At 34.5% G+C, this 72,089-nt stretch overlaps 3 protein-coding genes across 4 annotated transcripts; all 3 read right to left on the bottom strand.

Annotated features, from left to right (window-relative positions):
• Positions 1–3,420: 3,420 nt before the first annotated feature.
• Positions 3,421–6,272, bottom strand: LOC133318169 (kinetochore protein SPC24 homolog). The gene is made up of 5 exons (XM_061520150.1): positions 5,995–6,272; positions 4,378–4,519; positions 4,178–4,279; positions 3,895–3,968; positions 3,421–3,772 (listed from the first exon to the last, which is right to left on the bottom strand). The coding sequence occupies exons 1-5, from the start codon at positions 6,170–6,172 to the stop codon at positions 3,666–3,668; spliced, it is 603 nt and encodes a 200-aa protein (XP_061376134.1). The 5' UTR covers positions 6,173–6,272; the 3' UTR covers positions 3,421–3,665.
• Positions 6,273–9,742: 3,470 nt separating this feature from the next.
• Positions 9,743–11,383, bottom strand: LOC133318140 (protein NODULATION SIGNALING PATHWAY 2-like). Its single transcript, XM_061520105.1, has one exon. The coding sequence runs from the start codon at positions 11,381–11,383 to the stop codon at positions 9,743–9,745; it is 1,641 nt and encodes a 546-aa protein (XP_061376089.1).
• A 16,483-nt stretch (positions 11,384–27,866) lies between these two features.
• LOC133318111 (ethylene-overproduction protein 1-like) lies at positions 27,867–35,364 on the bottom strand. Of its 2 annotated transcripts, XM_061520056.1 has the most exons (4): positions 33,074–35,364; positions 31,665–31,956; positions 31,258–31,567; positions 27,867–28,641 (listed from the first exon to the last, which is right to left on the bottom strand). In XM_061520056.1, exons 1-4 carry the CDS (start codon positions 35,092–35,094, stop codon positions 28,412–28,414), a joined length of 2,853 nt encoding a protein of 950 aa, XP_061376040.1. In that variant the 5' UTR covers positions 35,095–35,364; the 3' UTR covers positions 27,867–28,411. The 2 variants fall into 2 exon arrangements, with proteins under 2 accessions (XP_061376040.1, XP_061376049.1); XM_061520065.1 differs by lacking the exon at positions 27,867–28,641 and having other exon boundaries at positions 31,454–31,536.
• Positions 35,365–72,089: the final 36,725 nt, after the last annotated feature.

Below are 72,089 nucleotides of genomic sequence, written 5' to 3' on the forward strand. Positions count from 1 at the left end.
TATAAAATTGAAAGAACAGTTGTGGTACCTCAGACTTTTCACGCATTAAGTAAACCCAAGTTATACGAGTGCAATTATCAATAAAAGAAACAAACCATCTATTTCCAGAAGCATGAGAGACTTTAGAAAGACCCAAACATCAGAATGAATAAGATCAAAAGGTTCAACACTCTTAGTATTACAAGAAGGAAAAGACACACGATGATGCTTAGCAAACTCACAAACATCACAATGAAAAGACTCAACAAGTTTAGACAAAAACAATGACGGAAATAAAGACTTGAGTAAACTAAATGGAGGATGTCCCAAGCGCTTATGATGAAGCCAAATCAAAGAATCAGCAGTTGATTGACCATGAGACATCAAGATGTGATCTGTTACTTTATTTGCGGGAGGTTGTGACACCAGATAGTACAGCCCACTTTGCTCTTTAGCACTACCAATCGTCTTCCCCGTGGCGAGATCCTGAAAAACACAATGGGTAGGAAAGAAGGTTACAGTACAATTCAAATCTTTTGTGATTTTATGAATAGAAAGAAGATTCGTGGAGAGTTTAGGAACATGAATAACATCTTTAAGATGTAAGGACTGCTGTAGGTTTATGTCACCAGAACCTACAACTGATGTATGTGAGCCATCAGCTACGGCTATTGTATGAGTTCCAATGGTAGGATAATAAGAAGTAAAGGAGTCAGCACAACAAGCCATATGATCAGTAGCACCAGAATCAACAACCCAAGAATGTTTAAAATCATTACATGAAGAAAGGAAAGAATAAGTTTTGGAGCTCATACCAGTCATAGTCAAAGCACTAGTATCAGATGGCTTACTCATAGAATCAAGAATGGTTCGGAGCCGTTCCAACTCATCTGGACGAAATGCAGGTTGGGTCTTATTAGGTGCAGGAGTTATTTCAGAGGAAGTAAAATGCGCTTGACCACGCAACTTTGCCATCTTTTCTAAGACAGTTTGCTTTCCATGGAGGCGAAAGCATAGATCTTTGATATGACCTGTTCTTTTACAATAAGAACACCAACGATCATCTCTTCTAGAAGATGCACCATCAGAAAACTTGGTAAAGGAACTCCTTTGAGAAGAGGCCATACTGCACAAAACTTGTCAAAGAATAGCACCAAGTATCCAAAAAATATGGAAAAAATACCAAACGACGTCCGATCTGAGAAAAAATCACAGATCCAGAAAGAGGATGAAGAGACGATCAGAACGCTGTTGACCGGAGCTGGAAATAAGCAGTCACGCGCCTCCACGCGCCGGTGGAGGTGTCTGCGAGTGGGCCTCACTCGCTGGGAGTGTGGGAGCGCGTGCGGCGGCCGCCGGAGCTGGGATTTTCACCGTGAGGTCGTCCGGAGGTGGCGGTCCCTTCTGTGGCTGAGAGGAGTCCAAACGGTCACCAGAAAGTACTGTTCCAGTGATGAACAGTAGTGGGTTTGAGTCGTTCTTAAGAGATCCGGTCGTCAATTGATTGTAAAAGGTCCATAGACTGATAGATCAGAGAAAAAAGGTTTGAAAACAGGTTCTCTCGGTCCAAAAAAGGTCCCCGGAAAAAATTTCCAGTGGCGGCTGATTGGCAGCGAGAGGAGGAAAGGAGAAGCGGTAATTGCGGAAGCAGAACCCTCAGGATCGAGAGCTCTGATACCGACTTGTAAAAAGGGTAATCAGAAAATATTATTAATTGTGTGTATAATCTGTACAAAGAGGTCTCTATTTATAGAGAATGAAAAATCTAATAATAATAAAATAACAAATATTTACAACAGGGAGCTTGTTTTTGATGGAGTGGGAGTTTGTGCTCGCTTTCAAAAATAGGAGAAAAAAAAGATTGTGAGGGAATTTAGTAAAAAAATAAGGGTATAAATAGAAAAAAAAAAATTCCTTTTTTGGTAAAGGATCACCAAATTCATCGTGTTCTGGAACCATATTAAAAAAATCTCAATTGGAGATGATTTGCTTGACTGATAACAACATAAAATATTTTTCAATGGATAAACTAAGTCCTTTTATCCCTTATCCTACTTGGTTTGTACTAAGTGTTTGATATTTCCCTATTTGGCACTTACAATTGTGTGATGCCAACTTTGTCTATGAATTGACTTCTATCTATTTTTATGTCATGTATTTTCATTTTGGTTATATTTTTTCTTTTCTAGTCAATACGTATTTTCATATCCATGTCACGGATCAATTACGCTATTTAATCTGTGGTGATGGCTTAAAAATATTTGAGCTGAAGCATGCAGCATTTGAAGAGAGTCATCCAGACTTTAAAAGATTCTCTAGTTATAGATTGTTAGTACTAAAATGTAGAAGAAAAATGGCAGAATTTGATGTGCAGACCCGGTTCCCCTTTTATTTGTTTTCTCTCTTACTTTCTCTTGACCTCTATTTCCTCCTAGAGGACTATAGAATATGTGTGCAATGCATAAAGTGTTCATCGCATTTAGTCAAATTCTGGGTAGTAATACTAGGTTATAAGTAATGATAATGGTCTATTAAAATATGACTTTTATTGCCTTAACTATCACGTAGAAATTAACAAGAGGCGAATACTTACTAAGTTTCTATTTACTTTTGAGTATAAAATTTGTGGGGCTGCTGTTATGTTCAACTACCTACTAGATTTATATTTCTTGGAAGTATAATAGTTTTATGAGAAATTGCATAATTTCTGGCTCCAGCTCATGTTGACGTTCTGGAACTAACAAGTTCATTCGTAAAATTCATGTCATGTGTATGGAAGATGAATTTAATGTGATTGTATAAAGGTGAAGAGAAGGGTATAAAAAATTCAAATTTCCCTTCAAGCATCAAGAAATTGTAAAATAAAAATTTAGAATCTAAAATAAATGACTGCCATATTTTGATATTCCTCATTTTCCCCATTCGCATATAAAATACTTATTTTCTGTTCTAGATGTTTGTAATACACCATTTTTCCCAATTGATGTAATAATGGATGAAATACTGAGGAGAATGGTGCCCTTTCTTATTGAAATTTATGGTGCTGAATTGAATGCTGGCTTTCTTTTGGGTTTCATACTTTGATCTTAAATTTAGTTGAACATTCATCTTCATGTACTGCGGTAGAATATGTTATAAAAGCACAAGGTGTCAAACTAAAAATAAGTCCCAGCAGTTGCATTTCCATAGTTGGCCAATTACAGCATGCTCCTATTTTTATTTTATTTTTCTTGACTTTTAAAACTCTTTTGGAAACAATATTATCAAACAAATTTTTTCTTTTATTCTGAACATTAGTTCGTCTAAACTACTCCACTAAATAACTTCAAAAACATGTTAGTCAAAACACAAAACGGAAACACAGTCAATCAGATCCATATTCAACAATTTGATGATACATATACAAAGGTAAAGTGTAATGCACACTAATTAATAGGTAATGATTCAAATCAAACTAGTATCTGATTCTTGACATGAAAAACCAGCCAATGAAACTGAGTATAGCAAACTATATTCCCCTCCCCCACTAGTCAACATCAACATTGCAAGATTGCCATTCATAAATTAAGACATTGAATTGTTACACCATTAAATAAGTGAATTGAGGGATTCCTCAGATGCCACTCAAAGTTGTGTAGTGATATATTGTTACAACTATCATCTAATAGAGGCATGTCAAACATGTATCATTCGCTTATCATTTTCCAGATATCATTACAAACATCAAGGGTCTTCATCTTGGAGGTGTCATATTCAAACTGCTCAACCGCATTTTTATCCTTTTTCACAATATCTGCATTATGGTTTAAGGAGCAAGCAATTTTTGTCTTTTTGAAGGACAGACAACATCATATACAAAATAACTGAAGAAGAAAGAGATGAGGGGACAGAGTAGTAAACTCAACAAAAGGATACAGCCTGAAATTTTGGACTGATCATCCAAGTTTGGCACAATATTTGTGACAGAAGCATACATTGAAAGTACCATCCTAAAACAAAAGAAAAGAAAGCATTTATGCTCCAATTTACATAGAAAATGTAAAAGTCAAGAACTGTCATCAGTTTAGAACAATTAACTGACTCTATTATTATAATTGACGATTGAGACCCTAATATGAAAGAGAACATGGATAACAAATAACATTACATGTATGTATCAGCTTTACAATATTAGATTCAAGTTTTCCAAAATACTTACTGTGTCCTCAGCCTATCTTGCTCAATTTTCAGTGAAGTCTTCCTTTGCTCTTGGATAGAAATCCATTGCTTTTCTAGATCATTAAACTCATTGCTGATGGCTGTGTTGATGCGAAATAGATGGTAAGATATGTCATGCAAGAAAGTAAATAATCCAAAAAGAGCATGCAATTGAACAGCTGAAAACAACAAGAGACTTATCTAAACTCCTCTTTCAACAAGCGTTCCTTTTCAAGTTCTTCCTCCAGTTCTCTCTGAAGAAGGTCAAGTGCTGCATCAGCAGCAGTCTCAGATCTAGCTTCCTCTATTTTCTGCTTGTATGACTCTATTTTTTTCTGATAATCTGATTCATGGAAGCACTGGTCAAGTGCATAATACAATCAAGAAGATGTACCCATAGTAGATAACATTAATATGAGCTAGTTGAGATAAAGAAAAAAATTTATAGGAGTTCTTTTAGATTGTACTGATTGGCAATGCCACACGCAAGATACTTCTACTTGAATCACAGGTAAAATTTCTATCAACTCAAACAACAAATTTTATTTTCCATTAGCATTATTTAAATTAACTAACTATCATGTATGTTTACCTAGCTTGTTCCAAGCTAGGATAAATGAGTAGAGTTGCATCAGATGTAGCGACCCGGTTGTTAGAAAGAGCTAGTTTTATGAGATGAAAACAGATGATATTTGTCAACCCCCACTAGTTTGGGATAAAAGTGTTGTCTTTGTATTATTATTTAAATTAAATACGAAATTAAATAACTGACAAAGGTGACACCACAACCAATAGAGAGACAGAGAGAGGGAGAATACAAACATTGAAACACCTTGCTGCAAACTTGCACCCCATTTTTAGTGATTTATAATATTGTTCAAGTTTTCAAAATGTTAACAAAGACTTGTGATCAAAAGTTGGAAATCAACATCACCAAACTTGCAACATCTCCCAAATATAGAATGAAAAGGGATCTATTTATTCCTCGTGAAAACAAACCCAATTGCCACAAACATGGATACTATAACCCCTATTGCAATATTAACATTGCACATAAAAACACACGTCTCTTCAACACCCAAAGACACAGCAAATAAGAATGTCCAATCAGTGATACAGAGGGGGGTAGAAACTTTAATTCCCACACTTGCTTACTATCATTGTTTGCAATGTTCAACGATTTCTACAAATAAGGCAAAACCCAATTTCCACAAACATGGGTAGTTGGGTGCTAAAAGTACAAACCCAAACACAACATTATCAAAACACATAAAACTAAGGCTCATTTTGATAACTATTTTTAAAAACAGAAAAAAAAAAAAAAAAAAACCCCAAAAAGATCCGTTTGATAAAGCCTGTTTTGTAAAAAAAAATTAAAAACTATTACTTTTTTATTTATTTTAGAATCAAATTTGGAAAACATGTCTGGATTATTTTTGTTTTTTATTTTGGTTTTTAACTTCCAAAACATAAAAAACACTTATTTTCATAACTATTCTATAAAACAGTTTTAAAAAGAAAAAAAAAAGCCGCGACACAATTAAACATGCCCTAAGTCACTGTTGTTCACCGTGGAGATTCAAATCACACACTTTGCCAATGCCAAAGGCACAAATTAGCAAATAAATAATGATGGGAAGAACTGGAAAACCATCATCGCAAGCAGAAAAATGGTAAAAATGAAAACTTTAACCAAACATCTCAAACACCCACAATTATTTTTTATAATTTTCGTTTACAAAATTCGAAGATTACCCACGAGTGAGACACAAATTAGTGAAAAACCCATGAAGAGTAAAAAAGGGAAAAGCAATTTACCTTGGAGCAAGGAGCGAACTTCGTTGGAATCAGAGTTGCAGGTTGAAGAAAGAGAAAGGGTTTGTTCGAGACAGTGAGAGAGGTTGTTAATGTCACGCTGGTCCTTCAATGCCTTTACGAAGTCGTCGCCGAATGAGACCAGCTCCTCCACGTCGATGTTTCTCGACGAATCCGCCATTTCTAGGAAAATACTTTTCCCTTTTCTTCAGAAACGAGAAAGAAAATTGAATGGGGTTTGTGAACTCAACTCTGAAAGTGTGAAGGGGAATGGGTTTGAAAATTGGTTTTCCATTTAGGGGAGGGAAACACTTTTCATTTCGATAATTAGGATATTCACCTTTTTAGAGCTTGAAAAATAACAATTTCAGTTTTTATTTGATCAATTTATATTATCTATAGTCAAATTCTTTATATATTTAATTATATAAAATTAGATAATAATATTTATGTATATAATTAATGTTAATTGATCAAAATAATATGCGAAGTAACTTCCTAAAATAGTGTCATATTTTGAGAGAAAATATATAAAATAATTTTTCCAAAAAAAAGAAGAAGCTATTTTTATGCAAAAAAAAATAAAAGTTCATATAAAAGTTAGGGTAATAGTTTTTGTATGTAGTAAGAGATAACTATTATTTCCTACATATTCATTTATGCATGTGAGATCCATTTTTAGTGAGAGAAAAAATATAAAATAAGACTTATCTTGAATTTATGTATGTAGGAGATAGATTCTTTCTTTCTTTTTTGGAGGTTAAGATAGATTATTTCTTATGTAACATAAGAAAAATAAACCTATAAAGTTATTTATGTTTTGCTTTTCATATTAGAATGTACTCTTATCATATCGAAATTAAAGATAGCCTGTATGTGATATTGAAGATATATTTATGAAACAAACGGTATGTTTGGTGCATAGTATAGGATAAGACCTGATTGTATAATACCTGATTGAATTTTAATACTATCCAGCATTTGGCACGGTATTGTATAAAATAATATATTGTATAAGATAATATCATATAGTATTTGGTAATGCACTGTATAATACTATATAGGATAAAAAATTTAATAAAAAATATCCTTTAATAAAGAATTTATATAATTCTTCAAAAAATATCATATGATATTAATTTTTATAAAAATTTATTGATCTGTGTGTCCAAAACATAAATTGATTTTTATAAAAATAAAAATATTTAATATTTTAAAAATTAATATATTGAAAAATTAATTTTTATTTTAATATATTAATATTAAAATAATATATTAATTTTTGAGAACTACACTGGTCAACGATGTTGATACACCAACCTCTTATCAGGCCTTATCCCTCCCCCTTAGGCCGGATTAAGTTATACGTCATTTTGATGTATTAAGGGATCCTGCTGTATAAGCTTATATTATACGATAGTCACGCTAAACAACTGAAAATGTCATAATATATAGTATAAACTTATACTATCAGGCCTTGTACGTCACCCCAAACATGCCCAAAATACTCATGAGTAGTTTTGGATAGACTTGTTTACTGAAAATTGCTCTAACTTTGGTTATAACTTTTTGACAACACAAAACTATGTATTATTTAAAAATATATATAGATGTGATCGTGATCCACTAATAATAACTATAAATATTGAAATACTTATACTTTTTTAATAAATGTTTATAAATTTAAATTTCACCAATTCAATTATTAAATTGAAAGTTTTCAAGAAATAAAAAATTTATAAAAAAAAATATTAAATGTACGAAACTTATAAATGGTATAAGTATAAACTATAAATATTTAAAATTTACACAAATTTGTTTTAAATTTCTTTACAAGCTTCCCTCTTGTTAGCCTCTTTAGAAAAGATTATGGAATTTTTTCAATATAGAAAAAAGCTGTATATATGAGACTAAAATATTAGGTTTATTCATTTACAAAGAGAAAAGATCAAAAGAAAGTGAAATAGAGCAAGTTTTGAACTTTGAAACAGGGAATAGTACTAACCTTCTTTTGACATGAAGATTAATGATTTTGGATTATAGTTACTCTAACATGCCTGTTTCGAGCCGATTCAATTAACATACACATGATATAAACAGAAACAACGGAAGACTTAACTTACGAAAATACGAGCTAACTTTTTCTTTTTAATTCTCATTCGACGTAAACGAAAATCGAACAGAGTTTTCTCTATAAATCGGACAACTGGGAATTTTCCAATCCCCCTCATAAGCATTTCCTGATAAACAGTTTAGACAGCACATCAATCCAGAAGTACCAGTCATGCAAATATAATCAGATACCCATTCATGGGCGCATGCATAACTTGGCTCAGTGCTGCTAATCTAACAGCATGCAATCCAATACATAAACATAACTGAATACTACATCATCATATAACGTACCTGAATACTCAAATGTACATGCCTCAAACTGACAGACATGTACAAAACATATACAGGCCACATACAAAATATAGGATCTAACATCATGATCCACAAAATACGAAAATACTAAATGAAGGTACTATACTCCAAAATAAAAGTAGTCTACAGCTACTCAAAATCCAATCTGTCCCAATCCTCAGCCACGTGTCGCGTCCCTGACTAGAGAAGTCTCACCGGGGATCTGGGCACCTGAAAATATGGCCCCAACGAGGGGTGAGATTACAAATCTCAATAAGCTCCAGGTTTATAGAGAATTCTCCATACCCCTGACTTACTCCTGCATGAAAGTCAGATACAGAATATACGAATACAACATATAACAGATATCATAACAGCACAGAGCATATATCCATATCATATCAGAGGTGTGCGCCGTCATTCCCAAGGGAGGACCCCAAGCGGAAATCAACGCACATGTTCCCGAGGGAGGACCCCAAAGCGGAACCAGACATATCAGAGGTGTACACCATTAGTCCCGAGGGAGGACCCCAAAGCGAACATCAGGGTACTATACAATCAATGGCCAAAGATTATTACAGAAATCATATTACAGAAGTCATATCAGAACAAAACGTATTATAGCATCAAATAACTCTATATGAATGCATCTATACAAAGCATCATAACAGTCATACAATCCAACCACAGTTCTCAAAATTTGCTAGATTATACAAAATTCCATTCTGAATTCATATTTGACGTCAGAATTGTCAAATTATGTCTCTAAAATTATTTTACTAATTTAAGCTCTACCGGTTAATTCACAAGACTGCAAATTCTCCGACAGAACGCACTGTTCATAACCTAGTCATGATTACAGTCAAAATACTCGAAATCACTCAGTATATCTAATTATGGCATTTAAATCCTTAAATTAAATCTCTAATTAAGATTTACCATTTAGGGTCATTATAGTTACATTACATAATTATCTTCACTTTTTTTGGTTTGTCCCCGGATCCTAATTGTATTTCTTCTTAATTTTATCTATGTGGATGATTGATGTAGAATATCTTTGATCTTGACAAAATCGAATCTAAGAACAAATCTTGCATTTTATTTCTATTTTCATTCAGTAGTTTAATTAAGGAGCAACTGGTACAATGAAAGTACATTTGGAAACAAATTATGTTATATATTGAGCAAAATACTGAGAATAAAGGTCTTTATATTTATTTTGGTTGATATATATGAGCATGAATCTGTACAAATCAAATTGTCATCACTATCAACTATCCTTTGAATGTGTAATTTTGATTGGTGTACCCAAAAAAAGTGATGTGCACTCCTTCCTCCTTATCCTTTAAATTTTCCAAGTCGAAAATCTTAATAGTTGGGTTCCTTTCCATTCAATAACAAGTTCATTACCATTTTGTCCTTCAATCCTGGCCTGATATGAACCTTCACTTCCTCTCAAAACTTCTGTGACTTCCATTAAAATCTTTTTGCTCAATCTACAACCCTCCATGCTTATATCTGCATGAAGATTGCAATCCCTTTTCATCTCCTCCCATGTTTGTAACCAAGCAAGAGAAGAGATATGAGGTGCCACAAATAAGCACTCCATGCCAGTTCTTGCTACTGACAAATGAGTTGTGAAATGTGACTCGATTGATTCTAACAAGGCCTGGTAATGCACCAAATGTCCATTAAAGAATGACCTGAAATTCAAGCTATTTTTCACTTTCTCAAATGCATCCCCATCCCCAAAAGTGACAATTCCCCTGTTGCCAGAGTTGTTGATCAAATCCTTAGCTAAACTTAGAAACTCCAAGACATGTCTTCTGCTCATTACTCTCCCCATATGTGGAAGTCCCACCATGCAATTGAAGGCCAAAAACTCTCTCTTCCCACCCCTTTTGTTCATTTTCTTCATCTCAGTGATCAATTCCTCCACTCCCTTTTCCTCTACCTTCAACTTCAAACCACAGGATTTGGCATGCTCATAGAGCTGCCTTCTGATTTCCTCAAAAGTCCATGGAGTGGACAAAGATTCAGGGCTTTCATCACCCCATTTGATAGATGTCAACTTCAATGTTTTGTGCAAGCAAGCAATGGCCTCAATCATTGGAGGCCATTGAATCCCTTGTCCCATATCAAAGTCTATTATATGTATAACATCACAATCTTCTGGTATAGCCTCAAGAACTGCTGAAACAGCTGCAAAATGAGCAACTTTTCCATTTGGGAGCCCTTGGTAGAATGCCCTCAAAGAAGCCTCAAAGTTTTTGAAGGCCTCCCCTTTGAGATTTTCTCCTTGATTTGTCATATCTTGAGACAAATAGAATGCAAGGCGCTCAAGAGATTCACCAAGTGGGCTAACTTTCTGGCTTATGCATCTCAAGATCACTTCAGCTAGTGCTTTTTGTGCTTGCTCCATGGCTTCTCCACAAGCCTCCATAAGATGTGGAAGACTCACTTGGTTGTCAATTTCCATGCCTTCTTGTGGCAAGGTTGGTGAAGGTTGAATTGAGGACAATTGTGACTTCACTGATGGGGTAGGACTCCATGCATCTTCTACCTCACTGGATAAATTCTGTGAAGGGAAGCTACCTTCACTTTCTTCTTGGCATCCATAGCCATCAATACCAACAACCTGAGCATTCAGAATGGAATCAAAATCATCCAATTCCATGGGGAAATCTTCCATAAGTGATGGAAGTTGCAGGGTTTCTTGCTCAATTGGGTATTGGATATGATCATTGGTTAACATGGTGTTAGGAAAGGGAATAGAGAAAACTTCAGAAGCACTATCCTGAGGAGTTCTGAAAAGAGTATTGAATCCACAATCACCAACATGGTCATCCATGGCAAAGCCATAGGTCCCACATTCACCAACATAGTCATCTATGGTGAAGTCATAGGGCTCAACAAGTTCATCAAAAGTTGAGTTCATGACTTCATGAAATGACCATTGGGACTTCTGGATCTCAGGCTGCATCATCTTTCCTAATGGATTTCTAAACACTGCATAGGAGGAAAGTCTTGTTTTGGAGTTGATTTGGTAAGGGTCCTGTTTGACTATTTATAGAAAAAAAATCAACAATGCAAGGACACTACGAAGACAAATCAAAACCAAGGGAAGTAGCTAAAGGTAATAATTTTTGTAATTGTTTTTTGAGTTTTATAAGAGTTATGTTGTAGGAAAAATGATTGTGTAATGTTATAGAGATTCGTTTTGCGTGCCGTAATTTTCTTTTTATCTTTTTTCTTCAAAAAGTGTGGGCCTCACAAAATGTTGTGTGTGTAGGAAAGTTTGTTGTGTCATGTTAAATGACAAATACAAATTCCTTGTTTTTTATATTACCTTTTATTTCTATCTTCTAAAAGAAAGTTACTCTCCTGTAACTTTTGAATATTTAAATAGTCAACTTGGTCCTGTATTTGAATATTTAAATAAAGAAATGAGGCAAATCATCTTCATGAATCTTGTTGAGAATTGAGAATATTACTTCATTTTATTTAATTTTTAGTATTATTTTTTTACTACCTGATTTGAGAAAAGGAAATTTTGGAAATTTGAGGGAGAAAAAGTTAAAATAATTCACTTCTTCTCCCTCCTTAAAACAGCTCCAAACAAGACTCTACGCAAACGAGTTTGAAAGACTTCTAACCATATTATAATATGAGGTATTACCGACCTATTCCATAAACCCCACGCAAAAGATTAGATTATAATACTTATTATATAAGTGATTACTTTTCCGTTATATCATTTTCCTTATATTTTAATCTATCATTTTCCTTGACTAATATTTTAACATATACTTTTCAATTAGACCATTTTCCTTATATTTTAATCTATCGTTTTTTTTCCTAATATGTTTTTTTTTGGATATTAAAGAAATCCTAATATGTTAATATATCATTTTTCACTTCCCACCAATCTCAACTATTAATTAATAAATCAACAGAAAGCAATTTAAATGATTGTTTTCTCTTTTCCATTTTATAAATTTTGTCATTTCTCCCATGATGTGATCATAGAAATCCCTTCCTTACGAAATTACTCTAATATAATCAAATCAAATTATAGGAAACCATAAAAGAGCAAAACTATTTGCAAATCGTTATCTTTTTCATGATAGGAATAGGAAACCACCCATCACTTTCACCCAATTTTCTACAATGTTATATTCTACAAGGTTACCAGGTAGACTATGCTTCCTATATTGTCAGCTTATTGATGGAAGCTCCAATGTTGTAGGTACCCGAAATTTCCAAATGATATCACTATTCAATATTATAATAAGAGAATTGATTAGTTAATAGTACGTGTCTTTTCAACACAATTACGTATCATTTCGTAAGAAATACAACTTCAATGAACGATGAAGTTCGCGGCTTTCTGTGTAGCCGTGTACGTGTAGTAAAATTAAAATAGTGTGTTATGCATCTACGTCCAAAGACTGCTAAATACGGTGACACGTGTTTGTCTCCTATGATCGTTTGAAAGGTGCTTACGAAAACAAAACAAAACAAAACAAAATTAGAGCTTTAAAGGTTAGGAGTTAAAATATTCCCTCTCCCAACAATTAAAGGATAACAAACTTTCAATTAATGATATAATAATGATATTGTAAATGAGATTGAATCTCTTTGAGTATCGGACAACATTGATATACTATAAAAATGATCTACTATTATCTACCAAAAAAAAAAATGATCTACTATTAAAACTCACAGTCCTACCTTGATAATAGGGTACTTTTCCAAATCTTAAAATTTATTTTTTACCTAAATAATATATAATAATATTGCATGAAAGCTTGATTAGATGTACATTGAGTGGTAACCTAATTAGTCATACTAGACTGTGCTTAATACAGTGACAATAGTTAGTCTTCGTTTATCATTTGAAAGGTGCTTATGAATACAAAACAAAATTATGGCTCTAAATGCTGGTAATTAAAATATTTCCTCCCAACAAAGGACTACAAACTTTTAATTAAAGATAATAATATTATGAATAAATATTGTATTGCAATTTGAAGAATCAAACAACGACGTCGATAAAAAAATGTTCTACATTTACATTTTTATTAATTATTTATCTATAAATATTTATTATAAATTTTAGTTTATTTTTTTTGAAATATTCCAATCAATTTATTGCTTAGTGACTAATTCGATTCGAGGTGGATCTAGAATTAAGACTTTAAACTCCTCACAAAGATGATATTAGAGAGGATCAAACACATGTTCTTACTCGCACATGTTCAGCTCTCATGTGCCAACAGAACTACCACCATTTGGTATTATAAATATCTTAGTTGAAACTCGTAATATGTCTTAACTTCAAATTAAGACAATTTTTCCATTCCTTAAATTTATTTTTCAAAACAAAAAAAAAAAAAAAAATATATATATATATATATATATATAATAGTATTGCATGAAATAAATGTATATTGAGTGGTAACTTAGGTCGTATTAATTAGACTAATACCTTGATTCAAATTTTTTATACATTTCTTGATGTTGAAAGATTGAATATATTTGAGAAAATCTTTTAATACCCGTCAACATCAAATGCTCCGATCCAGATATTATTTCTTTTTTCTTTCTAGCGTTTAAATCCATCGTTCCAAATATTATTACTTATATATGGTACACGTAGAAAAACTATGACGGGAAAAAGTCAAAGAGGATTTTTTTATTACCATGAATAAAAAATCTAGCGAAAGAGGAAAATAAACATTAACCAATAATATGTTACTTTACTCAAAATCAGTAAACGATGAATGATCGATGATGTATTTTAATGGCAAAAGTGTACAGAAAATGTAGCTAAATAAAAAGTTGAAATTTTATAAAAGAGCAATCATTCAGTTTTCAATTTCTATTAATAAAATAACAAATTCAATTCGTAAGTATTCTTTTACAGTCTCATTACAAATTGATCAAAAATTTAAAATTTAAAATCTTAAAAATAAGGAAAAATTCTAATAAATATAATGGTAATTATTTTTAAAAAATAATTAATTAATTACAATTAAATCGTGCAAGACACATCACTAACCTTAGAACTCAAATCAATGATTCGGGTCATGTGCAATGGATTAAGTTACCTCATATTCTTTACTCTAAAGTTTATATATAATGTGGTGTACTCGCTCAGAGGCGGATCTAGGTGAATTAGAAGTGGGGCAACTTGGCAAGTGCCCACCCTTAAAATATGATGCAAAAATATAAAAATATTCTTCTCTTAAAATTCAAATTTTTCACATTTTATTTAGGAGTATGATATTATAACAATCAGTTAGGGTTACTACCAATATTACTATCAATCAATTTGACCGTTAGTTCGATTATGACGGTTATATTTATTTCTATATTTGTATGGTTATGATTCTCCATATTTAATACTTTATATTTATTTTCAGCTTTGTATGATTATGATTTCTCATATTTAATGCTATTACATTAAATATGAGAATCATAACCATACAAAAATAGAAATAAATATAATCGTTATAATCGATTCGGTGAAATTGATTGGTAGTAACATTGATAGTAACTCTAGTTGGTTGTTATGATATTCTACCCCTTTAATTTTTCTCCTTCTATTCTATTTTTCTGTGAGTTTTTTTTTCTCTCCTCCACCTTCATTATCCAAATCTAACAGCATAGAACTCTATTCCATACACATCGTTTGCATCTACATACTGATTCATTTCCTCTCAAACCTCCTCAATTTTTATTATTGGAAGTTGGAACATTTGCTTCTTTTTTCATCGTCAGTACAGTTGAGTCGCAATCCGTCCAGATCTAGATCTAAATCAGACCCAGCCAGCCGGTAGCTGCTCGTAAGTCACGTTCCAGACTAGACCCAGATCTATATGTACTTGAACTTATATATTAAGTATCCATCTTTCATTAATTTTCTGGATCCGCCACTGTACTCGTTTATACGAATACCGGCCATATATATCCTGGCAAAGTAAAAAATTAACAATTTGATGAAGAAATTGAATTCTCTCTCTTTTTTTTTTTTTTGGTATCTTTTCTCTCCTTTTTTTTTTTTTTTTACTTGTTGAATAAAAGGAAATTACAAAATTAAATTAAATTAATAAAGAACCCGAATTCTTCGAGAAGATATTTTATATGTTCATGTAACCTATCCCATATCTTTCCAAAAAGTTTTTGCTTTCAAGTGGAATCTGGTAGGTTATCATTATTAATTACAAAAGTTTTACAATGAAGTATTTACGAAAAATATTATATTATATATCGAACTAAATTGGATGGTTAAGATTGAGAAGTTGGTAAGAATGTATGTGTGTGTCTGTCTTCATAGCAAAAATCGAGATCTTAAGTAAAATTGATAGGGAATTAAAAAATCATAAAATGTATAATCGTAATGTAAAAAAATTATAAAAAATCGTAAAAATGTAAAAGCGTTTGGAATATTAGTAAAATCGTTTTGATGAAAAAAAATCGAAAAAATATAAAATCGTAGTAATAAATCGAGATTTTAACAAGAACGATTTCTATATTTATAAGGGTTGAAAATTTAAGTGAGAAATTCAAAAAGAAGAAGAAAAAGAAGATAAACCGTTTGACAGAGGAGTAAATTTTACACCAAGCAAGATTGTTCCTCATTTATGGACAAAATTTACACCAACGAAGATTAGGATGAGATTTACTCTCTCTTTTACAACCAAGAGCGACGAAAGCCACCATTGATGCTAGTAGTACGTACAACTCTAACGACAAGGATGAGGGTTCTACCTACCAACAAAGTCAAATACCCCAACGATAATAAAAAGTTTTTTGAAGTTATATTTTAAAGAAAAAGTATTTCTCCCGTGATAAGTTATTTTTAGTAATCTCAAAATTACGTTGTTTTGAATTGATGAAGCGTGTTTTTACAATTTTATTTAATTTTTATCATATGAATTTCATCGAAATATTCTTCATTAATTTCTCTAAAATTACAGAAACACTCCTCATTAATTCAAAATAACATAGTTTTGGGGTCACTAGTTATCACCAGACTAGAGAAATACTTTACTCGTTATGGCATTAATGTTTCTATCTTCTAAAATGATGTTATTTTAGGTTGAAAAATTAAAAAATTATAACGAAAAAGACTATTATAACTTTTAAATAAATTATAATTATAAAAATACCTTAATTTTTGCTTGTTTTGGGCTCAATATAGTTTTTTACACTAATTTATCATATTTATAAATAATAACTGAAGTTAATAACCAAAAATTCGTAATTCATTAAAGATATATTTATTTATTTATTCTCTCTTTATTTACGTTAGGATTTCACTCTCTTTACTAAACAAGATCATTTAGAACCATTAAATTAAATTTAATAATAACAGATTGTTTGTAAACCTAATGGGTGTCACTTGACTTAATGTTTTTTTTTTTTTTTTTTTTTTGTATATATTGACTTAATGATTCTTTCAAATGGAAAAGCAGTATATCCACTATCTAATATAAGCTAGCATGTGTTTGAATATTGAATACTGCTTTCGAATCCCATGCATAAAGCTCTATTCCGATTTGCAAGAATTTATCACACAGAAAAACATAAATAGGTCAAATATTTGAATTGAAACGGAAGTCTTGCGGTGGATAAATTTGACCATGAGTACTTTGATGCATCAAATGTTAGAATCTAAAACTACATATTAATATTTAAGAAAATATTACTCTCCTTTTATATAAGATATCTTCTATCATGTTCTCTCACTTCGATTTTCGTACTCTACCTTTTTTTTTTTTTCTTGTAATGGTGAGACCCATCTATTTTCTCTCTACAACATAAGATAATTATCTTATGTTAAATGAGACTAATAAAACCCTAATACTTAATGGGTATAGTTGAATTTTACGTTTGTAACGCCCTCCTCACTCGTACACCTCTTGAAAAAACTTCTCAGGAGGTCACCCATTCCAAAATTGTTCCAAGTCAAGCACGCTTAACTGTGGAGTTCTTCCGTTCCGAGCTACCGAAAAGCAGATGCATCTTGTTAGTATAGGTAATACCAATCAATTCTTATAAGCTATCTCAAACTGTGCAGTCTCGTACCTGCACAGTCTTTGGAATCCCTCTCTTTCTGGTGTCGATTTGATTCATTCATGCATGTAACCCCCCGCTAGAAGCCTGTCAGGAGCAGCTCCTTGTCCGTGCCTCTTTGCACCAGCAATCACTCTCCGCCCTCATCACCGCTCGGGATGTTACATGCCCACCAGCTTCCGCCTGGTTCGTCTTCGAACCACACCGTACTGGAAGAGAGGCCCTGCTCTGATACCACTTGCAACGCCCGACAACTTCAAGAATCAATGACTATCTCCACATACTAACACGAGACTTTTCAGTGTGCTTTTTCCTCACTCGCACACTTCCTGAGAAAACTTCTCAGGAGGTCACTTATCCCAGAATTGCTCCAAGTCAAGCACGCTTAACTGTGGAGTTATTCTATTCCGGGCTACCGAAAAGCAGATGCATCTTGTTAATATAGGTAGTACCAATCAATTCTTATAAGCTATCTCAAACTGTGCAGTCTCGTACCTACACAGTCTTTGAAATCTCTCTTTCTGGTGTCGATTCGATTCATTCATGCATGTAACCCCCCGCTGGAAGACTGTCAGGAGTCGCTACTTGTCCGTGCCTCTTTGCACCGGCGATCACTCCCCTCCCTCGTCAGCGCTCGGGATGTTACATGAATTTGATTTTGTCAGCTACGTTGCGAGTTTAATAACTCCGGCTATACTTATCCAAATGGATATTGTAATATCTTTCCGGAAAGCCTAGGATGTCTAGTTTATCATGATAAGAAGGTTAAAGTAAATTGTTAAGCGAAGTGGTCTCAGATTAGAGAATGTTACACGTTTATAATTACGGTATTATTGTTTTAAAAAGTAAATGAAAATGTTTTGTGAAAAGTTTATCCGTAGTCTTAACTAATCCATATTTGATGATAACACATCGGTCCGGTAACGGGATGTTACATGAATTAGCAACGCGAATTAAGTAGCTGGAAGAAAATATAACTTCAATTTCCACCGTATATACTTTTTTGGGAGAGGCAAAAAATTCTAATTGTAACTTAGCCCTAACTCGAACACTATTAGAAAAGTCACGAATAGCGAAGGAAAATTGCGAGGGAAAAATTCCCTGGCAAACTGCGACGGAATTTGCAAGGGAAAGTCAATTGCAAGGGAAAATAGGCAAGATTTCTGTTACTACATCGCCGTCGCAGAATCCGTTGCAGTTCGGTCGCAAGCGGCCCTCTACCCAGGTTGATAGTGTTTCTGCAGGTAAACTCAATGCATAGTTAATTCTTTTAAATTTTCAATCTCTATTCTATTAATATTTTATTTTAAACATTTAACTTACTGTTTTATAATAATGTATTTGTAGATGAACTTAAAAGGATGAGGGTGTCCCACTCCCAGATGCAGGAGCAATTGCATGCTACGAAGGAGCAATTGCATGCTACGACAGAGCAGCTAACTCAGCAAGCAGACTTTGTGAAGCAGCAAGCTGACATTATGAAACAAATGCAGGAACAACTTCGACTTTAATGCAGGACAAGGAAGCCAACTGCAACAAGTTGAAGGGACCGGCGCCGGATGATGACCCTGATGATGATGATGACGACTTTGCTAGGATTTTAGAGGCATACTAGTTGTTGTTTGTATGTTTTACTTCTTTTAGGACTTCAGAGATATATCATATATTTTTTGTATTATTTATTTTGTTTAGAACTTTAAAGACATTTTAGTTGTAGATTTGATAGTTCTTGTTGTTCACTTTTGTTGATATACTATTTAATTTGATTGTTTATCCAGTATTTTTTTGGATTTCTATTGCTCAATTTATGTATTTATGTTCATTTGGAATCCTTGTTGTTTACAGGAAAATTAACAAAAGTTTAATACATTTTTTTTTATTTTTTTATTTTAATTCCAGAATTTGTGGCGAAAATTTTCAAAATTTCCTTGCAAAATTCGTAGCATTTTGCGAGGAAAATTAAAATGTTCCCTTGCAAATTTTGCAACGGAAATTTAATACACCCCTTGCAATTTCTGCTACGGAAATTTGCGAGAAAAATTATACTCGACATTTCCGTCGCAATCTGCGACAGGAAGACACTGTAGATAGGTCTGTTGTTTGCGAGGGAAATTTACTTTTTTGCAAGGGAATTTTTCCGTAGCAATTTGCGAGGGAATTGTCATGTGACAAATTTTCCTTGCAAATCTATTTGCGACGAGGGTTTTAGCGAGGGACGGTGTTCCCTCGCAATTTCCGTTGCAAACAGTTTTTGCAAGGGAATTTGGCTGTTTTGCAAAGGAATTTTTTCCTTGCTGATTGTGAATTTTCTAGTAGTGGAAATTAATCTCCTAACTAATTCAAAGAATTAAAACTTACGAGTATACGGGATGGACCGACTCGTCTCAATAAAGAGGCAATTAGGGTTTTTATAGCAATAAAAAAACTACAAATTAATCTAGTTCACTCACCCTTCACACATTCTAATTGGCTAGATTTTTCATAAGCAAGTTGCTTCATCGGATCAGAGATTGTGGATTTTGTTGCATTAATGGCCTCCACTAAATGGAATCTAATCTACAAATTATTCTGAATATACAGTCAAAAACCCTTTGAAAGTTTGAAACTGAACTCTCCCGGAATGTTGTAAAGTAATATAGGGTTTTACAAATAAAACATAGTTAATTCTAAATTTTTATTTTGTAGAACTCTGATCTGGCATGCATACCTCAGAATCATAACAATATTTTCATTTTCTAATTTCTAACAGCCAAGACCAACATTCTGGCGCAGAAGCTCTTGAATTCAAGATTAGATTATTTCATTATAATAAATAATGTTGCGTTAAACGGCTGTCTTTGGAACTTTTTCTTTTGTACTATTTTGTAACCCTATTGAAAGTATGTTTTATATATAGGCAAAGACACAAAAAAAGCCAAAACATCAATGCGACTAGTCTACTTTGAAGATTACAAACCACCTTAAGATATTAATTTGCATGAATTAAAGAGGACTTCTTTAGTGTATTTCTTTAAAATAAATGTTAATGCTTACAACTGTATGGATCCAACATGAGAAGGGTTATTATAAAGATATGGTGATGGAAGCATTTTTTAAGATCGCCAAAGAATCAATAACTTGCTCGTAAATTTTGTGTTAATTAATGTCTTTGTATTTGTTTCCTTTTTCTTTCTTTAAATATGTATTTTTTTCCCTCAATCTTTTTATATATTATATGTAAAATAACCAAAGACAATTAAGCCATACTAATAATTGTATTATATACAGCATTTCTTGTTATTATACAAATTTTGAGAAGTTGAAATATCCTAAAATTTACGAGAAATGTTAAAATTCAAAATTTTGTTTAAATATGATGGCTGATTTGTCTGTCATTGAGCCATTTTAAACTCCTCTAAGACGTTCTTTGAAGAATTAAGAATTATCCCTGCTGACCAAGTTTTATCATGCATGGCTTCTTATTTTTAAAAACTCTGAGTGCAATGATGAATTATTTTCCTTCTTTCTAGTGGATTCCACCCCAAGTGCTATCCAACCCTTTGGGCTTATTATAATCCTTACGGCAATATTTTGTAGTTTTGTATCAACCTAAAATGCAATGTTAACGTTAGGATATTTTAAATGAGTAGAAAATGAAGGGAAAGGAAAGGTAAATAAAAAGTAAGGGCAAAGGCAAATCTTAGTGTAAAGGCCACTTAATTTGCAAGTATATAGATAATGTTTGATTGTACGCAGTCTTACTATTACATTTTTGTAAAGAGAATATATTTTTTAAATTCGAACTCGTGATCTTCGATCACAAGAAGCAACCTTAAAGATTCGCACTCATTTAGATGCCTTACGTAATAAAGGAAGGAGAAGCAAAAACAAAAAAAATTCATTCTCCCTGATTTAATTTAAAGCAAACATGTTCCTCTCCACTTATCCTAATTTAAATTTAATTAAGGGGAAAGGAATGAGAACTTTCTTATCTTTTTCCTTCTTTTCCCCTCGTTAAAAATCTTCGAAACAAAAGTACGAGTCAATTTTCAAGTCCTTTTCCTTTCCCCTATTAAAAAACTTTTTTCCTTTTTTTGGAGATATTCTATTAAAAATCATTTAAACAAATCAAAGAATGAGTCGTTTTACATTCCTTTTCCTTTTTTCTTCTCCTATTTACCACTTGGTCAGTGGTCACGCAAAGTAAGAAATTGCAAGAGAAACCGCAGAAAACCCGAAGGAAAGCAAGTGTACAAAAGAACAAAGAACTCTAGAGAAATTAGAGGACAACTGAATGGAAACTGTGAAATGAAGAAACCAAACTTTCCCGCGGACCAATACAAAAAAGACATGGGCAAATTTGTCTTTTTGTCTGCCCATTTAAAATGCAGTGCAATTATGAATGTACATAGATCTGATTTTGGTCAAATGTACGGAGAAAAATTTAAGTCTGATATGCTTTATTAGCATGATTTTTTATATGATATTCACTTACATTTTCGATTAAATTGATTTTTGATATGATATCAAAGTCTCTAATCAAATAGTCACGATCATTTTCTTATCACATGTAGATAAGCATGTACTACATACTTTCAGTCTAGTATCTCAAACTGAGAATAATAATTTGTTTTGTATAAGCCTAGCCTCAAGTTTTCCTTAAAATTAAGTGTTATGTAAGTAAATTTTGAAAAGATTTATAAATAATTAATCGGTAAAACTGTCGTAAAAGCAAAGTCAACGTCCAGATATTAAGAATGAAGACGTAGGGAGTTTAAGGGCACGATGGCTTCCTTCTTAACTTCCTGGATTCAAAGAGTGAAGACAAATATTCAATAGGAAAAGCTAGAAGCAAAAAACTACTCTTGCATTCAATATAATGAAGTTGCGTTAAGCTACAATCTTTGGTACTTTTTCTTTTGTCCTATATATTTTGTTCAGCAAATATAATAATTAAATTAGCAATAGGTTATATTTACCTATTAATTCTTACATTTTATTTTATTTTCTTTGAATCAAAATTAAATTAACGGTTCTCATTTAATATTATTTTATAATCGTTAATTTAATTTTAATAGAATGATAATAAAATTAATCGTAAAAGATAGTAAAAAATAAGTGATGAGTATAACCTCTCATCAAATAAGTACGAGTTTTAATGCAGCATCACTATTAATACAAATATTTTCAAAGTGCCAATATACTGCTACGCACTCACCTTTTTAACCATAAAGAGATTAATTAATTGTGAGAAATTTGTCTATAGCATTCAGTTTATTTCAGATTCTAAAAGATAAGCACGTATACGAGATAGCAAACAGCCAAAATATGAATCAACATGTTTACGTGAAGATCATATTATAAAATCTTAAGATATTTGCATGACAAAAGGAAGAGGACTCTGTTGAAGCTGCTATATATTTTTAAATTATGTTAACTGAAGATGTTGAAAAACCATATTTGTCGGTCATGGAAGCTTCTTTTCAACCTGCTACCCTATATATAGTCGATAAAATTATATGTACATAAAAGTATGTGCAGCCCATGTGAATTCATGTGAAAAGGAAAGAGTGAAAAGGAAATTATGAACCTCACATACTTTTAGGGGTGGATTATTTTCCATCCCTAATGGGGACAGATGTTTTACGTCACTATTAAGGATGGATTATTTTTCATCCTTATTAAAGACATATTTAAGGACGAATTATAAAAATGATAAATATTTCATGGTTCAAGTTTTGTAATTATGAACATGTGTTGGAGGGGAAGTTTTGAGTTTAAAATTTGAAATTGTTGATGGATTAGTGTGGTATATGAAGTGGTAATGTGATATGAACATGTATATGTGTTTAAAATTTGAAAAATTCTCTTGAATCCCTCCCACCAGGTTCAGCCATGGTGTGAAAAATTAGGGTTTAATGCTCAAAAAAATTAATGGGAGTATATGTAAGTTGTCATGAATTGAGTGAATTAATTGAATGATGCGTAGTGGTGTCTTATGTTTTGAGGCATAAATGGATGAATTAATGTGTAAAAGGGGTTTTATTACCTAATAATGATTATGGTTATATGATAAGCTTGAATTTGATGGACTAAAGCATTAGAATCATGAAATTAGCATGATTTCCTTTATGTGCCTCTTAGCCATTTACAAAGGAAGAATATTTTTAGAGTGATTGTTTGTGCTAATGAGCACTTACATGGACTAAGGACTATATGATTAGATGTTTAAACTTTTGGTTGGGTTAGATAAAAAAAATTGAGTAACTTCTTTCTTTAGGCCTTATATGTGATTATGGCCATTTTTAAAAGAGGTGTGTGCTAGGAGTTACTATTTTGCAAAGTGAGCATACTTTTATGCGTAGAATAATATTCTAAGTGTATGGACCTTCACTTTGGTGAAATAAAAAAGAAAAAAAGGTAGCTCCTTTGTATGGCCTTAAAATGAGTTTTGGCCATTTTCAAATGAGGTATACGTTCGAACATACTGTTTCGCAAAGTGAGAATACTTTTATGCGTAAAATAATTTGTATAGGTGGCTAAGCTAGGGTTTAGGCACTAGACAAAGAGAAATCTTATAGCTCCTTTGTAATGGGCACTCTACCTTAAATTGGGGAAAATAGGCTTTAAGGTGCTAAGAGCAATAATGAGTATTCTGAAAGCCTTTTGGGACTATCCTAAGACTAGGTGAATACGTGGAATTATGTGGAAATTTGTTGAACAAAGAACCACCCACCCATGGTCTAATATGGTTAAGTTAAAAGAAAATCGATTATGACTTATGAGAATGGCATAATATTGGCATAAGAATTGATAAGGAAAAGAAAGTAATCAATAAAGTGTATGTCTTGTAGAATTACATGGCATTATATCATTTTATTGAGTTTTGTTTTGAATTCTTTCTCTAGGTGTGCCTAGGGATTTCAAAAATTTGGATTCTTTTGGAGGAAGATAGGGGACTTGGGTGACAAGTAAGACTATCATTAAAGCTCCAAGAGGTAAGCTTTATGTTTAATGAATTCTCTCTTATCTATGTGCTCCACCATGGCTAATGGACTATGGTTGGTATTGTATGTTGTCTTCTGATACTTGGTATAAATGCATTCATATAGAGCTATGTGATGATATGATATGTTTTGTTTTGATGTATTTACTTTGATATGTTTCAATATCATATGTTGTATTGAGTTCTGCTTGGGGTCCTCCCTTGGGATTGACTGTGTACACCTCTGTTATGTAATGATTCTTGGCTAATGGATCTATATACACTAATTTTCGCTTGGGGTCCTCTCTTGGAAACACGTACGTTGATTTTCGCTTGGGATCCTCCCTTGGGAATGACTGCGTACATCTTTGATATGATAAGTTTTGGTCTGATGTGATTACTGTGATGATTTTCGTAAATGGATTTATATGCACTAATTTTCGCTTGGGGTCCTTCCTTGGAAATGACTGCGTACATCTCTGATAAGATATGTGTATATGCTCAGTTTAGTTATGATATTTTTTACGTGCGTTGATTTTTGCTTGGGGTCCTCCCTCGGGAATGACTGTGTACATCTCTGATAAGATATGTGTATATGCTCAGTTTAGTTATGATATTTGTTATGTGCATTTCTTTTCGCTTGGGGTCCTCCCTTGGAAATGACTGTGTACATCTCTGATAAGATATGTGTATATGCTCATTTTAGTTATGATATTTGAGTATATGATGCCGTGTATATTTTGTATCTGACTTTCATGCAGGAGTGGGTCCAGGGTATGGAGATTTCTCTATAAACTTGGAGCTTATTGAGATTTGTTATCTCACCGCGTTTGGGGACATCATTTTAGGTATACGGATTGCCGGTGAGCCCTCACGGGGTAAGGATACGACCCATAGATAGAGGTGTTGTTATGGATCGGATCTTGGGTAGTAGTATGCTATTATTTTTTAGAGGATTATTATATTGCTTTCGTATTCCTATTGTTTTGAGTCTCATGATGTCTGATCCGTTACTTTGTATATATTTTGTACATGTTTTCTGCTTTGATGCATGTACAATTGTGTATTCAGGCATGTTCATATGATTATGTAGTATTCAGTTATGTGTATGTGTTGGTTATGCATGCTGTTAGACTTAGTGGCACAGCCAATTTATGCGCGAGCCCATGGATGAGTATTTGATCCTTGATGGATATCTGAGATTCTGAAATTATGGATTATTTGAATTGTTTATCAGGGAACCTTGAACGTAGGATTTCTAAATCCCCATTTGTTCGGTTTACAGTCGTTATGCTGTCCGATTTTCGTCTTTGTCATATAAAAAAAATAAATTATTGCTATATATCATGTGAATTGGATAAAAGAAAAAGAAAAAGTTAAATCGTATTTGTGTAAGTTAAGTTTTTCGCTGATCATATTTAATATCATATGTGTGTTAATTGAACCGGGTCGAGACGGGGATGTTATAATTTCCAACATTTTTTGCACCATTGTTATGATCTGTAACATGTTGACTTTCTCCAAAGCTCCAAGACCTCCCATGGTTTTCACTCCCTCAAAGATCTGGATCAAAAACACCTCCAGATCGAAAATGCTCTGATATCAAATTGATGAAACCTAATAAATACAAATAAAATTGAATTAACGAAATATGAAGACAAGCTCCTTCCGGTCACTAATTATAGATTCCACAAGACTCTAATGGTTGCAAGCAGCCTTGCAAAAATGTAAGAAAATACTACTTAGAGGACCTCTCCTCCCGATTGATTCCCTTTCGCATTGTTTACAACAAATTTTCCACATTTCGACACCCTATGCCACTATTCTCATCAATTTGTTAGATAATTTCTCTCTCCTCTGACTTATTCCTAATGGTTAGACCTAGGCCCACTATTCTAGCCCATCATGACCAAACTTTAAGATGATAAAAGAAATCCAACATTAGCATTCTACCCTCCATTAAACGTATATCTTTTTACAAAGAATATGCTTAACAACATTCCAATGTCTTTTCAAATGGTGTAAAACTAAACCTTGTTATTAAATTAACTGCATGCTATGTTAGGTCTAATGCTATCTGTAATATACAAAAATGCTCTAATGTCACTAAGATATAGTACTTCATGATGAAGAATTTTTTTCATCACCTTTTCATGGATGATCATTGGGCAGTTTAATGAATATTATTTATTTACATAAAATTAGTGTAAGATTTCTTATTCTTACATCGATGTAAGAATATATCGCTCTTATATATATATATATATATATATATATATATATATATATATATATATATATATATATATATACTTTTATGTCTCTCATGTTGTATAAAATAAAATTATCTTGCATATACATAAAAGTGTGTGGGCCTATCTGGCACCATGTGAAGATATGAGAAAAAAAAATATAAGTCTCACCCACTTTTATGTGCGAGTAGAATATAAAATTTATCTCTTACAATATGAGAAACATTAAACCTTTTATACACACATATAAAAGGATATAAGGTTTAATATTTCTCATATTGTAAGAGATAAATAGATAAATTTATCTTCTACACACACATAAAAGTATATGGAGCCCATATATATATTAATTGAGAGTTAAAACATCAAACCCAACCAAATTTTTTAGATGAAAACACATATCCTTGTCGTTACCATCATCTTGATCAAATGCAAGAACCACTGATGTATCGCCATCTGCTTCAAGTGCTTCTTTTAGTGGATGAACAAATTCATCTTGTATGAAACACTCGTATTATGTACGGTAACTAGTGAATTTGATGAACAAGATGTATTTGCAACTCCTGAATAACCAAGACGCCTTGTTGATAAAAGAGGTGCATTTAAGTTTTACTTTCTAGGGCGTTTAAAATCCATAGTTTCCAGATTTTCTTCTTCTTCCATATTATGGGAACATCTATAACTGGAGCGAGTATGTGAGATAATTAATTACTTGACAAAAAGTTCGTCAAAGTTGTGACTAGAGAGGACATGACATCTAGTTGAGCGAAATAAATAATAGCAGTTGAAAATATAGATATTTCGGCCGAAATCTTGCTGGTCACAATTCACAGGTGGGTTGGAAAGCCTCTTCTACGTGGGAAGAGGAGCAAGAAAGCAGAGATATATATATATATATAAAAGATGAAGAAGAATTTATGTCAAATATACAGTAACAGCAGAATTTACATGGTTGTCTTTAAACTTTTCAATTAGCGAAAGACAAGGTAATGTAAAACCTAAGACAAGGTAACTAATCCACCGTAAAGTCATACAACGAGGGGAGGGAAGAACCAAAGAGCAAACAAAAAAAATATATAGACGAACTGTGCAAAGGAAAACTTTCATAGCTGGGTATGCAATATATAATCCCACCGTAAATTTTCATTGAAATTTATGATCTTTCCGGACCTCGTAATGGGGTATATCTTCCCCTAATCTAAACTTCCATATACAAAAGAGAAATCATAACAAATACAGAGTTAAAAAGAGTTACAAGGAAAAATTGTGTTTACACAAAGGATAAGAGTGAAAAAAGTTGCAAGTTGCAACAGAATGTGAATCGGCGATTGCTCAGCCAAAAATAGTTGCAAGTATCAAAATCTGTCGCATAACAAACTTTCATGTACAGGTTTAGTTGAAAACTGTGGTAACTTATCAGTTATCACCATTTTTGCCGTCATGGCATATTGGAGAATAGCAGCAGCATCTGCACTACTTGAACCCTCTGCTGACAAAACCATAATTCATTACGTATATTTACAAGCTATCCTGCTCGTCTACTTCACCTTCAGGTTCAATCCAGATGATATTTCTAACTGTTTGTAGAGACAAAACCCAATAGATAAATAGCACTCATGATTACTGGGTTGCAAGGTGTAAAAAGTACTGGTTGGCAAGAATAGGCTTGTCCCATAAGGAACACAGAAAACATGATTATTGATTTCTGATTCACTCACTTTCGGTCATTAATTTGCTCCCGTGCTTTATTACAAAGCTCTAATGTCTCAGCATGGCTAGGATCAAGACAAAGGGCCGCTTCACAGTCTCGGACAGTAGAAACATAATCACCCATTGAATCATGAAATGCTGCCCGAAGATGTAACAGTTGCAGATCTGGCTTAAAATTGATGGCCCTTGAAAGCTCTGCTATTGCTTCAGCTTCCTTATGATCATCCATCAAAACTGGTAGAAAGAGGATTCATGTCAGACTTAACAAGTTTTGTGCACACTAAGAATCTAAGACACATTTAACAAACGGGTTTCAAGGGTTGAAGATTAAATCATTATCACATTACTCTGTCAAGGTGCTTATAGTTATAGCAAACAAAGTACTTCTGCATGAACTAAGGCCAAATATCAAAACAACAAAACCATACAAAACGAACGAGGCTCTAATAAATTAGGTCATCAAACAAGAATAGTCTTACACTCAAAAGATTTGTTTTCTCTGTCACATCATCAATGATTGCTGGTGACAAGATTAACTAGCCCAAAATCAGCATGGCACCCTCCAGATATGTGTAATTTGACAGGCATGTTATAAACGTAAACTATCTGAAGTGCTATGATATTCCTTCAACATTTAAAGCAATGCCTAAAGCTCATTTTATGCTCTGATAAGTGTGCAAGATCCACATGTTATTTCCCATAATCTTTTACCCAGTATGATGTGTCAAGGAATTTAATTAATTACTAATAGAAGCTTACGTAGGGAGAGTGGATGGAAGTTCACGTTGATGCAATATTACAATTAAATAAGAGGAAACTTAATCACATATGCTGCCAACTTAAACAAGTGGAGTTAAGGTACATAAACAAGTAAATGAAGATAGCTGATATATGTATAACACTTCTCTCCAGTAGCAGTCACCACTTTCATTGGAGGAGAAATTTTGCACATATGTAAATTTAGGCAGAAAAAATAAACCAAAAGACCCTAGCTCTTCTTTTGCATCCTTTGCATCTTCATTATTTTTCCTTTCTTCTTTTTCAGGTACTGCTTCATCTTCTTTTTCTTTCTTTTTCTTCAATTTCTTTTTTTTGTTTGAAACTGTTCTTGATTTCAAACTTTGTGTTTCCATCCTCTCTATTGCTTCATCGAAAGCCTTCACCGTTTTTAAAAACATTTCCTTGAGCTCAGAATCGCTAAGTCCTTCCATGGTTTTCATTTCTTGACAAATATGGACCAGAAGCACCTCCGGATCGAAGATGCTCTGATACCAAATTGATAGAGCCAGAAAATCATATTAAAGTAAAATAATGGAGACAAGCTCCTTACAAACACCAATTGCAGAAAAATAAACCAAAATAGCTCACCCTTAGAACCAACGCACCAAGGTTCCAAAAAATTTCTTAGCCCAACATGACAACAACCAGACAGCCCAACATGATAGTACCTAAACAAGTGTACCAACTCGGTCCTCATTCGCAAGTGGGGGAGGTGCGAACCCTAACAACCAGAAAAGAGTGCCACGTAAAGAAGGACAACATGCAACACCAGACACGTCGACAGCAGAGGGAGGGAACGGCACGACAAGCAGCAACCAGAGAAGGTCTGGTTTCCGGCAAGTAACATTGAAAGAGATGGATGACAAATGACAACAAGTGTGACGCTCCCTACTGACATGACTATGTATATCAACAGCCCAACCTGAACGTAATGTTTTTGGGAGTAGTTAAGGCGATGTCGGAGGAAGCGGAGTTGCAAACGGTGAACCGAGGAGACAGAGAGTGGGGGAAATTATAACTCAGCGTCCAAAGCTTTGTAGGATTGACGTCTAGCAAGTCTCTGAAAATGCAGGGGGAAATTGTTGACAGTGAAATAATACGAGATGAAAGCGTCCTCAACATTGTGGGTATCACTTCCAACCATTTGTTAAAGTTCAGGGATAAGGTTCTGCCTATGTGGTCAAGATGCTTCAAACAATGGGACCCAGGTAAAAGTTTTCTCATGTTACCTATCCTCTCTCTTTACCTTGAGGACAAGATGAGTTTTGGACGGGAAGTATTGATGGCCCTGAAAGTGGTGAGTGGGTTAGTAGTTAGTTATGGAATTCTTCTAGAATATTCCTAAAGGAGGGGGAATAGGTGGAGTGAGGTAGGCATGAATTAAGTGAATATTCGGGGGAACTAGGGATCTCTTGGAACCTAGGTGCGTTGGTTTTAAGGGTGAGCTAGGGTCTTCTGGTTTATTTTTCTACAATTAGTGTTTGTAAGGAATTTGTCTCCATTATTTTACTTCAATGTAATTTTCTAGTTCCATCACAATGTAAGTGTCCATGCTATATAACACAGACCAAACAAACAATTTGGGCAGAAGGGTGCAAGTAACTTATTGGCTGATCAACTATTTAAGTTGGATTTTACTCCCCAATAGTTGGCAAGAAAGAAGTCATAATGTAGAGACAAAGAAGGAACCACATGAAGGAACTAAGTTTGTGTTGAAAGTTATGAATTCTGGAGGGGAAGAGAACCCCAGATAAGGATGTCCTAATCATTAAACATATCCAAGTATAATGTTTCCTCAAAATTAGATTCTCGCAGTCATATTATTTCTTCAATTGACCATGTGGTTCTAGAACCCAGCATAGCCATAAAGGAAGAGTGCTGGTTAAAACACATAATGAAATATTACAACCATCATAGCATAACTGAACAGGATCAGCATCAGCCACAACAAACATTTGAAACACAAAAATAGCATACAATCAGAACAATTCTCCCTCCTATCCCACCCCACACCCCAAAAGAAATAAGGACAAGACTAAAGAATAAAATAACTAGCTGTATGGAAATTACCTGCTGCCCTATGTCTGTAAGGATAAGTCCTTAGAGGATCCAACTGTGTTGCCAAACTAAGATCGTTCTTTGCCATGTCACGATCACAATATTCAGAACGCTTCTCATAAGCTGATGCATTATTCTGGGCCTTGACTATAAGCTTTGTCATCTCATCATATGCAGATTTATGCTGATTTGTAAGATGATATACCCGTGCCAACCCTTGATGTGCTCGTGTATGCTTGATGTTGAGTGCATGCTTGTAGCAGTCAGCAGCAAGGTCTAGCTTTTCACAATCTATGTATACACTCCCTAAATTATTTAGTGCCTACAATTACAACGTAAAAGAATGACAAAAATAAATTCACTATTTCAGCACCGAAATCAAGTTAACATGTTTAATCTCAAAACAAAATAAAACTCACTTGTCCCTTCCGAAGACCATCTGAAGGGCATTTAAGAGCTTCCTCCAAGAGAATGATCACATATTTTGAAGACTCTGAATCAAGATTTGAGTCAGCTAATGCATAAGCTTTGAGAAAGAAAGCTTCAAATGACCTTTGAATAGAAATGGACTCCTCAGCCTTTGCTAATGCTTCTTCACGATGACCAGTGTCATACAATATCCATCCTTCATAAACAAGCCTTTCATGTGCTGAAGAAGAATGATTTCTAGCTAGACGCAAACTACGCATGGCTGCCTTTTGAGAATTTAACCTGAAAGATTCAGAAAAATCAACGCCTACAATGGACAAGGTCATGCTCAGGTATTAAACATAATGAAGGACCTAAACACTAATTAAATATCCTATGTGCATAACAAGCAACAATTAGAAAGAGTTCGTTGCATGCAATATTTGTGGTGGATATTGAAAAGTAAGAAAATAGCAAAAAAGTATACACTCACATAATTCGACCAGTCTTGTAAAAGAGATATCAGCTTCCATCCATCTCACAGGCAGAGGATAGAAGGATAAAATAACAATTAAAAGTACATTGCATGGATCAAAACTTATAGCAGCTTGAAATAAAGCAAGGAAACATCTCATAATATGAGAGATGTTGCATTCTTCGAGTTGTGGAAGAATGGTTCAATAAGACAGTTTCTTGATATGAGAGATGTCGAAGCAAGTTATGTTTGGAGGAGCTCGCCATGGCTAGTATCCAGATAAAGATATTTGGTCTTGGGAAAAAGGAGATATCCCCTAACCTAGTAACTAGTTAGTAGCAACAGAATGAAAATGGAATAGGAAATACTAAGACTTTTGGATTGAGAATTCCTCCCTGCTTACTTTCCAACCTCTCATTTCACAAAAACAGTAAACAAATCGACTTCATTTTTGCTCTTTTGCATATTTTTATCCTATAAAATGCTTCGTTCTTGATGCTAATATGAACTCCAAAGAAGATAAAAGAACAGGAGGAGAAAACTCAACATACACAAGAAATGATAGCATCAACTGAAACATGCAAGTGGCAACTAAAACTGTTCTCCAGTACTTTGTTACTTTGTCTAGTTTGATGGATGGTCATGCAACAATTTCCTCTGTTTTTAACATAGTTCAAAGTCAGAAGTCACAACAAACTAATCTATTTAGCAGCAAATAAAGCCATGAGTTCCATGCAGAAATATTTTCGCAGTTTAGTTCAGTTTGAACTGAAAAAGAATAATAAAACATATCTAGCTATATTTAGATATAAATCATCCTCACCATTCACAGAGAGATGTGTAAAACAACGAATAGAAAATAATGCCATTAAGAGAGAATTCTTGCTGGAAGGAATTTATGAGGTTAAAAAACTATAAATGAATTAATGTAAGGCTTACACTTACCGTAACAGAAGGAGAGATTGCCGAAAGTGTAAAATACTTTTCCTCGGGTCATTTTCTAACATTTTGTGTACAACAGCCAAAGAACCAATATCATCAACAGAAGACCATCTGTCATATAACTGCATCCAGCAATCAGCCTGACTCCACCGCTGAGCAACGGGGCGGAGGAGTTCTACCAAGTGATCACCACGCATATTCCCATGAAACATCATATAATTTGGATCCAATGTCAAAATTGCCCTGACATCTCTGAGGGCTCCTTCGTATTCCTCCATGGAAATCAAGAACCAAGCTCTTAATTCAAGGCAGTCCGGAGAAACCTTGAAACCAATTACTTTATTGATTTCGGAGATGGCAGCTCCAAACTTGTTATCCTCCAGCAAAGAAACAGCCCGGTATTTGTATGGAAAAGTAAGAGTTGGATCCAATTCAGTTGCAGAGACCAAGTCCACCATTTTCTCCTTCCCAGTACAATACAAAGACCTTTCCTGATACATCCATCCAACTGGTTTATAATCAGATATAAGTGAGTTCATCATCTTGTATGCTGAATATGTGTGACCGAGCTTATATTTGGCCCTTGCAACACCCACTGAAGAATAAATATGTCCAGCCTCAACAGCAGCCTCAAACCAATGCTGTGCATCTTTGTACTCCTTTCTCTCGAGCATAACAACACCTAATTGGTGATAAGCAAGTTGCTTCTGCCAACCTTCCACAGCACACTCTCCTAATCTTTCCAAGAGCATCATCGTCGTGTTAGACTTCACATCTTCCTCCATCGCAACCTGACTCAGAAAATAATACAACACAAAGGACACATGTCCTGCCATAGCCAATCTATCCCTACCCTCTGGACTACAAAACAACCTCATAACAATCGAACGCTGCATTGAACCAGGGAGCTCTCTCAGAAACACCTGTACACAAGCCGCCACCAGCAGATACGCGGTCTCCTCCAGTCCATACTCAATCAGCAACACTGCTTCATCCATGTCCCTAACCAGATAGGCCAAATGAGCATCACAAGCAGACTTCATCTCATCACAACAAAACTTATTCGCAAAAGAAAGCATCTCCAGAACAACACTGGGAGGAAACTTACTCAAGTTCAACCTTTTGTTTCTACTAAAAACCTCAGCAGCCATCATTACCTCAACAGAAACCCCATTCCGCGAGAAATTTATCTTCTCCCTCCTACACTCAACGAATCCACCATACAGCATTGTCTCAAAGGGCCTAGAAAGTGCGGCCATAGAGTATCTCCTACACCTAATTTCACTATCACCAATGCAAAAACACAAATCACTAACAGCACCACCACCACCACCATCATCATCTTCATTAGAAGTTGAACATTCCTCATCACTATCATAATCTACAATAATATCTCTAAGGAAACACGAACAACGATCAAACTCCAATTCAGGATCATACCCAGGGACCAAACTAGCCTTAGGGCATTCGAGTTTCCTTATACGACAATCCATTGACGATGATCCCACAAGCTCATCCTCTCTCCTCTCATACCTCAACCACGAAGCCAGCACAACCTTGAAGTGCACGTTCGCCGTGTTCCGCTGGGCCAACCGGAGGCTCCGCCGGAAAAGGCTCGGATCCGGCAGACCACGGAACACCGCGCATTGCTCCAAAAACGCGTCGGATTTCTGGAGTTGTTCACAATTCTCGATTCTCCGACGAACGCCGGCGAGGGTTTCCACAAAATCCACGGGCTTCAGGGAAGATTCGATTACAGGTTCTAGAAGCTTCGTCGAGGGAAATCCACAAGGGAGAAGAGCCTCCAAAACGGCGTCGCACGTGGAACCTCGCAAGTTTCCAACCGGTTTGCTTCGACCGGTTTGGCTTTTGGAGTGGTGTTGTAAGTGATGGAACAGTTTCTCCCCAACACTTCCGCCGCCGCAGCCGCCGTCGGCGGATTGATTGAGAGCATAGACCTGAGTGCCCTTACAGCTGTCCTTGATCTTCATACTACGAATCGAGTTGATGATGTTCGGGTGCATCTTCGCTGTTTTTTTTTTTTTCCCCACCAAAGTTGGAAAGTTTTAATGGTGGATTGAGAGGGAACAAAATTGAGCAAGGGAAAATTAGATGAATGCAATTTAAAATTAAAAAATAAAATAAACGGTGGGATCTTTTTTTTTTTTTTTTTGATTCCCGTTTTCCCGAGAAAATGGAGGAAAAGGGAAACGAGAAAATCGAATGGGAGGAGTGGTGGTGGAGATGGAGGTGGCCGTTGAAACGGCCACTCTCGTTCGCTCTCTCTATATATCTTTTTTCTCTCTACGATCGATGAGTTTTGCTAATATGAATTTTCTCTCTATATATCTTACTTCCAAATATGAATTTTCCCACTCGTTTATAAGATTTTGTTTTTATTTAGAAAAAAATTCTGCTTTCTATCATTTGGATTTAGAGAGAGAGAGAGAGAGAGAGAGCCGACGCTAGAGAATTTCCCCCTTAATTTATGTGAGATCAAATCTCTTCAAAAAAAAATTAAGATTATAGATTAACGACTAACTAATTACAATCAGTACCGGTCCCTTGATGTTGGTGATTTGGTCTTTTATTTACGTATTTGCACTTAAAATTTAATTGAAAAATTAATTAGTATTTTAAAAAAATAATATATATATATATAATGCACGTATCTTGTAATACTAATACCCTGTCTTGTGGAAATATTTACACTAAAATAAAAAAAAAAAACTCACAGCTACATTCTATCATACATATTTTCATAAGTGAAAATATTCTTACACACTAATTTATAAAGGAAAAAGTATTTATCATTTTAAATGATATAATTTTATGTCATTTTTAATATAGGCGACAAAACAGCGGCCTGTCCTGTACTATCATAAGTCCGCCAAAAAATGGACTGGCCCACCGCGCCCCATTTGTGCGAGCAAGGTGAGTTTCCCGCCGATCCAATGACATTTTACACTAAAATAAATAATTAAATAAATATTTCAGCCGAGCAGATTGGCGACTTTCCTTGATCAAAAGTCCCAAAAGGAAATCCTTAACAGGGATGAAATGCAAATCTCAGTAAATTATAAAACTACTAATCTTACTCTGTTATAATTCCAAACTGTGCTCTGGTTGACTGTTTTAATAATTAATTTCACTGTCATATAATTCATGAAGTAAGAAACATGCACACATATACAGGCATACAGCTACACATAGAAAATCACTAGTCTTCTAAAACTACTGTGTGGACTCTTAGATCCCAGATAAGCTACTATATATGTATCCGCATATAGCGCATGTGTTCCATATAGAACGATTGTATCTACCTATTCGTTACGACTTGTAGATGTATTGAGCTCAAACAGAATGAGGCGTCCCTCATAACTGTAATTGTATGGCACCTGTATGGCATTATGCCCATAATTGTGTGTGTGTGTGTGTGTGCATGTGTGTGTATTCTCATACTGAAACTGTACTTGTCTATTTGAAACTGTACATGTTTATGATTATCTAAAATGACAATTTATCCATCATAGCATTAGCAATTAAAGCAACTAAAGAAATTAAACATTGTTCTTGAGCATGGACAGTATCATATAGCAAAATTTAAGTCATAGACATTCTCGCTGGGCTTCTCATTGGAGTGAGCTGCACCAGCGAGGAGGATTGAGAAGAGTGACTATTAGGGGCTACTCGTTGTAGCGAGTTGCACCAACGAGGGACGAGAGAGAGAGTCTTCTCACTGATCTGCTCACTGATGAGCTCCTTGCTACAGCGTGCGAAGCCAACAAGAAGAGTCAAAAATGTAGGATTTACCTGCATGCAATTACCAGGGTCCTTACCCAATGTCAAAACCTATGGTACCAGTCCTAATGCATCATATTACTCTTCTTAAGATCCATGGATCATGCATGCAATGTCAAATTATACAATCTTGAGTGATAAAGAACACATGCATGGCTCAATGCTTGCATGTTAAGGATGCTTGTTGTCTACTGAACTCATTCTCACCCTTAATTCCATGTTTCCCTTTTTACACACACTCCATTGAAAGTCATGCATACAATGTTTCAACATAAAAAGGAATTTATCTTAGAGAAAATAAGATAGTTTTTATAACTTACCTATAGTGACTCTGATCCCAGGTTCGATCATCCTCCACGATCACTTGGTAGAGTTCAGAGGCGGATTTAGGGGGGCTGGGGGTGCCCCTCTCCCCAAAAAATAAAATAAAATTAAAGAACATTTTTTATATATATAAAATGACATTTTGGTAAATATCATAAATTGAGTAGGTAATAATATATGTGAAAATGTGCCAAGAAATGAACCTAAGCCTAAGTAAAAGTTATCTTTGTTGCACAATAAGTTGATATGAGCTATCTTCTCATCTTATAGTCAGAAAATGGAAAATATTTAGGACTTATGGTAAAGTAGGGTTTCCAAATTTTTAACTATAATTATATTAAATATTTGATGTCCATATTGCTTCCTTTGTCTGTATTAGTTGCAGATGTTGACCCCTGCTCCTATTTTGAGTTAACTTTCATTTATATGGATTGTTATTTGTTAACCATTTAAGATGCGACAATTTCATGAAGATTTGCTCTTTCTAACTTATATCAGTATAAAAATATTTATTCTGTTGATCTGTACAACAAAGTTTTCATAAATAATATGGTTATTTTGTTTGGGGATCATTTTAAATTGATGTTGATGTTAAGTGGCCCTAATATTTAATATTGATGTTAAGAGGACTCAAACTTATTTATGTATGAATACGTACCAAATGAGAGCTTGGGAGAATGGCAGCATGATCCAAAAGAATTTACGGAATATATATGTTTGCTATAATATTTTTTGTTTTTTAATGTATTCAAAATGTTCTTTAAAAAAAATTTCAGGGGCATAAATAATATTCTCTACATCCACCTACCCTCCTCATGTAAATTCCTGGTTCCGCCACTAGAGTTGTCTTCACCAATCCATGTCTCTTTCTCCTCTAGCCCAAGTGCTTCTCCCATATGCAAGAGCTCCCCTGACTTAAAATTCAACTCTGCCCCAAGTGTAAAATAAAAAGCTACTCTAAGTGTTTAAGAGGAAGAATTGATGATGATGATGATTACGGAAGGGCTGGTCGGTTGGGTGAAAGTGAGGAGAGGAAGGTTATGGCTGAATGATGTGGAGGTGGGGAAGTAGAGAGAAGTGAGTTCTTCTTGACACAAGAGTATGGAGAGCAAAAAAATTTTTGGAGGAAAGTACGTAGCTCATCTTTGGTTAAGAGAAAGAAAGTGAGGGCTGCTTTTTTTTTTTTTTTTAAGTGTGGGTGTTACATGTCTTGAACAAATAGGCATTAATTTGATTTAACTTGTGATAGAATTGATTCAAAATACATCGTTAAGATGCAATGATTTGACCCAAAATTTAGGATTGTTTTAGAGTGATTTTGGATCAAGATTTTCAAATTATATGCAACTGGTTGATTTGGTCAAATTTTGTCCAAATTTGATGGTTTATATTGTCCATATTTAGTGCAAATTGATATTTTAGATTTTATCTTGAAGCTTTTATTTTTATTTAATTTTATAATTTTATGTTGATGGCTCGTGATTAATTATTAATATCTCATCTTTTCTTATTTTAGGAGATTTAATTTTGATTTAGGATTTATTTTTTATTTGATTTATTTTAGAATTTGAATTTTTTTAATTGAAATTAATTTTCAATAAGCAAATAATCCATAAGAATATGAATAAAAAATTTATTTAAAAATTTCAAAGTTTTTATCTTTGAATTTTTGAGAAACTAACAAATTTATTGAAATCACTCTATCATGTTTAAAAACAAGTTATTAAATGTTTTCTCCTTGATGGCCATTTTATTGATTTTGGCGATTGGATCTTTCTATGAATTGAAAAGGGGTGCTTCAGATGGAGAGTAATCACTAGTGATAGGGCAAAAATAGGGAGGAAGGACAAAGTAAAGAGCAATGCCTAGATTAAATCAAGGGAAAATATTTTCTCATGTCGTAGGAGAGATGTTTTCTCCTACTAGTGACTCTTCGATTTTCGTACAATATTTTCTTTTTGTTTTTTTGTTTTTTTATTTTTTTAATAGATGTGGATCTCACATAAAATGTGTTTACAACATGAGAAAATTTTCTCCTACCAAATGAGAAAATTGAAACCCTTACATCAATTGATTCATCATGTTAGAGAAGAAAAACGGCGCATGGACCGTACTCGAGCTTCAGACCAATGTCCCCAAAAGCAAGGAGTACGCCTGCGTGTTTCAACGAGAACACCGAACAAACCAAATTCAACTCCACTTAAGATAGCCAAATTCTATAGTCCTTCAGTACAGTGGCGGAGCCGGGCTCAAACTTGAGCCCGGGCCAAAAAAATTTATGTGTATTTTTTTTTTTAACTTTAGTTAGTTCATATCATAATATATTTCAATTGGGGAATAATTCGTTTATAAATTTTTTTTATAAATTTTTGTAAATTATACTATATACTCCTGGAAGTACATAGTGTTACCTAGTGTGCTTCCGGGAGTATATGGTGTAGTTTGTAAGAGTTTATAAACAAAAATTTTATAAATATAACCCTCCATATTTAAATTATATTAAATATAGAGCACCTGAGCAGGCAGTACCAAGGAGAATTATAATTTTATTAAATATTTTTTTTATACAAGTGGAAATTGAACAGATAACCTATTACAACTTATCCAAATATCTAACAAAAAATATCTTAAGTTTTAGATAGGGCCAAAATACAAATTGTAGCCCGGGCCAAATTATAATTTTAACCCGGGCCAAATTATAATTAATTATATAATTACATATAATAAGTATAATTTGTTAAAATTTAGCCCGGGCCGATGCCACACCCAAGATATACCTGGCTCCGCCAGTAAGTCCTCCAATCTTATATGGAGTTGAATATTGTTCGGCATATAAGTAATGTGAATATAAAATGAGAGTAGTAAAAACAAGGATGTTAAGATAAATATGTGATTGTATGAGAATAGATAAAATAAGAAATAAATATATTTGACGAAAGTTAAGAGTAGTACCGATGATTGAAAAGATGAGGGAACATAAATTGATGTGGTTTGGGCACGTAACGAGACGACCCCTAGATGCTCCCGTAAGAACAAAAATTTGTTACCAAGAACTCGACATAAAGAAAGGTAGAGGTAGATCGAAACTTATATGAGGAAAGGTAGTTAAACAAGACTTAATGAAGTGGGTTATAGATTGGCGGACGGTGTGTCTTAAGACGAAATGAAGAAAAACTATTAACAGGATGGAGGGTAAACTCGTTGTTATCTCTATGTTCCAAATGGTCTCTTTTTAGTCCTTCTCCCCTTCATCTCCCTCATTATTTTCCCCTTCTTTTCTTTCTTTTATCTTAGAGTAAAAAGGAAATGGTGAAGGACTAAAATGGGTTTCATATTTCTTATTGAGGCCCTAAAAAAGTATTTACTCTGTATCTTATTTCCTCTTCCCCATTTTGTTTTTGTTTTTTTTTTGAGTAAATGCCTTTTTGGGTTCTCAACAAAAATCACAGAATCTATTTTAATCCCTTAAAAAAATTGACTTGTGGTCCTTCTGAAATTTCAATTCTTTGAAATTGTGGTCCCTCCGAAATTTAAAGAAGGCTCACGTTAGTCCCTAAAAAAGGACTAATATATCTTTTTTTCTAAGAGATTAAAATGAGTTCCGTATTTTTTGTTGAGGACCCAAAAGGGTATTTACTCACTCTTTTTTAATCTCCTCTTATCTTTTTTTTATCACTTCGCAACTAGTCCGATTTGGGGCGGGTCCCTGGATTAAAGCTTTAAACCCCTCCCAAAAGATAATATTAAGGAGGATCGAACACATGCTCTCACCCCCACCTACTTAGTTCTCCGGCACCAACTAAGCCACAGTTATTTGCTATCTCCTCATATCTATTATTGAGTTCATCTATCACTGGTCACAATTAGCTTGGGATAAATGTGTTGTTATTGTTGATGATGTAGGAGATAATTTATCTTCTACCGGCATTAAACCCATTATGTTGACTATTAGGGGGCGTTTGATATAAGAAAAAAATTTAGATTCTCGGGAACTAATATTGGTAATCCTATTTATCCACATTTGGTATAAGGATTATTAAAATTTTTCCCAAAAAGTAGGAAATTTTATTTTGAATACCACCAAGAGGGTGGTATTATTGGATTCCTATGACACGAGAAAAGGGGAAGATTGATGGGAACTCTACCAGGAAACGTGATTCTGGTGAAGGTGATATTACAGAGAGAGCAAAGTTTGCTAGAATTTGTGTCGAAGTTGATCTTAGGAAAGGCTTTTTGTCCAAATTCCGGATTGCTGATCGTATCTTCCATGTTGGATATGAGGGTCTCCACTTAGTTTGTTTTGCTTGTGGAAAGTATGGGCATAGAAGGGATCAGTGTTCCTATAGTAATCTTCAACAAGATATTACGGCTTATTCTCCTGAAGTTTCTGACTCGGTGGTGCATAAGCAGCCGGAAAAAGATTTTGTTCCGGGGAAGGAGGAACCGTTTGGGAATTGGATGCTGGTGCAGCGTAACCGTCGATCAAGGAGCATAGCACAATCAAAGGAGGAATCAAGGAGCATAGCACAATCAAAGGAGGAATCATTACCATCGGGTAGGAGACAAGTTGGCGTTGTTAATAATGCAGTGTTACGTAATAAGACAGTTTCCAATTCTCATCCTAATCACAGACAGGTCATTCAATCAGGTTCAAGATTTCAAGCTATTGCTGAGTTCGCTCAAAAGGATAATAATATCTTAATTATTTCTGATTCTCCAGTGATTGATTCAATCAGCATTGAATCTGGTCTGACACGAATTAATCATGGGGAATTAATTGCTCATAATGAAGAACCGTTGGTGAAAAAGGATATTCAAATGGAAACAGTTTCTCCATCTGCTAACCTACCCGCAGGCAAGTCGATAAAAGAGGTCCAAAGTCAAGAGTAAAATTCAAAGAGAACCAAAAGAAGAAAGCAACTGCATCATCTGCTAAAGTTCATCAGCTGGTCCAGAATGCTAATATTAGCAAAGGCATATTAAATGCTTCAAAAGGTGTAGAATCTCAAAAGAATAATTTTAAACTTGATTCTCAGAAGAATATGTCGGAGGATTTCCAAGATAGACAAATTGTCTTGCACCCTTCTTTATCTAAATTCCAGAGGAAGAAGTCTCATGTGGTTAATGATCAGCAAGAGACTCTTCCTTCTTCTAGTGGCTTGGATAATGGAGGTAAACATGGAAGACAACCAGATGCTCTTACGTTAATGAGGAATTTTTATCAAACTCACAAGGATTCTATCCCTTTGGATAATTTGGACGTTTTGGGTGCGACTTCGGTCTATACCAATGCTCTTTCTTAGGGCCAGTTTCTGTTCGGATAAATTTAAGATTGTTTTTATGAATATTTTGACCTGGAATTGTAGAGGGGCTGGGAAAAGGAGTTTTCCGCCTCTAATTCGGGATCTTTCTCATAGATACAGTATTAAAGTTATGGCTTTGTTAGAAACCAGATTGAGTGGTGTTATGGCGGATAGAGCTATTCGGCGTCTTGGTTTTTCTGGTCACTTTCATCGTGATGCTGTTGGTTTTTCTGGCGGTATTTGGGTGCTTTGGAACACTGATGAAGTTTCAGTGGATGTTCTTTTTTCTCATCACCAATTTGTCCATACTAAAATTTGTTGGGTAAAAGAAAATAGAGAGGAGTTCATGACTTTTATTTATACAAGTCCGCGAAGACAGGAACGTATTCAGCTGTGGGAAATTCTGTCTTCACTGTTTGATTAGTCCATGAGGAATGCAGCTTGGGGGATAGCAGGTGATTTTAACACTTATTTGTATGAGTATGAGAAGCTAGGTGGTAATGGGCATAACTGGAATAGCATGAGGGAATTTCATGATTGTTTAGATGAATGTAGCTTGTCTGACATTGGCAATCAAGGTCCTATTTTCACTTGGCAAAGAAGAAATCTTCAGGAACGTCTTGATAGGGTTTGCGCTAATGATAATTGGAACTTGGTTTTCCCTAACCGTGTGGCTTTCAACTTGCCTTTCTTTGGCTCAGATCATCGACCAGTGTTATTATGGGAAGGTCAACCTGCTATTTATCCGAGAGGGGAGCGTCCTTTCCGTTTTCTAGCGTCCTGGTTAACAGAGAGCACTTTTCATGAGGTGGTTAATGGATGTTGGTCAAACAATGTAAACTGGATGCATGCTATGGAGACATTTCGGATTAATGCTTCGGAATGGCATAGAAACGTTTATAGGATTGCTCTGAAAAGAAAGAATGATTTGCATGCAAGGATTAGAGGTATTGATAGATGTCTTAGTTATCAGTACAGTCATAGCCTTGAGATGTTGCAAAAGGATCTATGGAGGGAACTAGACAAGATTTATCTTCAAGAGGAAATTACTTGGTTTCAAAGATCGAAATTGAATTGGTTTGCTCTTGGAGATAAGAACTCGCGTTTCTTTCATGCTGTGACGATTGCCAGACGTAGGAGGAATCGCATAGATACGTTGAAAAACTCGGAGGGAGTTTGGATTGGTGATCAGCAGGTTTTAATGGAAATGGTTGTTTCTTTCTTTGAAAATCTGTACACAAAAGATCCATTACCTAAACCGGCTTTTCCAGTTCGTGGCTTTTTTCCAGTTATTGAAGCGCATGCTTTAGACACGATGAGTATTATGCCAAACAGTAAGGAGATCAGAGATGTAGTCTTCTCTTTTGGTCCATACAAGTCGTCTGGGAAGGATGTGCTTAATGCTCTTTTCTTTCAATCTCAGTGGGATAAGGTGGGTGAGTCAGTTATCTCTTTTGTGAAAGGTGTGTTCCTTCATCCGGATAATATCAAAGAGGTTAACCAAACTTTGATTTGTCTGATTCCTAATATTGATGTGCCTGAATTACTTAAAGATTTCAGACCTATTAGCCTTTGTAATGTTATTTACAAGACTGTAACTAAGATTGTGGCTAATAGACTGAAATTTCATATGGCTCACTTGGTTATGCCTAATCAATGTGGTTTTATTAAGGGTAGACAAGGAGCGGATAATATCATTGTGGCTCAGGAAATCATCCATTCCATGAATAAAAAGAGAGGAGGTAAGGGTTGGATGACTGTCAAAGTTGATTTAGAAAAAGGCTTATGACAAGATTTCTTGGGAGTTTCTGAAAGACACGCTTGTGGATGTTGGTTTGCCTGAGAATATTATTTCTCTGATCATGTGTTGTGTCTCGTCATGTACAATGAATTTTATTGAAAAGAAGTTTTTGTATATTTTCATATTGAATAAATTACATGAGTGAGTATTTATACAAGAAAGAATCGCTAAGAATGACTAAGCGATGACTAATCAATCCTATCACAATCCTAATCACAATTAATTCTAATCAATCACAATTAATTCTAATCAATCATAATCAATCCTAATCAATCATAATCAATCCTAATCAATCCTAATTAATAGGAAATAAAAACGGAAACATGTTTGAATTCTAATTTTCCACACTCCCCCTCAAGTTGGGAGGTAAATATTGATCATTCCCAACTTGCCAATCAAGTCTTCGAATGCTGGACGGTGTAGGCCCTTGGTAAGGACATCTGCCGTTTGCTCTTTGGTTGGAACATATATCAAACGCACACTTCCATCATCTAATTTTTCTTTGATGAAGTGACGATCAACTTCCACGTGCTTTGTTCGATCATGATGCACAGGATTTTGAGCAATGCTAACAGCTGCCTTGTTGTCACAATATAGTTTTATTGGTAGGGAATATGAAATCTTCAACTCTTGAAGAAGTCTTCTCAACCAGATTCCTTCACAAACTCCATGAGCTAAAGCTCGAAATTCTGCTTCAGCACTACTTCTTGCAACCACTGTTTGCTTTTTGCTTCTCCAAGTAACAAGATTTCCCCACACATAGGTGCAATAGCCTGAGGTAGATCTCCTGTCTACTGATGAGCCTGCCCAATCTGCATCAGTGTAGATTTCAATTGTCCTTTTATACCCCTTTTTAAAGAATAATCCTCTTCCTGGAGTATTCTTGAGGTATCTAAGCACCCTATAGACTGCACTAAGATGCTTCTCCTTGGGTGAGTGCATGAATTGACTAATCATACTCACCGCAAAAGCAATGTCAGGACGCGTATGAGATAAGTAGATTAGTTTACCAACCAATCGCTGATATTGTTCTTTATCCACCTCATTCCCATCTTCAATACCTAACTTGGTATTAGGTTCCACAGGTGTCTCAGCAGGTTTACACCCTAACATTCCTGTTTCCAACAAAAGATCTAGAACATATTTCTTTTGTGTTAGAGTGATGCCTGTTTTGCTCCTAGCAACTTCCATACCAAGGAAATATTTGAGAGTGCCAAGGTCTTTGAGTTCAAATTGAGCTGCTAGAAATTTCTTCAAGGTGTTCAATTCCTCAATATCATCACCTGTAAGAATTATATCATCTACATATACAATAAGAATAGCAATTTTACCATCCTTAGAGTGTTTGTGGAAGAGAGTATGATCAGTCTGTGCTTGAATGAAGCCTCTTCTTTTGACTGCTTGTGTGAATTTGTCGAACCATTCTCTGGGAGACTGTTTCAATCCATATAGAGACTTTTTTAGTTTACACACTGATCCATTTCCCTTTTCAAAACCAGGTGGAGGATCCATATAGACTTCTTCATGTAAGTCACCATTTAGGAATGCATTCTTCACATCTAACTGTTGCAGAGGCCAATCTAGATTGGCAGCAAGAGATAAGAGAACTCGGATGGTATTGACTTTAGCAACCGGAGCAAAAGTCTCATGATAATCTATCCCGTGAGTCTGAGTGAAACCCTTTGCAACCAATCTTGCCTTGTATCTGTTGATGCTATTATCTGCATTGAATTTTATTGTAAACACCCATTTGCATCCTACTGCCTTTTTTTCTTTGGGTAGGGTCACTATCTCCCAAGTTCCATTTCTTTCTAAAGCATTCATTTCTTCAAAGACAGCATCCCTCCATTTTTGATCATTGAGAGCCTCATGTATATTTCTCGGTATCTTTGTATTATCAAACATAGTATTGAAAGCACGAAACCCTGGGGACAACTTTCCATATGAAATATGATTAGAAATAGGATGAGTAGTACAAGATCGAGTACCTTTTCTGAGAGCAATGGGCAAGTGTAGATCATTTTCACCATGACACTCAAGTATTGGGGTGCTGGAACTAGAACATGGTTCAGAATCCTGGCAGTGTAGAGGCTCTGGGTTATTCACACTTTGAGGAGGCTTTCGCCTGCTATAAGCTTGTCCCCATTTTGAGGAGGCTTCTGATGGTGAGGATTCTGTAGCTCCCCTTGTTTCCAAAAGTAGAGGTAATACTGTGGCATTAATAGGTTCCCATGACTGATCTTCATCTACTCCTATAGACTCCCCCTGAAGAGAAGTCGAGGGGAAGAAAGGGTCATTCTCAGAAAAAGTGACATCCATAGAGACAAAGACCTTACGAAGAGAGGGTGAATAACACTTATAGCCACGTTGAGTAGGAGAATAACCAATAAAGACACACTGGAGAGACTTAGGATCAAGCTTAGACCGTTGATGGGAGGGAATATGGACAAATACAACACAACCAAATAACTTGAGAGGTAAGGAGGAGACACCTCGGAAGGAAGGGAAGATACGAACAAGACTAGAAAGAGGAGACTGAAATTTCAGAATGCGAGATGGCATTCGATTTATCAGATACGAGGCAGTGAGAACTGCCTCTCCCCAAAGATATTTAGGAACACTCGTGGTAAACATAAGAGCACGAGCAACTTCAAGGAGATGTCGGTTTTTTCTTTCCGCAACTCCGTTTTGTTGGGGTGTGTCAGGACACGAGCTTTGGTGAAGGATGCCATGTTGGGAAAGGTATTCTCCAAGAATAGAGTTAAAATACTCTTTGCCATTATCTGTACGAAGAATTTGTATAGCAACTTGGAATTGGGTTTGAACCATGGCATGAAATTTTTTAAACACGGATGCAGCATCGGACTTATCCTTTAGAAGATACACCCAACAAACTCGAGAATGGTCATCAATGAAGGTAATGAACCATCGAGTACCTGAAATATTTTTAACACGGGCTGGACCCCATATGTCGCTATGAATTAAGGAAAATGGGGAAGAGTCATGGTGAACTTTAGAAGGATAATGAGCACGAGTATGCTTGGCAAGTTGACAAATATCACAAGAAAACAAACTTGGACTTTTATTAATAAATAAGTTTGGCAACAACTTCTGAAGATAAATAAAATTTGGATGGCCTAGCCTACGATGCCACAGCATAACATCATTACATGAATCAAAAGGAAACATAGAGTTTTTTTCTACGAAAACAGCTTCATGAGTCACATCCTCCTCAAAGTAGTAAAGTCCACCATCCTCTCTAGCACTGCCAATCATCCTCTCCGAGTCCTGTTCCTGAAAAACACAACCATGTGGAAAGAATTTAGCAAAGCAATGCAACTCAGAGGTGAGCTTGCTAATGGAAATGAGATTACAAGTCAGAGAAGGAACATAAAGAACTGATGTCAAAGTAATCAGCTCAGAAAGTTTAATGGTTCCGTGTCCTGCAATCTGGGAAAAACTGCCATCGGCGATCTTGACCCGAGAAGGTTCAGAATATGGAGTGTATGAACAAAACAAGCCAAGATTACCTGTCATATGATCAGAGGCTCCAGAATCAAGGATCCAATGATTTTGACTATCAACATGGAAAACTGTACCTTGCTGGACCACATGACTAGTGGCCTTAGGAGGTTGAGTCAAAAGTCTCTGAAGTTGTTCAAACTGAGTCTTGCTAAGAAAGACACCATCAGAGTCAGAGGATGCATGAGGCTCATCAACCTTATCATCAGTAGAGACCTGATATGCACGACCTTTATTTTGTCCTTTGGGCTTCCAATTTGCAGGTTTCCCGTGGATTTCCCAACATTTCTCACGGGTATGACCAATTTTATTGCAGTGGGTGCACAATGGACGACCATCCCGTTTTGATTCTCCGGAGGAACGGTCAATGGTACGGTTGGCAGCTAATGCAGACATATCATCAGACTTATCAAGCGACTCCTTTTCTCCCAGCATAACTCTCCGTCTACTGGCTTCTCGACGAACTTCAGCAAAGGCGTCAGCAAGTGAAGGTAACGGTCGCTGCCCCAATATTCGACCACGAACCTCATCAAGATCTCGGTTGAGTCCGGCAAGGAAATCATACAGTCTTTCCTTCTCCAAGTGTTTTTTAAATTGGGTATTAGCTTCCAATCCCTTAAGATCAGATGCATAATAAAGATCCAATTCCTGCCATAAATTCGTTAGTGCAGTAAAATATTCAGTAACAGTCATACCCCTTTGACGAAAGTCTCTCAACTTATTTCTCAGTTCAAAAACTTGAGAGGTATTCTCCAGATCAGAGTAATTTTGTTGAACAACATCCCAAATTTACTTGGCAGTATCAAAGAACAGATAGGTTTGGCCAATCTGTGGTTCCATGGAATTAGTCAGCCAAGCCATGACCAAGGAATTATTAATCTCCCAATCGTCATAATCAGGAGAATTCTCAGTAGGTTTTTTAATTTTTCCCTCAAGATAGCCCATCTTACCCTTTTCCCGGATGACCAACTTAACCGATTGAAACCATTGCAGAAAATTCTTACCGTTCAACCGGTGATTGGTGATCTGCAAACCTAAGTTGTCTCCAGAGGACTGAGAATTTGGGGCAGATGAGGAGGCGGAAGAGTGTTTTGAGGAAGCCATGAATAAAAAGAGAAGGGTTGACCGTTGATGAAAAATCAAGTTTTGTAAACTTTTGATCTGACCTCTGGAACAGGAAGGGGAGAAGCCGGGGAGAAGGTCTGTGCAAGTCGCGACGGAAAAAGACGTCTGGAAGGCGGCGCATGGAGCTCACGCGCCGGAGACTGGACACGCGTGTGACGGCGCGTGGCAGCGCGTGCAGCGGCTGACGGCGATGGGTCCAGCGGCGGTCGACTCGTCGTATCCTTCTGAGTCGAATGGTCACCTCACTTTCTTGATCGGAGGTCAGTAAACTAGGTTTCTGTGTTGGACAGATTCAAGGAGGTGTTTAGGAGGTGTTTGACGGTGATGGAAGTGTTTGGATGGTTATTTCATATTTGAATTAGGGTAGGAACGAACCCGCTCTGATACCATATTGAAAAGAAGTTTTTGTATATTTTCATATTGAATAAATTACATGAGTGAGTATTTATACAAGAAAGAATCGCTAAGAATGACTAAGCGATGACTAATCAATCCTATCACAATCCTAATCACAATTAATTCTAATCAATCACAATTAATTCTAATCAATCATAATCAATCCTAATCAATCATAATCAATCCTAATCAATCCTAATTAATAGGAAATAAAAACGGAAACATGTTTGAATTCTAATTTTCCACAAATTTGTTATGGAATGGATCAACTACGACAGAATTTTCTCCTAATCAAGGTCTTCGTCAGGGAGATCCTTTGTCTCCTTATCTTTTCATCCTTTGCATGGAAAGACTTGCTCATTTGATTAATGTAGCAGTTCAAGAGGACGTTTGGAAGCCTATCAGATTGAATAGAAGGGGACCACTGTTTTCCCATCTATTTTTTGCAGATGATCTTTGATGCGTAAAATCGGCAAGTGCACCGATCGTACCAAGTAATAAAGAGTGAGTAGAGTATCGTCTCCACGAGGATTGAGGCACCTAAGTTGTTATAACTATTCCTCTCTTGTTGGATTAATCAAAATAGGTTGAGAATGATTGTAGTTCATGAAACAAACTAAAATAATTAAAGTAAAAAAATGTAAATGATTCCAAAAGTGTTTTCAGAATGCAAGAACAAAAGATTAAGGATTGGGAAAATATTTGAGAAAATATTGCGGTAAGAGAAACAAACACCTTTCCGATCCCCACCTTGCAACTTGGATTACGTTTACATTTACCTATTCAATTGATCGAACAATTCATCATCTTTTATATGAGTAGTTAAGCCCTAATCCCTTAGTGACTTTAACCTTGTTAACTCTATTAGAATCATAATCCCTTAGAAATCCCTTTTCGAGTTAACCCTTAGAATCAATGAACCTTTAACGTTCGCTGTTCATGTAGCCTATCCCTAGTGCGTACATGAACAATTATCTTATTCTTTGTCAGGAATTAGAATTCCAACATCCCTATTGTAAACCCTAACCCTCGCAACCCTACTAGATTGATCAGTTCCAATAGAATTATAGAATGAAGAACAAGAAAAGATAAATGCAATTAAAATAGATAAACATAAATTTCAACCAAGGTACAAGGGGTTCACATCAAGGGTTGTGACCCTTACCACAATGATAAAACTAGCCAGACATATTCATGTCTGACAAAATAACAATAAAAGAAAATAACATTTAAAACCTAGAAGAGAAAAGGAAGATGAAGCTCTTCCGTCTTGATGATCGAATCCTTGAATCTCCTCGAAGCTCCAAGGAATTCCACTCTCCTTGTTGTCTTTCTCTTCTTGGTTGTCCAAAAAAAAAGTCCTTCTCCCTTTGTTTCTGATCCTTTTATTAGGTTTTGGGAAAACCTATTTTCACTTGCACTCCCATTGGGCCTTATTTTAGTTGATTCGCACTTAAAAATATATCGCCCACGCACGGGGCGCCAAGCCTGGCGCCCCAAACTTGGGAGAAACAGAAGTTGAATCTGTCAACGGCGCCCCGAGCGCCAACTATGGAGTGCAGTGCGCCAGTCCTGCGCGCCGTGCGCCAACTCCCGCGCGCTGGGCGCCTGGTTGGAGTGTCGTGCGCCACCTCCCGCGCTCCGTGCGCGGACGAAACAGAAGTAAATCGTCGATAAAGCGCCCCGTGCGCCAAGTACCAAGCCTCGTGCGCCAGTTTGGCGCGTCGTGCGCCAACCTCCGCGCGTCGTGCGCCAGCGGGAAATTTGGTTTCTCCGTTTTTGCTCCTTTTTGCGGCGTTTCGTGCTATTTAACATATAACTTGAGTGAGAGCATGATTGAGAAGGAATAATCAATATTTCTTGCATTTAATGACTATTTTCACACATTTATGATTAATTCCTTGCTTCTTTTAAGTTAGAAAACATCATCTGCTAGACTCACATCAATCTTCTGCTCTTTACAGAAGCCACAGAAGGGCAAGCTATTATTATTAATAAGATTCTTGATTGTTTTTGCAGGTGCTCTGGTGAGAAGGTTAGCAAGGAAAAAACAAAAGTCTTCTTCTCCAGAAACGTTAATCATACCCGAGTGCAGAATCTAAGCCAGTTGATGGGATACTCTCCTACAAATGACTTGGGTAAATACTTGGGTATTCCTCTTCGTCATAGCCGTGTTACAAAGAGTACGTTTGGCTATATCTTAAATCGGATGCAAGCTCGTTTAAATGCCTGGAATCAACGTACTCTTTCATTGGCAGGAAGATCAACTTTGGCTAGGTCAGTTCTTACTGCAATTCCTCAATATCCTATGCAAACTTATATTATTCCTAGTGGTACGTGTGATCGTATTGAGAGTGTAACTAGGAATTTCATTTGGGGATCAACTTCTGAACGAAAGAAAGCTCAACTGGTTTCTTGGGAGACGGTCTGTTTACCGAAGAATGTAGGGGGGCTTGGTTTTCGTAAAATTAAAGAGAATAATATGGCTTTTATCATGAAGCTAGGTCACCGAATCATGACTGATCGTAATTCGTTATGGGTTCGGGTCCTTCGTAGCAAGTATAAGGTGGAGGAAAGGCTCATTCCAAGTATCTCGGCTTCCGCAAATGATTCTGGTTTATGGAAGGCTATTGTTAAGTATTGGCCTCAAACTCTAGAGAATTCTCGTATCATTTTAGGGGATGGGGTTCATACGTCTTTTTGGATGGATTCGTGGGTGCCAGGATGTCCTCAACTTGTTTCTCTGGCCGTTCAACCTATTCCTCCTATTATGACTCATTGGTTTACGTCTCAATTTGTAACTTGTTATGGTAATTGGGACTGGCCTTTATTTCAGCACCTTCTTCCTACTTCAGTATTAGACAAGATTCGTAGTGTGCTCCCTCCTACAGTGGATCCTTCTCCAGACCGTGTTATTTGGGCAGGTAGCCAAGATGGGGTTTTTTCAGTGAAATCAGCTTATAACTATCTCATGGGTACCTCGCATTATCATCAGGATAGGATTTGGAAGGTAATTTGGGCTTGGCCTGGTCCTGAACGTATTAGACAATTCTTATGGCTTCTCTACAGAGGTTCTCTTTTAACTAATGTTCGTAGAGTGCATCGTCACATGGCTACAGATGCAGGGTGTCTGAGATGTCATTATAATCTTGAGGATAGTTTACATGCCATTAGAGATTGTCCTGGTGCCAGGGAATTATGGGAGCATTGGGTTCCTTCTGTTAACCGTAGTGACTTTTTCTCCATGGATCTTCACCTATGGATTCAGACAAATCTAGGATTAAAAGGTCCGTTTCAAACTAATCGAACTTGGCCTTTGTTTTTTGGGGTGATAGCTTGGTGTTTGTGGGGGGAAAGAAATAAGGCGATCTTTGATCAAACTAGCACCTCGAAGTATGGTCTCATTAGGCGCATTACCTATACTTGTGGTAATATTCAATTGGCTAATGAAACCCTTATTAAGATTGGTCATCAGGAGCTTAGAAGAGAGGAACGTCTTATTCACTGGAATTTTCCCTTTGAGGGTTATGTTAAACTTAATGTGGATGGTTCCAGCATAGACAGTGGGCAAAGGACTGCATGTGGTGGAGTCATAAGGGATGCTGCTGGGAACTGGTTAACTGGTTTTACAAAATTCCTTGGGAGTGGTACTTCTACTTCAGCAGAAATTTGGGGGTTCTTGACAGGTATGGATCTGGCTTGGCGTAAGGGATTTAGGAGAGTCTTTGTGGAGGGTGACTCCAAGGTGGCCTTGGAATTTATAAGAAAAGGGTGTGACGTAAGTCATCCTCTTTCTGCTTTAATCATCCGAGCTCGTAGCATGCTTCAAAGAGACTGGATTATTCAGCTTAGTCATACTTATAGAGAAGGCAATTTTGTTGCTGATTGGCTTGCTACTCATGCACCTCATCAGGATGGACAGCTGATTGTGCTGGATGTCCCTCCAACGGCTTGTTTGGAATTGCTTCGTAATGACTTGATGGGAGTTAGTCTCCCAAGATTGTGCCCAGTATAGGACTTTTTTTGTTGTTGCTTTAGTTTTCATTGTATTTCCAAAAAAAGAAAAGAAAAGGGGAAAACGTTTGTTCTTTAAAATGATATAACTTTGTATCATTTTATATCATAATCATTGATTTCTGTCAATTAATGGTTACAATTTATTGCGAATTACTAATTAATTAATAAGTTTAGTCCAATAATTATAACAATTGATTGAAAGAAATCAATGCTTAGAATCTAAAATGACACAAAGTTATATCCTTTAAAAAGACAAATATTTTTCCATTCTTATGACATGACAAAATTTCACAATTTTTTTATAATATTTTTGATAAAATTTTAGCCTGCCAAATAATTTTTAAAAAATTTTACTGAAAATTTTATTTTTCTGAAATATTTTTAAAAATCATAATTTTTATATATAAAATAAGGGTTCGTTTTTTCTGCAGTTAATACAGATAAGTTATCTGCATTGAGCCCAAAACGACGCCGTTTTGGGGCGAAAATCAAGGTATTTTTGTAATTTTAATTTATTTCAGGGTTATAATAGACTTTATAATTATAATTTTTTAATATTTCAACACTAAAACAACGTTGTTTGGGGAGTAAATGTAGATAACTTATCTGCAGTAACTGCAGAAATATTTTTCTGATAAAATAATTTCTCTTTTACCAAACTACTCTTTAAGTGTATGGTCGTCTCCAAAGCACCAAAATGTGTGTGTCGGACATATGTCCGACACACAGTCAACTTTTTCTGACACGCGGTCAACGCTCTGACACGCATCCGACACGTTTTTTTTTTTTTTTACTTCTTAATCTTATTTTATTAACTAAAAATAAAATAAAAAAATTATAAATCAATTTTTTGCTGTTATGAAATTTACATAAAAAATTAACAAGGTACGAAAAATTATTTTTGTTTATATTTATGTTATAAAATTTGAATATTTGATTGGTTATATAACTTATTATAGGTCGTTATTTGTATTAAATGTAAATTATATTATATATATTAAAAATATTATTTAATATCAAAATGTGTCGCAACGTGTCAAAATATGGCATTTTTTAGAATTAATGTATCAGCGTGTCGTGTCGTATCTCGTGTCTCATATCAGTATCAGTGCATCATAGATGGTCGTGATTGTAAACTTATATGAAAATATAGCTTGTTAGGCATTTGAAGTAACACGCCGGATAAAGCGCGTATGAAAATGAGAATGATGAAATGACAGATGATAAAGCAAAAGCTTGGTGTTGAACGTAACTACGTGCACGTATCACACACTCAAGTCACTATATTTGATTTTAATGAACCACTATGGATCATCTCATCGAGCATGTTGGGGTTCAATGAATGTGTTTGTTACTTTGTTCTTTATTTTACCTTTTACTTTCATGGCAATAGTGATTGATTGTTTGGTATTTATGGGGCTCTAACTGGAGCCAACTTAATTAAACCATACGGGTCCGGCATTAACTTTTAATATGGATCACATATTCGAATCGAATTAATTAAATAATTAATTAATCAGTTGAATTTTTTTAAAAAAAATTTGACATTTATCAAACAAAATTTAGAAACTTTTTAATATTTCAATTTAATCATTTTGTTTTTGTGGTTACTTAAATGAAATGTGTTCTAAAAATTGGTAAGAGCATCAATGAGATCTGGTTTAATTTAAGGGTTCATTTTTTCTGTCGTCACTGCAGATAGGTTATCTGCAGTAAGCCTAATACGATATCGTTTTAAGAAAAAAAAATCATAATGTTTTTGTAGTTTTAATTTATTTTAAGATTATTATAGTCTTTATAATTATAATTTTTTAATCTTTCAATCCCAATACAACGTCATTTTGGAAGTAATTGCAGATAACTTATATGCAGTAATTGCATAAATATTTTTCTGTTAATTTAAACATCAGTAATATGTGAGTTATGGTTTTCTAATCGCAATGATTTAAATTATTTAAATTAAAAATTTCAAAATAATATAAACTTCGTTATCAAAATTAATACAGTATATAAAAATATTTTATTCTGCTTACGAATCTACTTTTGGAGTCAAAAGAACCATCCATATATATATATATATATATATATATATATATATATATATATATATATATATATGTGTGGGCTTATATATGTCATGTGACAGGGAGATTTTATAATTTCCTGCAGAGACAATATAAGTGGGGCCTACTGTTATTTAAAAAAACAAAAAAAGCAAAATTTTCAGGCACGAATTTTGATCAGTCTATGACATAATATAAACAATTTCCTCTAACATAACAGTTATAAATCTCATATATATATATATGCAAAAAATATTTCTCAGGCAACTTGAGATAAGTTTATCCCGGCCACCTCAAAACTATGTCGTTTTGTTTATTTTTTTTCTTATATTAATTGATTCACCTTTGAATGGTTATGATTCCCTTTTTCTCTCTCTTCCTTTATCACCATTGATACATCTTTGTACGGTTATGATTTTGTAGCCGAAGATAAAATTATCTCAGTTTGAGAAACGATAAGTCATATATATATATATATATATATATATATATATATATATATATATATATATATATATGAGAGAGATTATACTTTATACTTGTTTTTCTTGTTAATTCTTACTATCAAATTTTAACCATTGATTTTCGTCAATCTAATTGTTATTATTTCGCAAATTAGCACTTTTCAAAAGGAAAAATTAAGTAAATATCATTTATACTGTTAAAGATTTTGAAAAGATTAATCATGAACAAAATAATTCTTTTAAACATAATATAAAAATTTTATTCACTTTTTCATGTAATTTATGCTTTTTTTCATCATTCAATATTAGCAATCACCAAAAATCAAGCTTTGACATGTCTATACAATTCCTTTTTTTTCAAGCTTAATTACCGTTAATGTCAATAAATATGTGTGTCTGCAAGACACTTGTAGAGACAATGCCACATTATGTCATTCTCTAATATCATACATGTGTTTTAAAATCTCACCCGTTATTACAAAAAAAAAAAAATAAAATCTCACCCCGTCTCCCGGGTTGACCCGGGTCAACCTTAACCCCTCTCCTCTGAGGGTTTGGGTCACAAGTTGAACCCTATATGCATTTCGACCTCTCCAACCTCCAAAACCCAGCCGGATTTCAGTGAGTCTCGGGTAAGAGGGGTCAAAGGGGGTCACTGCATGTTTTTTTTTTTAAAAAAATTCCATAAAACAACATCGTTTTATTAAAAAAATAAAATAAAAATGCTTGTAAACCTAAATCTAATCGTTCTCTTCTCTCCCAGTGACCTAGACGTCTTCAATCTTCACCTCGCTGCTGTGAATCTTCTAGAAAAGGTAAGGATTTTACCCATTCAAATGAAATCCTTACAATCGTCGATGGAAAACAAAAAATCTTTCTTACTTCCTTTAAATTTTCCTTTGTTAGGGACCTTCTCAAAAGAGGCAGAACCGGGTCAACGTAGTGACCCCATTAGAATAAGAGTTTTGTATTTTGGTATCTTGATACTTTAATTAGGTTGTGTAATATTGACTTGTGGTTGTAATTGGTGAATTATGTTAAGTATATTTTGAATCTTAGATGATTGGTGGTTTATTTTTAATATTTTCATATAGGATATATATATATATAATTATATTTTTTAATATATAAAATCGAGTCGACATAGTGATCCCGTGACCCTCCGATTAAATCCGTGACCTCGTAACCCCTGACCTCGACCGGATAGATGGCCGAGCCGGGTTTTTAAATAGTGCATCATACTATTATTAACGAGATCTAGATCTGCTGAACATACCAGCCAGCACAACTTATTTGAAAATCAGAATAATTGCTTATATGTTTAATGGGTTTATCATCTATCATTTAACATGACCATAAAAATTTTCCTACACACACAACATTTTGTGGGGCCCGCAGCAAAAAAAAAAAAAAAACTTCGGCACGCAAAACGAATCTCTATAACATAACACAATCACTTTTCCTACGACATAACTCTTATAAAACCATGTTTAATATATATGAAGTTATGAACTATGAGCAGACAAATGAATAAATTCCCATGACAAGTACTAAACATAACAGTACAGCACTGGCTGTCTGATTGGCACGGATTGTACTTATTACTAAGAACGGATAGTACATACGATTGACATTTGTTTATTTTTCTTCATTTTTTTATTTAATTAAAAAAACACATGTAACATGTTCGGTTTGTTACATGATTTCCTTATCCATACCGCAGTATTGGTTTGGACATGGGAGTGCTGTGCCTCTGTTCTATCGCCTGAGTTCAAGACAAAATGATTCGTAGAAAATGCGCAAGTTAATGGCTTGGACCTTCTTGTCTCCTACATCATTATTTATTTAACAAATATATAAATAAAATCCACTTTTAGGGAATATATATATATATATATATATATATATATATATATATATATAAAAGTAGAATATTAGTCTCATGTTACATGGAATTAGTTCTCTCATGCTATAGAGAGGATCCAAGTGAGGTCCACCATTAAAAAGTAAAAAGAAAAAAGTGAAGGTGCGATTTTCGAAGTGAGATAAAATGAGATAACTATCTCGTGTAAAAGGAGAGTAGTATTTCGCATATATAAATTAAATTGTTGTTTCTCTTATTATCGGAGATCAACTTATACCGATATAAGAATAATAAATTTTATGCTCAATTTTAATTATTAATTTCCGTGCATCACACGATGTTGTTTTGTGGCAGAAATAATGATATATATGTAATTTTAATTTATTTCAGGGTTCTAATATTCTTTATCATTCTAGTTTTTTATTTTTAACCGAAAAATAACGTCATTTTGGTGAGTATTAGACAAAATTATATAAAATAAAATTAAATACTTTTTTCCCATTATATAAAAATGAAACACCAAATATAGTATAACTAACTACATATATTTAAATTAATTTAAATGTGTGTAAGATTTTATTCTATAGCAACCCAAATACTATACAGGGGCAAGTGAATTTGGGCCATATATTTGAGCCCCTTCAAGTTAGCTAAAGATACTTGAACTTCTTCCCCTATATCTCTTGGATAAGAAAAGAAATGCACGGAAAAAGGTAATAGTGAGTCCTTCAAGTAAGGAATATACTAAGAGGGCATTGGATATAGGTGAAATTTTTTTTATCAGAAAAATATAATTACTAGGAATCTGCAGAGAAAGTAAGTTAGATAGAAAAGTTAAAGAAAAATTATTTGGTTGGGCAAAATACTACCGAAAAAAATTGAGTGAAATTCCCTGAATTTATGTTTGGTTGAGGATAAAATATTGATGGGAAACGAAATTGAACTTACAAAATAACCCTTTAACTACTGTTGCCTAAAGTCATCAAATTCCAACAACTAAACGCAACGAGGAAGCTAGCTCTTGACCAAACAACAACCATCGTTTCTACTCATGTAAAACAAATATTTAACTTTCTTGAAAGTAATTTATAAAGGTAATACACATAAAATTAGCCGTTATCACAAGAAATTTTTACCCCGTGCAAGGAGGAGCAGTGCTATCACCACAACATTTACCACTACCACGGGGTTTGTAAATTCTTGTGATCCCACAATGACCAAATGAGATTTGGCAGCTCCTTGTTCACGGTTTGTAAATCCTTGTGTTACATTTACCACAACATTTACAAAGGGTTGTTTTGGTAGCTGGTTTTGACTTAGCCGGTGATCCGTAAAATACCATCATCAAATAAGAATTTTAGCACAGTAATTTTGTACCAATTTTGCATAGAAAGTTTAATTGATAGGCAAATTGGTTAGGTAGGCAATTTTTTTGATAACTTATACCAAACATGGAGAAGCTATTTACCCACTTTGAGATGCCTAGCAATATTTGAAGATAACTTGTACCAAACACATCCTAAACCTAAATGATAACTCTAAATGATACTCTTCCACTATATTTCTCCATTTTTCCCCTAATAATGGTAACTCTAAATGATAGTCGACCTTTGTTTTAAAGTATGTTGGTAGTATTTTTCAAAAGATGAAAGAGTTATCGTTCTCTGGGAACGGGAAATTCGGTTTCCTTCGGTGATTCTTTTTCAATGAAAATTGGATTTTTTGAATTGTAAACTATATTAAGAACAGCAAGATCACTTCTATAAGAGTAAAAATGAATATTAAGAAATCTAGAATTCTAACTTTGATGATTTTTCCCTGATTGTTGCATGTCTGCATTTTAACTACTGTAGCACCTAAAATTGACGAAATTTGACTTTTGTAGAACCCCACTAAACTTTCCCAAATTTAGTTTGTGAAATGATTCACATTAATCCCTTAATCTTGAATCATTTCACTGATGACTTGTAATCAAATTCTTTCCTAGATTATTCCTAATCTAAAAAAACTTGAATTAATGAAGAACATAAACTAAAATTTCCCAATATCAGTTCATGCAAGAATCTTTAAGCCCATTCCCATGGAACTTAAACCAAAAAATATTCACTACTCAAACATCAAGAACATGCACAGCTGTTCAGATTATTAATGGGTACTCATCATCTCCATCAGAATTCTAGAAAAAAGATTTAGCAATGCATGTTGAAAAATAAAGCAAAAATGAAATTTGAATTAACAGTAAACACGATCTTTATTCTCAAAGGAAAGAAATAGTAAAAGTAGAAGTAACAGACCGAGAAGGTTCTTCACAAATTCGAAATGGAATACTAAGGAAAGCTTAAGAACAGAGACATAAAACCACGAACTGCACTGAAAGTTGGACTTCTTGAATCCCTTCAAGAGTGCTGTTCTTCCTTGTGCATTCGTCTCCAAGAACACTAAAAACTAATCGCTCAATGTGAAAATCTGATTACAATGAAAAACTAAAACTCAGTTCTCTTAAAACAAAAAAAAACTCTCTTATATGTGTTCCCCCTCTTTATTAAAAGAGACTTCTGACTTTTCTTCCACTAGCTTCAACACATGTTGTCCCTTAGATCCAGGGAGTATCCAACGGGTGCAAATTTTCCATCTCATCGCATCTTCCTTCATTTCTTTTCCAAGTGTCCTTTTCTGTGATACAAAGGTGAAAAAGATCAGTGAAAAGTTAAAATTCCTTTTTCTACCCTTTTTTTACCACTTGGGCTTATTTCATTAATTTCAGCCCACTTTTAATTGCACTTAGACAAAATCAGCCCAAAAACAAAAGGAAAATTACTACTAAATTAAGTATAAATTAAGACTAACAAAATACCCCAAACTTAGGCAATTGTCAGTTAATTTCCTTTTCACCATTTCAGTTTATCAGTCAATCGAAACAGTGTTTAGACACTTTATTTTTCCATTTATCATTATACATCACAGCCACCAATTTGAATCAGCTATATTGCCAATTAATATCTATGTCATATCAGTGATTCAATTCAAACTAACTTATCAATTAAACAAACAAAAATCAGTGTTATAATTCATAACAAATAATTACACACATAACTTATATCAGACAATGCTTAATCAAAGAATTCCTCACTGGTCTCTTCCCCTCTATATTTTTCTCTCATTTTATTTAAGAGGTTAGTCACTCATCATCAGCTCTTCATTGTTGTATCCTAACTTAAATTTTACCTAGACACTTAATGTCTAATTTTCCATTTCCATCAAAAGGTCTTTTAGGCTTGTAATGGGGCTAGGTTTGGTCTTTTGTTTTTCAAGTCACTTTGCTAACTATGGATGGCCTTAAAGTGTTTAATTAATCTTCAATAGACTTACAAGACTTATTTTTTTTCATTGACAGGAAGAAGTTGCTTCTTTTCCTTTTTTATTTATCACACTCTTTTCTGCCCCTTTTTTTTATACTACCAACCTTTCTTTTCTTTTCAATTTTATCACTTGCATCCTTCATTTTTATCAAAATTTTTTACACCCCCTTTTATTTTGTTTTGCCACTAGGGGTTCTTTCTCCTTTTCCTTTCTACTTGATTTTTTTTTAGCTGGCTTCTTCCTGCCATTCTTGACTATTCAAGTCTTTTTAGCCTAGGGAAAATTAATTAAATACTAAGGCTTCCAAAACATGGTAGGAAATGGGATTTGGCTGCTACTATACAGGTTATACATCATGAAAGAAAAGGCTTAGGCTCAAATGGGGTTGCAAAGGATTAAATTGAAATACAAGGTAGGCTATTTGGCTCTAGGCTTTTCAATCACAAACAAGTGCCTTTATCACGTGGAAATGTACTAACCAATTGTCTAGGATATTTTTAAATCAAGAACACCAATGCAGAGTGACCACTCAACAAGAAAAATCATGTGTTTAGGTTCAAATCCTTACAAAGGAAAATATCCAATGATATAAGCATTGACTAAGCTAAGCTATGTGGTAACCTTTTTATGGAAGGTAACACTGTTAATGTGTGCTTAATTAAGGAATCAGAATGAAATTGAATACTCTTATGACAAGACATCAAAGACAAATAAATCTGAGTTCATATTAATGGCTGCCCTGCATAGATAAATCAGAAAAATAAAGTTGCTAAAGTTCAAAAAAATTCAAAAATTTGCTCTTTTTCTCAAACTCAACATGTATACCCACCCCAAACTTAAAAATCAGTTGTGTCCTCACAGCAAAGAAAACAGGGGAAAGATCACATGATTGGAAAAAGCATGCAATTTAATGAAAAATTCACAATATTGCACTATAATATATCAGGTAATGAAATGGTAAATTAGAGTATAAGTAAGAATGATCATAAAACCTGTGAGACCATGAAAATGGTCTTGTATGACTAAGAAGCTATTGCTCTTCTGAAGAACCTTCTATGTCCATATGAAAATGTTGTCCAGCTTTTGCCCGTGCAGTAGATGGTCCAGTGAATGGGTCTTGAATGAGTGTACTGGGTATCTCAGGGTAGATTTCATGTGGGCACACAAATTCAAAAGTTGATCCATCACGCTTTTTGGCCTCCATTAGGTATTGCATAAGCTCCCTATTAAACTGGTGGAGCTTGAAAATTTGTCCTTTTTGTGTGGTGAGCTGCTCTTGATGCTGTTTTTGGAGTCTTTGAGGAAAAGGAACCTGTTTTGCCTTAGAGAGTGGTTGAGAGGCTTCTTTATTCTGCACAAGCTTATCAGAATCCTTTGATCTTTGCTCTGCCCTTTCTGGTTCAGAAGCATTTTCTTCCCCATTATCATCTTTTTGAGGTGTAGTTGCTGTAGCAGTGTTGTCCACTTGTTGTCCTTCTTTCTCCATCAACTTCCTCAAGGTAGAAGGCCTTACAACAGGTTCTGGTTGGTCCACTTCTCTGCCATTCCTCAGTTGGAGAGCCTTACATGTTTCTTTTCCATCTCTCCTTGGTAATTTTGTATCACTAAGGAGTGTTCCCAATGGTCTGCCACTGAGTGCTGCAGCAAGCTAACCTATTTGTGTCACAATGCTTTTTAACATAGCACTATGACTTTGGAGTAGAGCTGCCTGATTTTGCACAGCATGATCATTCTTTGCAGCATAGTCCTTCATCCACTGCTCAAGAGGTGGGTGAGCTTCTGCATTCCCTTGTTTATTTTGGTCTGCAGGAAAAGATTGGCTGAATCCAGGAGGAAATGGCATCTTTGATGGCTGAAATGGTTGTTGTCCTCCCTGGAAGCTTTGACTAGGTGCTTTATTTCTAGCATTGTAGTTGTATCCATGGCATTGATTCTGGCCAAATTGGCCACCTTGATTCTGCCATCTGGGTTGGTTGTATTGGTTGCAGTTGTTGTAGCCACGATTGATCTCTCCCACATAAAGAACTGATGTGGGGGGTTGTTGGGGCATTCCTCAAATGCATGTGGCCCATAGCATAGGGAGCAGATAAGTGCTGTAGCAGCTACTTGAGCAGGTGCTGGCTGCTTAGAGTCTACCACCACCTTGGTAAGATTCTTCACTGTGTTGTTTAAGGCAGCAAGTTCAGCTGCCATGGAGGTGGTTGCTGTCACTTCATGAATGTCAGCTTCCCTTTTTGGTTGATCAACTCTATCAAGCGGCCATTGACAATTGTTTACACTGATCACCTCAAGAATATTGTAAGCATCAGTGTACTTCTTGAGCAGAAAAGCACCTCCAGCAGTGGAATCTAAATTGGATCTCCCTTGCAAACTCAAACCTCTGTAGAAAATTTGAATAATTGCCCAATTAGGCAGTCCATGAGTTGGACACTTCCTCAACATCCTTTTGTATCTAGTCCAGGCTTCATGGAGAGACTCTTCAGCACACTGTCTGAAGCCAGTGATGTTGTCACGTAAATCACAAACCATTGTGGGAGGGAAGAACTTCATAAGAAAAGACTCTCCCAACTCCTTCCACATAGTTATGAAATTAGATGGCAAATTCTCTATCCAATCCTCTGCTGCTCCTCCCAAAGAGTAAGGGAAGAGTTTCATTCTCATGGCCTCATTGGAAACACCAGGAACAGAGAAGGTGTCTGAAATCTTCATAAACTTTGTGATGTGCCTATGTGGATCTTCATGAGGCATTCAATGATATTGGGTAATCGATTGAAGGAGCTGCACCATCCCTGGCTTCAAATCGAAATTTGCTTCTAATTCTGGTTGAACTATGCCTGGGATCACCCCATCGAGAGATGGAATTGCATACTCCATTACGGGCAGCTCTTCAATCACTGGGATCATGGCATTTCCATTCCCATTTTCATTGTTCCCATGGATTGAGCTGTTGTCGTCTGCCATAGTGTAGTAATCAATCACTTCCTTTGTCAATCTGGTTCTTGCAGAACGTTCAGAATTACTGTAACAGTGCTGTTTTTTTTTTTACGTTCAGAATCAGTAAACTGCAAGAATTAAAAAGAATTCAAAACTTGTCAAAAATTAAAAATATAACAGAATCAGAAATTCAAGAAACGAAATAAAGAACTACAAAAAAGAAACTAAATCATGCACCGTTCCCCGACAACGGCGCCATTTTGTTGGCAGTATTTTTCAAAAGATGAAAGAGTTATCCTTCTCTGGGAACGAAAAATTCGTTTCCTTCGGTTATTCTTTTTCAATGAAAATTGGATTTTCTGAATTGTAAACTATATTAAGAACAGCAAGATCACTTTTATAAGAGTAAAAATGAATATTAAGAAATCTAGAATTCTGACTTTGATGATTTTTCCTTGAATATTGCATGTCTGCGTTTTAACTGCTGTAGCACCTAAAATTGATGAAATCTGACTTTTGTAGAACCCCACTAAACTTTCCCAAATTTAGTTTGTGAAATGATTCACATTAATCCCTTAATCTTGAATCATTTCACTGATGACTTGTAATCAAATTCTTTCCTAGATTATTCCTAATCTAAAAAAACTTGAATTAATGAAGAACATAAACTAAAATTTCCCAATATCAGTTCATGCAAGAATCTTTAAGCCCATTCCCATGGAACTTAAACCAAAAAATATTCACTACTCAAACATCAAGAACATGCACAGCTGTTCAGATTATTAATGGGTACTCATCATCTCCATCAGAATTCTAGAAAAAAGATTTAGCAATGCATGTTGAAAAATAAAGCAAAAATGAAATTTGAATTAACAGTAAACATGATCTTTATTCTCAAAGGAAAGAAATAGTAAAAGTAGAAGTAACAGACCGAGAAGGTTCTTCACAAATTCGAAATGTAATACTAAGGAAAGCTTAAGAACAGAGATATAAAACCACGAACTTCACTGAAAGTTGGACTTCTTGAATCCCTTCAAGAGTGGTGTTCTTGTGCATTCGTCTCCAAGAACACTAAAAACTAATCGCTCAATGTGAAAATCTGATTACAATGAAAAACTAAAACTCAGTTCTCTTAAAACAAAAAAAAAACTCTCTTATATGCGTTCCCCCTCTTTATTAAAAGAGACTTCTGACTTTTCTTCCACTAGCTTCGACACATGTTGTCCCTTAGATCCAAGGAGTATCCAACGGGTGCAAATTTTCCATCTCATCTCATCTTCCTTCTTTTCTTTGCCAAGTGTCCTTTTCTGTGATAAAAGGGTGAAAAAGATCAGTGAAAAGTTAAAATTCCTTTTTTTACCACTTGGGCTTATTTCATTAATTTCAGCCCACTTTTATCTGCACTTAGACAAAATCAACCCAAAAACAAAAGGAAAATTACTACTAAATTAAGTATAAATTAAGACTAACAAAGTACACTAAACCTACATCCTTTATATTTCATTCTGCTAAGAATAAAAAACTGGTAGTGAAACGTTCGACTATTTGAAGGTTTTAATTAGCTTATTAGACATTTTCTTTCTGCTTATGGTAAACTTTCCATTAGCACTTGTATATGTAGTGACCACATTGTTAAACTCTTCATTAAAGAAAACAGATTTGGTAAGCAGCCGCGCCCCAACCATTTTCTTACTAAGAAGGATTACTGAATCCTGTTATATTATTGGGCCCGAAGACATGGTGACCTATTATTTAAACTGGGATTATCATGGTCCAGTTTGGTTGGACTTTCAGTTTTTTTTTTTTTTTTTAATACAAGGACTTTCAGTTTTTTAGGTCCCATGTTTGGTCCTTCAATTAATAATAATCTAAAAAGACAAAATTAAATTTTAAGATAGATATTTGTCATAAATTAAAAGTTTAAGATATTTAATTGTTAAAATAAAAAAAATACAAAAGACTACGTATAACATATCAAATTTTTATTCAAGGTTAATTATTAAAATTAAAATCATAAAAACTATTATCAAAATATCAAAAGAGTAGTTTTTTGCATTTTAATTTTTTCTAAGTACATAAAAAAAATTAAGGAAATTTGCAAATCAACTGGTTACATGCTTGAATGAGATAGGTGCAGAGTCTAGTTTCCAAATCAACTGGCCTATTCGAAACGATTTTTGCAACACTGATATAATATTATTTTTTAAATGTAACTGTGGCACTCAAATTTGAAATTCAAATCTCTTCTAAATTTATTCAAATTCCTCACTATTCACCCATTTCTATTGGTCTGTATTTAAAATATTATTAAATTAAAAAATTATATATATATATATATATATATATGAGAAATATTTTTCTTATGTTGATGGAGATAGATTACCTCATGTAAGTGATACAAAATTATAAAAAGGACCCACAAATAATTTGAAAGAGAAAAAATAGAGGTAGGACCCACATTTGTTATGTGTGTGTAGAAAATTGAATTATCTCATGTTGAATGAGATAAATATAACCATATATATATATATATATATATATATACAAGATTCTTTGGCAAAATATTTTCAAAAAAAAAAAAAAGATTCTTTGGCAATATATCAAACTAAAAAATTCGATACTAAATTTTAACCGTTAATTTCTGCTAATCTAAAGATTATAAAGGTGTGCATGACAACCTTCCCGAATTTTTTTTTTAATTTTTGTTCCTCGGAACAAAAATGGATAGAAAACTCGTTTGGTAAAACCGTTTTGTTTTTTTGTTCCCAAGCTAAAGTGATTTAGTTTTTGTGCTAGGGAACAGAAAAAAGAATAATTTTTTTTTTGTTTTTTTATTTTCGGGCACAAAATGAGAAACACTTGTCTTTCTCCATCACTCTCCACCTCTACCATCATCACCATCATCTCGACACGACCCTTGCCATCGTCGTATCATTAATGTCGTCGTCGCCACCACCACTGTCACGATGCCATTGTCACTATCACCACTGCCTCCACCCATCACTACCACCATGCCACCACCACTACAATCATCATCGCCACCACCATCTCTACCACCGCCACCAACCACCACAACCATCAACGCAACCACAGCCGCCACCACCACTATACCACCATCGCTACCACTACAACCACCGTCACCAACCACGACTACCATAGCCTCAGCCACTGTCGTCACCACCACCACCATGCCATCACCATCACCACGCCACCGCCACCACCACCACCACCAACCACCGCCATCATCGTCGCAGCCATTATCGTTAATGTTGTCACCATCACCGCCGCTGCAACCACTACCACGCCACCACCACCACTACCACCACCGCCACCATCACCACCACCGTTGTTGCAGCCACTGCTGTCACCACCACCACCATTACCACCGCCGCCACTACCATCACCACAACCATTGCCGTGACCACCACCACTACTATCACCACGCCACCACGTTGCCATCACCACCACCATCACTACCACACAACCACCATCACCATCACCACCACTACCAACATCGTCGCAGCCACTATTGTCACCTCTACCGCCGTCGTCGCCACCACTACTATGCCACCACCATCACCACCATTACCACCACCACGTTGCTACCACTGCCGCCACCACCACCATATAGAAAGGAAAGTGATGATCCAAATTTTTTTATGTTTAATAAGAATTATTTTTTTATTATATTATTTGTTGTGTTATCAAACACAATAATCATTCTCGGAATAAAAATAAAACATGTTATCAAACACATTTTTTTTCTCAAAAATTATTCTAAGGCACAGAAATAGAAAAGAATTGTTTCTTTTCAGAAATAGTGTCAGGGAACAGAATGGTTGTCATGCACACCCTAAATTATTGAGAATTATAAAATAATAATTAATTAATAAGTGTGACTCAATAAATTATAATCGTTGGATTGAAGAAAATCATATGTTAAGATTAGATATCAAACTAAAAAGTTTAATATTAAATTTCAACCGTTGATTTTCTTGAATCTTATGATTATTATTTATTGGGTTACACTATTAATTACTTATTAATTACGAATAAATTATAACCATTAGATTGACGAAAATCAAGAATTCAGATAGGGAGTTAAACTTTTTAATTTAATACTAGTGTCAAATGATCATGTCCTTTTATATATATATATATATATATATATATATATATATATATATATATATATATATATATATATATATATATAGTTCAAAGCATTTAATATGGTTAATTATATCCATACAAAATGTGAAAACATTAAATATGAGGAATCATAACCATACACTTGTCATTGCTGTACGTACAACAACTTTAAATATAATTTTATCTATATATATATATATATATATATATATATATATATATATAAAGATTATTTAATATTGCCATACGAGAAACTCTTACACGAATCTCTAACTATTAGTTTTATTTTAATCTATAAGTTGAAAATCATTGCTTTGTAACGGAATGTAACTACTTTAATGGAAAAAAATTATCTAACTATAATGTTTCTAATTGTAGTTGAAACTTTGTAAGTATGGGGTGTTTTTGTTTTTTTGTTTTCAAAAACTGTTTTGAATATGAATTTTAAAAATTGATTTTGAGAGTAGAAAAACAAAAAAACTTGTTTGAGTGTAGTTAAACTTAAGTTATAAAAAAGTTGTAATTATTTACAAAAATATCATTAATAAAGTTTCAGAATTACAAATATGCCACCGTAAAGTTATTGTTTTGAGTCTTTAAATTTACAAAATTGCCATTAATAAATATTGCTATTTACGAAAATGCCACCATAAAAACTAAAAAATCAGAAAACTGCATAGAACACCCGTAAGTTGTTTTGGCTTTTTAGTTTTTAAAACTAAAAAACAATCATTGTTTTGAAAATCATTTTGCAAAACAATCCTTTCCAAACAGATTTTTTAAATTTTTTGTTTTAAAATTTAAAAACAGTTTTTGAAAATAGGAATCAACCAGGGCCTAATTCTCTTACATTATGTATTTTGATACTTTTGACTTGTGTAGTGAGATTTATTTTAAAGTTTTTATTAAGCTTATTAAAAAAGTAACTTTTATCTCTTTTTTATTTTAGAAGTACTTTTTACAAAAGTTAAAATTATTTATATTTTTATAAAAATATTTGGCTTTTGACTTCTGTTTTTTCTAGAAGTTAAAATTTTTAGCTTCTGAAAAAAAGTAAATTTTTGACTTTTTTGTGACTTCTGCTTTTTTAAAAAGAGACATCCAAACAAACTAAAAATGAGAAGTACTTTTTATTAAGAAAAAAAGTAACTTTTGGAGAAAAAAAAAGCCCTTCCAAACGAGCCCTAAGTCAGTTGACCAATCAACTTGTCGGGTCAATCTTTTTAATCCATTTCTAAAAAGAGAAATATGTTTATTATGTTATATGAGATAGTTTACACAAAAAGTGGATAGGCTTACTTTTTTCTTTTTTTCTTTAGAGGTCTCATCTATTTTTTTATTTATGTGTTATATAAAACAAAACAATCTATGCAACATGATAAATATAAAAATACATCAACCCGTTTTGGGTATGAGTTTTATAAGAGTTATGTTGTAGGAAAAGTGATTGTGTAATGTTATAGAGATTCGTTTTGCGTGCTATAAATTTTTTTTTTTTGCTTCAAAAGTGTGAGTCCCACAAAATATTGTGTGTGTAGGAAACTTTCTAGTGTCATGTGAAATGATAAATGCAAATCCCTTTGAGTATTATATGAAAATGACCAATGATGGAAGTCGCAGGGCCTACCCCTAGTTCAAAATAAAGTATTGATATATGTATGAGGAAAAATGCTGGGCTTTCAAGTATAAATAGTGTCGTGGGTCTTTGGGTAGCTGATGGAGTTGGACCTGGGGTGGCCTCAATCTCCCACAGTATGGAATTCACATTACCCATCACACATCACTGTGATTAGTGCATGCAATGCGTGCTTTGTTGAATTTTAAAATTTTAATGCAACTATCGATCAGGGTTTGTTGGGGCTAGCACAAGGTAAGTTAGTCTGGTTCATAACATACAATGTGTTATTCTTAATTCGTATGGAGTCTGGTTCGTCTATAATAATTCATCAATTATAATTTTAAACTACTTTCTTTATCAACTTCTTGTAATTAATGTAATTTTTACTATGTACCTCATTTTGGTTCTTGTTTTAAATTTAGTTTTCTTTTGATTTATTCTCCACATGAAATTTATTATCTTTTGGTATTAAAGAAGGGGAAAAATTAAAAAAGAAATAGAATCCCCACAACATTAACCATTATGAGTCGCAGGGTGGACCTACTTGTTGATGGGGAAGTCGCATCTCCTGAATGGAAAACGAGACCAAGCATTTTAGTTAGATTTACATTAAATTAGTTATACTAATATTAAATTTTGCACCACCTGCGTCCCAGAAATTGCTTTGGTTCTACTTCAAAATTGAATCAATTGCATGTCAACTATTTTTATACCTAAAGATTCAATCAGGCTTTTTTTCTTTTACCATCAAACCAAAGAAATTGAGTGGTCCCATTATAACTTGTCAATGATTAATATTGGCAAATTATGTTACATATTTTGGTAAACTTATTGGATGCGTAGTTGCATGAGTCAACAATATCTCCAAATAATGTCATTTAATTTGTTATGAAAAGTGTGTACTGAAGCTGACATATATATTTCTTAAGTTTGGATGCCGAAGGAGGTGAGTTTAGAATGTAGACCTAACCCCAGATCAGAGAAGGTCTACCAATATAATTCTGCAAAGAATTTATGTAGACGTTAATATCATGTCGCTCCAAAATATGCCCAATTCCAAATAATGTCTAATGATATCAATTAATAATTATTAACAATTATTAAATGTCAATAAAAAAAATAAAATTCTCAGTTTTAAATTTTGAAACATTTTAGAATTCATTAACTCAAAGTAGGAATACATAACTTAATAGATAACGTAACTTAATGATAGTATGGCATGAAATTCTAAAATCAGAATGTTATAGAGATATAAAAAATCAACCTAGCACCAAATAACGATAGTTTAATTAACGTATTACAGCTCAGTAGGTGGAGATGAGAGCATATGTTCGATCTTCTCCAATACCATTTTTATGAGAAGTTTAAAGTTTTAATTCTAAACCTGTTCCGAATAAAATTGTCTCTCTTAAAATATTTTTTTAAGTGATCCAGGTTTATGATGGAGCTTTCACTAAGGGGGAGACATTTGGAGGACAACAAATTTTCTCCTCTTTCCTCCGTCCCGCTAAATGAAATGTGCTTTGAGAGCACTAAAATAATTCTTCTTCTCGTGGAGAGAATACACTGGTTTATAAAAAAAATAAACCTAGTTAGCAACTATTCCTCGACGATAACATTGGGTTAGAGACAATATAACCAGTGGCAAAAAATAATTTAGATAGTGACAAGTACAACGCTATAGTAGAGTCAATAACGTACTAGCATTCCTGGTCAATGTGGTAATCGTTGTAGAACAATTCCATGATGGTGCAGGTTCAAATGTTGGTACTACGAGAGTCAATAACGTAACAGTGCCGTTTTCAAAGCAAGCAAACACATCTTCATAGGTATTTGCACAGTACATGTAAAATAGGCATATACCTATATATATAGTGAGGCACTCAGAATTTTTTTTTTAAGTCCATACATTTAGTGATGGGGTTCGGAGGCGGTGCTCACGAAATATTTTTTTTGTAAAAAAAAATTAAATTAATGCTTGAACTAGCTCATAATCTAGTTACTTCATAACAAGCTGCAGGCAATAGTTTGACCAATTATTTCCACCCTAAATCTTACCAATCCTCCAAAACAAATATGAGAATATATACATCATCATTCTATTTTATATTGGTGAATAAAAAAGTCAACACTACCTATACAGAAGGCAAGCAAAATCACAGTGAATGCCTCGTCTCTAGTCGAGAATGTCAGACCTGCAATCAATCATCTCTTTTTATAAAAATGAAAAAGGAAACAAATGATGAAGAGAGCATGAGATTAATGGGTACATGAC

This window comes from Gastrolobium bilobum, unplaced genomic scaffold, assembly GCF_033153095.1.
Source record: "Gastrolobium bilobum isolate Gb01-03AN ecotype WA unplaced genomic scaffold, APGP_CSIRO_Gbil_v1 utg7996, whole genome shotgun sequence".
Taxonomy (NCBI): Eukaryota; Viridiplantae; Streptophyta; class Magnoliopsida; order Fabales; family Fabaceae; genus Gastrolobium; species Gastrolobium bilobum.

Coding starts and splice junctions, on each gene's coding strand:
- LOC133318169 (XM_061520150.1), bottom strand. CDS start 6,172: ATGGCGGATTCGTCGAGAAACATCGACGTGGAGGAGCTGGTCTCATTC. Junction 4,520..5,994: donor AGTTCGCTCCTTGCTCCAAG/GTAAATTGCTTT, acceptor TCCATGAATCAG/ATTATCAGAAAAAAATAGAG. Junction 3,969..4,177: donor CAAGATAGGCTGAGGACACA/GTAAGTATTTTG, acceptor CTTTTGTTTTAG/GATGGTACTTTCAATGTATG.
- LOC133318140 (XM_061520105.1), bottom strand. CDS start 11,383: ATGATGCAGCCTGAGATCCAGAAGTCCCAATGGTCATTTCATGAAGTC.
- LOC133318111 (XM_061520056.1), bottom strand. CDS start 35,094: ATGCACCCGAACATCATCAACTCGATTCGTAGTATGAAGATCAAGGAC. Junction 31,568..31,664: donor ATGGTCTTCGGAAGGGACAA/GTGAGTTTTATT, acceptor TTGTAATTGTAG/GCACTAAATAATTTAGGGAG. Junction 28,642..31,257: donor TTACAGACATAGGGCAGCAG/GTAATTTCCATA, acceptor TCTTTCTACCAG/TTTTGATGGATGATCATAAG.